Consider the following 72,089-nt stretch of genomic DNA (forward strand, 5'->3'; position numbering starts at 1 on the left):
TGTGGCCTCCTTCCCAGGTGTCAAACTTAGTGACTTTGGTAGGCTACGTTTACTTACATTTTACTCTTCATGTACCCTTTTACTTTTAGAGTAGCCTACATTTTGTTGTGTGGTGTCAGTTATCGATGTGATTGTGACTTACATTAATTCTCCAATGTGCATGCAGTCTGTTCTGTAGCCACTGTAATATTGACCCATAAATGTACATTGGTTTAACATTTAAATAGCTCTATTTGCAATGCTCTATGGAATATGTAACCTAAACATGTGCTTACTGGCTATATTGATTTGAGTAGACTGTAGACCTAGGCTCTCTGTAATGGCAATATCATTTTCACTCTGTCCAATGCCCGCCACTGCCTAGTGCGAAGTGCCCAATAAGCTAATACTGCCAACATTATACCGTCGGTTCTGTCCGTGACGTCAGTTACTTTAAAGCGTAGGCTATCTCCATACCATACATGGAGATTTGTGTCATATCTTTTTTGGCTGACACACACACGAAACATATGAGCGGTTTGCACTGCTAGAAAATGTACAGTGCTGCTGAAGACAGTGCAAGTATTGAATATGTTTCGTGTTCTACATAATAAGCTAATAATGAAACGAGCAGTTGGCCACGTGCAATTAATTTAAAAATGTAGTAGAAAAGTTTCAAAAGAATGGGTCTCGCTGTGGGGAAAACAAAAGCTTTGGAGGAGAAGCCATCTAAATACCTCATATAACCAATAGGAGGCAGTCATGAACATGCCTTTTTGTACAAATTAATGTACTAATAATCTTATCGAAATTATATTACATTCATGTATAAAATATAGAGAGGGAGCATAAAACCTAAGCATTGTTGAAATAAAGCATCAAAAGACTGGGTCTCGCTGTATTGCTCAGGCTGCACTACAGTGTCTATTCACAGGCGCGAACCCACTACTGAGCGGCACGGGGGCTTTGACCTGCTCCGTTTCCGACCTGGGCCGGTTCACCCCTCCTTAGGCGACCTGGTGGTCCCGAGCTCCCGCAGGAGCACCATATCGATACCGAACTTAGTGCGGACACCCGATCGACATAGTCCACTGCAGCTCAGAACTCCTGAGCTCAAACGATCCGCCAGCCTCAGCCTCCCAGTAACTTGGATTACAGGCGCACGCCACTGCACCCGGCGAGAGAAGGAAGGACTTATTGGGCTTTTATCTTTGAGAAAAATTACGTCATTGGTTTAAATGTTGCTATAGTGACATCTAGGGGTGGTGATTGGAATCTCACTTGACTGCTAGCCCCTTTTTATTTTACCCATGTCTCCTACTATGTATTATTTTTATGTTGTTTGTTTAAAGATTAGATAGATAGATAGATGGGGGATCTTTTGTTTGTTTTTTGTATACATTTTAACACAAATAAATGTCAATTTAGGGGTCCTTGACATACAATGCCAATGAATAAATGTCAAACTATAACTGCACTCTCTGTCAAGGTGCCAACTTGCATCTTATGCACAAGTAGGCCATACATGGCCTACATCGCCATGAGGTGCGCTCACCACTGGCGATGCCAGTGACATCAACACTGGATCACCAGGGATGTTGGTCCCTCATTGGCTGTTAATGATGACGTAATTGCCAGAAATGCTGGTCCCCGAATGGGCTACGGGATTAAAAAACACAGGCAGACACCGATTTACGTGCATACGCAGCCGAACGCAGTACTTGCGTGCTCTGCTGGCGCAAGTAACTACATTGAAAAATAAAATCACACCTAGTGTGAAGTGAGCGGTGCTATTTATGAGTTAATTTCATAGCCAATCACGTGTCCTGGGAAGTATGGCCAATGGGACCCTGGGCGCACCCTGTGCCAAGATGTAGGCGATATGGAGGACAGATGTAGGCCACCAAGCTTCAGTTTACTTAAGCCTGCATCTCGGACTTCATCATGTGGCCAGTCTAAAGACGTCAATCCTCTATGATTTAATTCCTTTTCATGTAGGACCCCCAAATTGATATGCAGCTATTTGGCCGCGGAACACCATCTCAAAAATAACATTTTGCTGGGGACCCCCGTACTTAAGTCCTCTTAACTCACACCTGTCTTAAGGAAATGTAATAAATAATATTTATCAGCATGGGACTATCATTTATACAGCTCAATGGTTAAACAAAATTGTAGACACACGTTAATAGACGTTAAACGTGTTTATTTTGATCGCATATTATTACAACAATTATACACAGTGTAGGAAAAAAACACGTGGCAGAGATAAGCAAAAAGGGAATGTTGCTTTTTTTCAGTGATACATTTCACCAATTTGGAATGTGTTCTTCCCTGCTGGACTTAAATAACAATTCCATATTCAGTCACAAGATGGCACTACAGTACATTCACAAACAGTTTGTGTGCGCTTTCATCTCAAAGGTAAAGCAATTGTTCATTAATCCTCCAGTCATTGTCCTCTTCTACTGCGAGAACTAGAGGATGAGGTGGCAGAGTGGAAAAAAGGGAGTATGGATTTAAAACACAGATGAAACAATGAAAAAATACAAATTCAATTTGTGCTAAATACAGTGTTGAACATGCTGACATATACTCTGAGAATGTACAAATGGTCTATTTAGTTAGTTTGTAAACTCTGAAGAGTTACATATCTGTAAGGGTCCATTTGGAACCCATTTTAACCCTCATCGTCCCTGGTCCCCACTTTCCAATTCCATGCAACTGCAATGGAACAATGTGACTCGCCCACACATGTTGATTACCATTCACAAAGCTATTTCCACTGCCCAAGAGGACATCTATACTGTATATTCTATTCTCTTGGAATGTGTCTTGCACAGTGATATTTCTTCTAATAATAGATGTCAGTGTATGGCTGTAATTGTAACCCTGCTTTGACCATGGCAGTATTTTTTGGTCTCGATGGTGGTCTTTACAGGCAATGTGTTTGATTGACCACAAATATAAGATGACTGCTGGTAAAAAAAATATTTTGGTTTGCCCATATAGCATTGTACTGTAGTTATCTGCTCAGTCTCACTGGTTTCAATGCATGGTGAAATATAAGGCGAATGCTTCCTCACAGCCACACCAGTGGTACAACTGAGCCACTTATTTTCCTTACAGCATGTGGATGCATGCAGCCATGCAGGCACCATGTGCATTGATGCACACAGACACACAAACGAGGCCGTTGTCTCAAGTTGCATTAAGTGCAACCTCTCAGTTCCACTCACTTATCACAGTCTTCATTAACAGCTGCTGATTGACACACGCACACACGCGCACACACACGCACACACACGCACACACACGTCTGTGTATGGGTCTTGCTACATTTTGGACAATCCCAGGCTAGCTAGCTTGTGAGGAGAAAAGTCTTGTTATGCGAGCCTAACCACATGAACCCTAGCGTCCATATTCTGGGGTGAACATTCAGCTCACAACACGTCACAAACAACGCGACACACTTGTAGATCTGCTATTTTTGGCAAATGTTTCTGGCAGAACAGGGATGCCAGGGTTCAAGTGGTTACAATGCACAGTGTGGCTAATACCTAAAAAACCTAATAACTCTGCCTAAAGCTGCTACAGGATATACGTTTTTTTTCTACGTACAATAAATGCATGTCACGAGCACCTGCATCAGCAGTGTGAAAACAAAAAAGATAACAAAAAGGTTTGTTATAGTTCACTGCTGCAAAGTGAACCCCTTTTCCACAATTTAGTCAGTGTGGCCCGGTGACAGTTTGAAGGAAAGTTGAGCGGGAAGGAAACACGGAATGTTTCACTTTCAACATGTACTTGACCACTTTAAACCTGGTGTCCCTATGTTGGGCATGTTCTAGAAACAATTCAAACAACTTCAAAAACAACAACATGTTGTGAGCTTAGATCTACACTTGTGCTATTTCTGAAATGGTGCTTAAGTGGTCAAATTCAAGGAATGATTGTACAGGGAAGATCTGATGTTTGGCAACACATTGGCATCCCAGCTGGATCATCTGAGGAGAGGAGAGGAGGTGATGCAGCCTCTGTCCTTGTCCCAGGGACAGCTGGTGACACACTGGCAGGTTGGCTATGACTCAGAATCCTGAGGAAAGGAAAAACATGAAGAATATTACTCATAGCCACACACTCATAGCCACACACACACACACACACACACACACACACACACACACACACACACACACACACACACACACACACACACACACACACACACACACACACACACACACACACACACACACACACACACACACACACGAAGATTGTGTAAATCAAATAATTCGGAAGCATTTCCAGTTCCACAGTGAGCAGAACAATACCTCAATAAGTCTGCATGTAATCAAATCTGCATTAAACAAATTACCCAGTCAGCCTCTGGGGCAGAGACAGACAAGGGATGTGAACGAGAGAAAATCTAATGACCATTCATTTACCGGTGATCCACGGAAACGAGATTCTGTGACATAATAACGTTGTGCTCGTTATAATTCAGGTTTCTTTGAAAAGCAGATATGCCTCAACAATGAAAAATAAACAGCTATGCATAGACCTACAGTATGTACTCCTCCCTGAACAACAATTCTTGGGTTGGAGCTGATTGTGAAGGGTAAACATAACGTTCCTTTATGTTAATAAAAAACAAATGTAGCTTAGAAACCTCTCCATGGGAACCATTTTTCCACCACCTGAACATCAGGGCTGTTGGTACACAACACCCTGTCCTAATGAGCACACATTCAGTCTGCTCTGTTTGCGGCACCATCCATCATTTTAGCCCAGAGCACTGACTGAGCAGCGACATTACCTTTGTCCATTGGCTTATCAAGAAAAAAGAAATGGACAAGATATTGGCTCAGAGGTTTTGTTGGAAACCTAATAAACAACTCTCGGCTAACTGTATATTCTGACTGCAGGTTTTCAAAGTGGGGCCAATTGGAAAAGGAGAAAACATAAATACAAATAAATAAATGTAATTGGCATCACTATTTGGGGATTTTGGAAAGCCATTATTGTCAAAACCGTCTCATTAATATCAAAAATCCATAGTAGGAGTAGCAGGAATGGCCACAGCAAGAAGCTATGCTATTTGAGGGGTCCTTAGCATGGGAACGTTTGGAAACCCCTGATATAGACTGAGGTGAGGAGATGAGGCACACCTGTGATGTAAACATGTGCTGTGATTGTGACAAATAAAACTGATTCACACAGTAAACATCAGTCTAACATATAAACCAATCCTTTTTCTACAATACAAGCTGATGTGTATGAAAACCCCACAACACCCCACGCACACGCACACACACACACACACACACACACACACACACACACACACACAGTTAAAGTGCAGGCACGAGTGATGCTGTGCTGATCCAGCACCCCAGAGAGATGGAGGAGGACAGTGGGTGGCTTAAGAGGGAGATACGACAGACAGCAAAATTGACTGGCTTCTTGATTTACACAAGTGAGCCAGCCAGTAGTATGCATGCTCTGTGTGTGTGTGTGTGTGTGTGTGTGTGTGTGTGTGTGTGTGTGTGTGTGTGTGTGTGTGTGTGTGTGTGTGTGTGTGTGTGTGTGTGTGTGTGTGTGTGTGTGTGTGTGTGAGTGAGTGAGTGAGTGAGTGAGTGAGTGAGAGAGAGAGAGAGAGAGAGTATACTTTTGCTTACTTTCACTGAGTGTTGGGGACTGAGTCTCAGGAATGCAAACACAGTGTTGTCCTCCTTTGATTGAAAGAAATCCTCATAGTCCTGATGGGAAAACACCACAGCATATACACAGGTTACATAACCGCTATACTGTAAAATGGGTTATAAACATCAACTAAATGTGCCCTGAGGTACAAGCCCTCCCATCGCTCCTCTGACATCCGCTCATTCTGGCGTCACCAGTGAGTAGCTACTGCTGGATTACTGCATTGGCTGGGAAGACTGAGAGCGAACCGGAGCAGATAATCTGTCCCATCCAGTGACTGGATTATGACAGGATTACACAGTAACATGCAAACTCAGCAGAGGACATAAAATGGTCTTACCTCTCACAAAGTGCTCACTGATCCACGTTAATATTAATTTGCACAATCTTGTGCTACCCCTATGAGGCTAATTGTTTATGGTCTTTATTTTGCCTGTCATTAGTATTAGCCATGAATAACCTAAAAACAAAAACCTAAATACATTTACACACAATGCATATATATCCCCAAACAACATTGAACACAGTTTCAATAAAGTGTGGGTAAAAAAAAACCTAGCTAAGGCCATACTGTCTTTATATTCAGGTGTACTAAGATGTATAAGGAGCTGTCATGTGAGAAACATTGGTTGTTATTCATCCATGGCCTTGTCCTAACAATCTGAATATTATAGAACCAAGACGCCACTGCATGCTGGCCTGGTATTTATTATTATGAGTAGAGCTTGGCTCTATGACACAATAATTAAGCCTTGCCGATACATGAGGCAAATAGGGCCGGAGCCCATCTCCTGATTCTGTAGCGTGAGGCAGCTTGATGTACAAGTACACCCCCTGGATATGACGCTAGTATGTCGCAGGGATTTACCCCCAATCCAACCCTTGATGCTGAGTGCCAAGCGGGGAGGCACTGGGTCCCGTTTTTCAGTCTTTAGTAGGACCCGACTGGAGTTCGAACCTCCGACCTCCCAGTCTCAGGGTGGATGCTCTGAGACTGGGACTGTAGAACTATGGTCTGATCCCTGCATTTAGCAGAGAACTGCTTGACCGCTGTGTGTTTAATTACATATGTGCCAGTTTCTCCCATGAACTCACTGTGCACGATTCCTCAACAAAAGCCACTGAACAATCAATCCCATGAGAAAATATGTTTTTCCAAATTACAATTTCACATGTCAAAACTGAAATTAAACACCAAACAACAAAACAACTAAATAAAAACTAAAACTAATTTCAAAAACGATAACTGCCATAATGGCATTGCTATAATGCAGGTTGGAAAAGGTTAACCACTTGTGAGCTTGTAGATCGGCTATAGAGATTTGTTGTAGACGGAAAAGGCGGTCCAAGTACCAACAGTAGTTTGTTTTACCAAGAATAATAGAGAGTTTAAGTGGTATAAGACTCAGTTCGTACCCCACAGTAGAGGTCCTCGTTGAAGATCTGTGGTGGCACTGGGTTGCCCTTCTCCGGCTGCTTGTCTTGGGGGATGTTCCGGTTCATCCACAGACGCTGCTCCTCCATCATGGTGATGTCTACTTCCTGGAAGCAAATACGATTGGACTCCAGGAAGCCCACAACATCCTGCTGATGCTTCTTCACCTAAAGGGTGTGGAGAGCGGAGAATGGAAGCATGGAGGATAAACGGAGGTTGAGGTGGGTGGAGGAGAGAAGGTGGTCAAAGGAAGGGAGGTAAAAGAGTTAATTCATTAATACATGATCAAAACATGTCTGAGAATATACACATCATGACAGCCGGGTTATCAAACCTTTTAATTTCAAGGACCCCAAAATGTATGTGTTTGGCCCCCATTTGTGATGTTAAAATGTCAATTTTGAGCTACTGTACAAGTGAGCTTGCAGACCAGCATTGGCTTTGCCATTTTTCAACCTATCTTCTTCATATAACAGATCCTCACTAATGCTCATAATAAAATAGCAAAAAAAGTATACTCGGTCCAAGTCTCTTAGTCTTAGGAGAGCTGGGGGTAGTTCAGAAATCCATAGTCTTGTGACATAATCGTTTGACAGATTTTTTTGAAAGAATATTTCGATTTTTATTATCTTGAGAACAATGGCTTCCACTTTAACATTGCAACTTTTCAGGAATAGAAAGCCTGCATTTTCTATTCGCTTGGATTCTCCATCGATGATGTCACAAGATGATGGGTTTCTGACCTGCCCAAAGCCCTCCTCTGAGATACAGACTGAGTAGAAAAGAATGATGCTATTTTATCATGAACATTAGTGAGGACCAATTATATGAAGATAGGTTGAAAAGTGGTGAAGTCGTCGTTTAAGTATATAGGATTAAACTGATTTTGATGCTATATTAACTAATTTGTGTGGGGGACCCTCTGAAAGCCCTCAAGGACATTTGAGAACCACTGCTTTATGATATCATTAACACACTCCTTTAGTTCATTCAGCCTGCCCTACAGTATTCCCTGTACAATCCTGAGTGACATGGCTAAATTAACATTTTCCTGTACATGCTTTCACATGCAGTGTGCTTATCTGTAGTGACATCCAACTGTATATTGGTCTTACTCTTTGCCATGGGGTCACAAGTTTAATACACTCCTGTAATGACAGATGATATAAACGGACACAGCTACATGGGTTCACAACGCACAAATTGCACATAATGTGCAATATTGATTGAATTGTCTCTGTCCAGACTGTAATGTGGGCATTAATTGATTATCGGTGGACCTTGGGTTTGAAGCCATCATTTTTTCCATTTCTTTAATCTAGTTTTAGATCAATGTACATGACTAGATTACAGGAGTGGCACATCCAAGCTGCTTTTCAATGCTGTCATAATATTTCTTGTCCCGCTAACATTTGAAAAATGCAAAAACATCCGTCTTTCAAAAGAATCCATCCAAAATATGATTTTGGCAGGGAATGAGTTGAAACTAGAAGCAGTGCTCTTCCGAGCACAGGTCTCCACCAGGTCAGGCATGTAATGTGTTTTACATAAGTCGGCCTCCTGATGGCGCTATAAAAGGCTGATGTAAAAAATGCAGGGAAAAGGTTTTACCTTGGCTCTAAGGAGTGCGCATACAAAGTTTGACACTAATCGGTGGAGTTATAGGTGAAAACATGAATCGGCCTGTTATAGCGCCACCATGAGGCTGATTTGATTTTTCTTAAGTGGCATTTATTCCTCTGCCTATTGGGAATGTGCATGCACAATTTCACCAAAATCGCACACTGCGTTCAGGATTTCAGGCATTTTATTCAAAACTGACCAATCCTGCAAACTTTGAAAGCCAGTTTTAGCCAATCAGGATGGAATATGGAAAATCTGACACATCCATGTCGATCACATGACTGTCGAGATACTGTCTACTGATTTACGTGATTTTTGGACAAAATCTGTAGGAGTACTGGCAAAAGTTAGTTTTGCAAAAGTCGGCCTCCTGGTGGCGCTAGAACAGGCCCATGTGAAATATTTGGGGCAGAGGTTCTGAATTGGTGTTGAGGGAGTGTGTGTGCACAGTTTGGCAGCGACCGGGCCAACAGCGCCGGAGATTAGCTGGTAACGGACAAACGGACGGACGGACGGACGGACGCACGCACAGACGCACGCACGGACGGACGGACGGAGGGGAAAACATACTCTCCCTCAGCCTTCGGCTGGTGGAGACAAAAAACTGCTGGCCTGGGACTTATACTAAACTAGAGCAAGAACTTCAAAGGGACTCCAGATTTAATTTGGGCTTCGTAAACCGTCCTTAAAGTTACACAGGCCCAACGGTGTGCTTCAAGATGCTATGACAACTGTACACATAAACCATGTGTGCGGGGAAACTGTTTGGATTTGTGTTTGTGACTTTGAGAAAATAGACATTCTCACATGGTGATGTCAGAAAGATGGAAAACTCCCACGCTTCTCATGGGTTATTAAAAGATCTCCTCACATACACACACAAGTGAAACTTCCTGTGCTCTGCTGAAGCCAGTGACCATGTTGAGAGAACAGAGTGGATCATCCCCTTTCTTCTCAGGAACAAAATCATCTCACATGTCAAGTCACAAGCATTGGGAGAAATATCCTATCCTATAATACATTGTGGATTCCACTTGGGTGCAATCAATAATTCTATTTATAGGGCACCTTTCACAGTGATTATGAATACGTTCAATTTATGGAGACACAAATTCTACCAATTCCTCTGCTTTAACGTTCACTAATTTTAACTAAATTGATGATGTCCCATCAAAAAGCCTCTTCTGCAGGAATTAAGTTGTCAGCAGAGAACATAACCCAGATGAGGATGTACTGTACTGTATATGGCTGTTGTCTGTGTGTGGATATGAGCATGTGTGTGTGTTTTGTTTTAAGGTTGGTGCTGCCGACAATGAGGCTATTGTTCTGCCTTAAACACAAAGGACTGTCCGAGGATTGCTCTGAATAATGCTTCGTTTAGCGTAGACACTCAAAGACCCAAACAATACAATAACAGCATGCCAGACATCTATTGTGTCGGTGTCTTTTGAAATAGCTTATCACTATCAATACTATCAGTATATATGGCCATAAAACAATAGTAATTGGACCCTTGACAGACACAAACTGTAAATAACAATTTGCAAGGAATAAGGAAATAGACCAGTTCTATATTTTTGTTCAGTTGAGAAGTTAAAGCAGTTCCTTGAGTGTCTATAAACACACACAGCAACCACTGTACCTCCAAGCTGAACAGAGAGCATGTGAGTAAATAATGAAAGCGGTGCACCTGTGGCGAGTGTGAGTGATTTTATGTCAAGAGAAGGATGTATTCAGATTAACGTGAATGCTGTACGTACATATCAGTAAATATACATACACACACACACACACACACTGTTTGACTACAGAGATACAGTATGCATCGTTTTGGTAATACGCGGATGCATGGATTAAGCAGGGTTAAGCAAATCCTTAACAAGTACAGCACTGGGCCGCAATACTGCCATATTGGGGTGTGTGTGTGTGTGTGTGTGTGTATAGACAGTGATAGTGAAAGAGTGTTGTGACTGTATGGTTATCTGAGTCACAAGTACATCTACGTAGTGTGCAGTTATAGTTCTTATCCATTTCCAGACTTTATTCCAGAGCAAACTATATCTATAACCCAAAGCATTAAATCACATGAAAACCAGCTAAACGTATCCAAGTTCGCCAATAGGTGGAGACGTTTGAAGACAGATATGGAGTAGAAAAAGCAGGTGAACACACACTTCTCTCTTGCCATTAAAAAACTATCCATTGGACTATAAAATATGGCGCCTTCATCAGGGTGTACAGTCACACTGTCAAGAGTGCATAGATAAAGGTCACAGTCACCTGTGTGCAATCAGCATTCTGCAGTTCTCCCAAAAGGAGACACTAATCAGTCTACAGCCAGATAACAGTCTAATCCAGAGTTTTTCAAACAAATTTCAAGGTCTCCCCTTAACTCTGACAGTGTACATATGGAACCAAATGAACCCGACAGGTTCATTTGTACACTGTCAGAGTTACAGACTTGTAGGCTATGCGTCCCCCCCTATAGGAACCCACAGAGTCCCTGGAATCCACATTGAGAACCACTGGTTAATCTGTCTACACCCAGATATGAAGTTATGAACAATAACAAACTCTGAGAAGCAGGAGCATGACATTTACCCCAAGAGGTCATGAATATACAGTATTTTAATATAGGATCTGAGAATTATAGCAATTTAAGTACTAAGCAGAGCATCACAGATCCATTTTGACACTCTCTGAGATAAACATTGAAACTGTGACACTGTGGATTTTATAGCGATTAGTGGAGGGGATGACAATGCACTTCATTCATCGTGGACCGATGGTTTCTGCCTCACTAACACTAATCTGCTCTCATTCATCTGGGAACTGAGGCGCCGCATTTCTTTTGATTAGTTGTTCTCTCTCTCTCACGTGCGTCTTTTTATCTCTCTGCCTCTTTCACTTTGCTGTTCTCTCTTCCTATGTTAGCCAGACCCAAGACACAAACACACACTAGTTTGAGTTTTAAATCAAATGAATAATGCCTGTCACCTCCCATATCTCCTCTTTAATGCAATTCCACCTCTAATTCAATTCAACAGAGCTGAAAATTGAATTTCACATGAGCTCACCATCACTAACACAGAGCTGACCCGTTTCCCGAACAGCCTCCCTATTCAAGTGTACATGAGTGTGTGTGTGAGGTGTGTGTATGTATGTGTGTGTCATAGGATTAAAAATAACTCCTTTGTAAACCATAAAGGATTGTGTTGCCCCACTCCAGACAGAGACAAGTGAAGTGAGCATGATAAACTAAATATTACTCATTGTGCCATTACCTAAGACTTTAAGAATTCCTTCTGAGTTTTCAGTTATCTGCTCGCACTCTATAACATCAACCTCCACACATGGGCTAAAGATAAGAGAATGGAGAATGTCCAACCAGGAATACTAAACACTTTTGATTGAAACTAGAGATAACACTTTAGTAATGGGATGTGTGCAAGGGAGATTGTGAGCATGTGTTGATGCTTAAGGAAACAACCAAACTGCTGATGTATAGATCTTTTAGTTGCGACCGTAGGGAGCTACTTACTGTAGAAACCTCCACCGGCTGTCCGTGGGTCAGTGAGTCAGTCACACTTTTGCCCTGCTCATATCTCCACAACCGTTGCCCCCATCCATGCCAAATTTTGCACACACACTCCTTGACTGCCAAACTACAACCTCCAAGGACCCCCGGAGCCCCAGGGACCCCCAGGTCCCTGGGGGACCCCCAGATGTAAAAAATTACCAAATGTGCTCACACGTCACACTTTTTCCCTGCTTATATCTCCGCACCCGTTGACCCGATCCATGCCAGATTTTACACACACACTCCTTGCCTGCCAAACTACAACCTCCAAGGACCCCCGGAGCTCCAGGGACCCCCAGGTTCCTGGGGGACCCCCAGATGTAAAAAATGACCAAATGTGCAAAAATGACCAAATGACCACCCCAACGGGGCTGCTCACGGGGAATTCCCGGGGACCACCGACTCCTGGTGCTCCAGAACGGATGCAAAAGTGGTGGCGCCCCCAGTGGAGGACCCCCTGCCACTGCAGCGCACATAAAATGCCGTAACTCGGGCTAGGAGCGTCCGGGAGAGCCGGGGCCGGTACCTATTCGTCCGCCAAGGCAACGCGGAGACCCCACCCCTCATTTCTCACATGGCCCTATTCTAGCACCACCTTCAGGCCGATTTTTAAAACACATTTTTGGACACTGCTCCTACAGTTTTCGCCCTAAAATCACAAATATCACTACACTACACAGCATGTCTACACTCATGTCATCAACATGGATCAGGAAGATTTTGGAAAAACACATTTTTGCCCTATTTGTGGAGATAATCCACCTACGGTCGCTTATCTCCCGATTAGGGAGTCTTACTGGTATAGTATAGTATAGTATAGTATAGTATTGATTGATTGAAGAATGTATTAGAAGATTGCAATAGAAACAAGTACAGTTTCATGACAGTACAAATCACTGGTAGGTCTACAAGGTCAACTAAAAGGAGATCCTAGAAAGCCAAAGCTTATTTCCACAGGAACCACACTTTAAGTATCTCATATAACATAACATAACATAGTAGTGTATAGACAGACACCTCTAGGCTACTGGTTAAGAGCACAACGTTGAATAATCACTTGTTTGCGCATAAAATATGCACTTTGCACTCCCTGTAAAAAAAGGGACAAACTTTTAACAAAGCAGTAAAAACCTGCAGAAGAGCAATGCCTGACATCTCGACCCCATATTAGCCCTACATACTGTAGGCCTACATATTATTTGTCATAATTGATAATTATTTGTCATAAATAATTGATAAATGCATGGAATAATGCAATGAAAACTCATCTGCAGGCATTAGAACTCTATGGTAAACCTCCCTGTGCACTTTCACTCACCAAGTCACCATCTCAAACGCCAAGTGGTTCCTTTGGCAGAATTGGCACAAACATTTCCCAACGAATATGATTCAAGTGACAGCAGTATACAGACAGTACCACAGTTTCAACAAACAGGTTTAAATATAATGTGTTATGTGTCTATTATACATTGACTGATGTCGAGTGTTATCGCGCAGTGATTCGTTTATCTCAGCGCGCATCTATGCGCGCACTTACATAAACACAGTCACTCCTGTTTGTTCCATGCTTGTTCCCTGTATAAACAAGATTTTACAGATGTCATTGTTTTACAGTCACAGGCCATGCATCACACAAATCAAATCGTCGATATGATCTGCTAGTTACTCACCGCCACAGAGCCAGTGGAAGAGGCGATGTAAACCTTGATGACCATTTTAATCCTAAATCAACGCCACACGCAACCAAGCAAACTCTTTTTTACCGATTCGTTCTAAGGAAACATTAAAGCTCCAAACACGATATGCGTTTGCCTTTCACTGTCATTCAGATGCAGGTGCGTTTTATCGCGTCTCTCTCTTAATATTTCTACTGTGCCATCATAACAAACACGGAGCTCAGCGCGTTTCTGCTGTGACTACAACTGAGCTTCACGCTCCACTGCTCCAGCTGGTCTCCTGTCGTCATGAGCAATGCCTGAGCTCTGCACTTGTACTACCAGTAGCCTAGTGGTGGATCCGAGGGATGACGGGAAATGTAGTTGTTTTTCCTACATTTGTATTTATATTTTACATATTTTTAATCTATTTGGGTGTGAAATATTTTTGGTTGAATTTCATATTGCTTTGTGCACGTTCAAATTATTTGTGAAGAACAAAACCAAATGGTATTTTGTATGTGTTGGTTTGTTTGTTTGTTTGTTTGATTGATTGATTGGTTGATTGATTGATTGATTGAAGAATATATTAGAAGGTTGCATAGGAAAAGTATAGTTTCATGACAGTAGCCTAAATCACTGGTACAAGGTCAACTAAAAGGAGATCCTAGTAAGCTTTTCGGCTTATTTGTACACCACTTTATGTATCTCATAACATATAACATTAACAACAACAACAAAACGATAATAATCAAAATAATAATAAATTAATGTTATTTTTCTCTAATTATTTTGAGCTATATGGAACAGTTTTAAGTGTGGTAACAGCGCCACTCTGGTGGTTCCAACCCAGAAGTGCAGCGGAGCGCAGCGCAGCAAGTGGGTTGCCATGGAGCAGCGTCGCTGACAGTACAGTACAGTGAAGAAGGACTATAGGCGTGGGCTCACTCACACTCTGCCTCTCTTTTATATGTCGGATAATTATAGGATCGTAAAATACCACATTATTCTCAAAACATTGTCACGATCCGATCTCTGAATGAAGTAAATGGAGGGCCAGTGTATGGATAACGTTAAAAGTAACTGCTAGTTTGCTAACGTAGCTGGCTATGCTGCTAGCCTTGTTGTTGTAGAAGCTATTTTAACGACGGCTAGTCCAGCCAACAAGCTTATTTACTAATCGAACCTGTTTATATGGAACAACGAGGACTGCAAGGTGGGAAGGTCGAAGAGTGAAGCTGAAAACGGAAAGGTTGGTTGTTGCCACTACAACACCCACCTGTTGATGACAGCAGCTATGTGTTAGTGTATCGTGCTAGGCAGCAGCTTACTGTACGTTATATTAGCTAGTAATAACACGTTAGTTGCTGTCAAACAGGGGTTATTTGAATGCAGTTTCAGTGTATTTCAATTCACTTTAACTTTGGAGAGGTTATCTGCTACTAATAATAACATAGAGTCTGATATGGGTTGACATGATTTATTGACTTCCAGCAAATGTGCCTGACTGTATTCCTGTTGCCAGAAGACACGGCCTGTTGTGTTTAATCCCATCTGTCACTGACACTGAAGTCACCAGCAACTTGGTGCAACAAGCTCTACTGCATGCTCATAACATTATTTTTTGTTGTTTTTGTTTTCACTATTTCGTTTCTTTTTTAATGATGATATAATAATCCAAGCTGGTTTAAGCTTTTGCGTGATGATAGAGTATAGGAGAATAACGATGACGTGATTATTTAGGAATTATAGACGAACGAAGAACCTAAACAAAGTGTAATAATTAATGGCCTGAAGTCTAGTCGGTCAAGTTCAACAACAGCAACAACAGTCAAGCAAATACAGTGCCAAGAAGACAATTAGGCAAAGTGCTAAGTAACTCAAGCCTGGCATCTGTCAAAATAACAGAAGCAGCGCCTTATATTCAAGTTGTGATTGTATTATTGTCAAAGATAAGGAGGGTTGTCCATTGCAGCAGAGATCGAGTACTTATCCTTGAATGTAATGTCAAGTCTAATCTGTGCATGGCCTGTGTGCTTAGCAACAAATGATCTGCCCTCTCAATAAGTCATTAGAGCACACAGTGTATGTGTGCAATCAGTGGCAGCCGCAGAGAGGAACAGTGCTATAATACATCATTCACCTTCACCCTCATGGAAAGTTCTGCTTCTCATGTTCAGTCGCTTGGTGACCTAAAGGCCTCTCCATACTTCGACCGAAATGTTCGGTGAGTTGTGTTTTCCGACGTGCAAATTTCCGAACTCTCGTTCGGTCCAATGCTTTTCAGAAGTCCCGAGGGATATAATTTTATGGTAGAAAAGGACCTTTTGACCGAAAACGGCGGTTTCGGTCGAAGTATGGAAGGGCCTTAAGACGCACACTATATAACAGGCAAGCAATCCAGTTGGCCCAGCTTCTTATTACAGTTTTTCCGAATTTTTAAATAACTACTCTTCTTTGTCCAGAACAGATTATGAAAAGTATACTGTACAACCACTTACGTTGCCACTAGGACATTAACTCATTGGCCGCCTCCCCCGATAGTCACGAGAAAATTCCAATGTCGCTCCCCGCCAGGCCCGATAGTCCCGAGAATTTGCTTTTATATAATGTAATGTTTAATTACATTATTCTGCAGCCCGTGAAAAAGTTTGAGCTTTCAGTCATATAACAAACCAAAGATATCACTCATCACAGTAAGTGTGTTTGAAAACAAGAGTGTAATAACGTATAAATCTCAATAGAAATGAATAAAACTCCCAATAAACCACAGTGAATGCATTTAGCGTGGCAGAGCGCAGCCCGCAGAGTGCAATCAGCGGCACACTGGCCACACGCATGTAAAGGGATGTGGGGCAGGGATGTGCAGAGAATATTTAGAGAGGCAGGGGCTGACATTTCTAAAGGGGCCTTTTGGTGGACAATTCTATTGAATGCAGCCCTCAGGGGCAGGGGCTCAAGCCCCCTTTGATGTCTATGTGTGTACATGCCTGGTGAAGGGGCTGGCAGAAGCGACAACGGAGCAGCTGGATCTGAGACCATTTTGCACAAATCAAACAAAATCCAGTAAAATGTTCACTTGGAAAGCCATGACCTGCCTCATTGGCCAACAACACACAGCTTCATCATAACCCCCAAAGTCTCGACAACAAAATATTATGTCCCAGGCAGCCAGACAACAACGAAGATCAGAAGATCAGATCAGCAGGAGCGTCACAAGGGAAAAGTGGGACGAGTCTGAGTTACTAGGGCCCAAGGTGGAAGGGGCTTCATTATTTTATACTTTTGCTATTGAAAAATAGCAGATCTACAAGCTTGCAGCGCGACACTCGGTGCCATGCTGTGAGCTTGTATATATCTATTTTTTAAATCCCCCTATGTAGAAAATTCATGGGGGGCCCGCAGTGAATCCTTGTACCCAGGGCCCAGCACCGACACCCAGTTGGAACAGATCCTCAGCCCACTACAAACACAACGTATAGAAAGCCTGGTGAGGCGAGGCCGAGGTTACAAACAACACAATCACCTACTGGACAAGATGCAGTCGGCCGGTCCAGTCACCACCAACCGATCTTCAAGCCCTGCTACGGGAGTGGAGAGGAGAAAATATCCCCCCCCCCCGGCGGAGTCCTCAATCAGGCGACCATTGTCTGAAGAAAAGCAACGTGTTGCGTCCATATAACTTCCATCGGTATGTAACAAAACTGGTGAAAATAGCAGATCTGCAAGCACACAACGCCTCGCATCCAAGCGCCCATGGAGCCTGATGGAGGAGTTGTTCTAGGTGTATTATATTCCAGTTATCAGGAAAGGGTCGCGTCCAAACTCCCAGCGGTGGAACAAAAAAAAGGAGTGAAAATAGCAGATCTACAACGCGTCGCGACAGTGGAATCCAACAGGGAAGAAACGAAAACACGGCGATCGTCATTGTCAGTAAGTTACTGTTGTTTCCATCCTCCTAACCTAAACTAACTGTAACAGTTAGTTTACCTAGGCTAGAAGACTCTTCCTGCTCACTTGGCTGATATGCTCCTGCGTGCGTCCCTATGGCGTGCACGCGCAATCGCGCATGTGCGCGTGTTTGAGGCGTGCCGTGCAACAAGTCCTTGCAGCCTGAAGCCGTGAAGGAAGGAAACGAGCTCGCGCCTGAGGCAATATCACCACTGGGCGTATGTGATCGCTGCAGTCTGTTCCGCTCTAAAGCCCGCCTACTGTATCCGGTTATGTAACACTCACATGCATGCAAGACACGTTTCCGCATCCGGTATAGACCCAGGCCGGATCACCAACAAGCAGAGTAACTTGATTGCTATCAGTTCTCTACCAAGCCACCGAGGCAAGCCAGTAGTTTGCGCACATCATGAGAGCGATTCAATTCAAAGGAACGTTATTGGCATGAGAAAACATAGGCTACGTTTACATCGCCAAAGCAAGTGCCACAAATAAATAAAAACAGTTGAATATGGGGAACATATTTACAGTTATACACATAGGCCTTGCCTTATATAAAGTTATACGTTATAAGTGTGTGTGTGTGTGTGTGTGTGTGTGTGTGTGTGTGTGTGTGTGTGTGTGTGTGAAAATGTGATCTGTGCAAAATAAAACACTTGAATGCTGAATAAAAGGTAAAAAGCTTATTTATATTTGTGTGAAGTCAGTATGACGCCCTAAGGGCAAGAGGTGACCTATTACAGCCCTATTACACTATTCCAGTTATTGCCCTATTACACAATTACACTTATTACACTAGTAAACTTATCTGATAAGTGCCTGACGCCATAAATACAAATATCAACTGAATTATCCACTTGAAAAGCGATCGATCACAAAAAGGTCAATATCTCCAGTTTTATCAATTAGAGCTGGATTTTGGTCAAAAATGGCTATTTTGAGATGGCTGCAACTATAGAAAAAAAAGCTTTTTATTTTATTTTTTTATTTTTTGGTGAGACTAGAGGTTGTCTTGTTTCTTTTCAGGTACTGTAAGACATTGTCGAAAAAACACAGAATTTAGGAAAAATGTCAATATAAAAAAAATATATAAATTTTTTTATTAAACAAAATGGCAGTAGAGCCATACAGTCAATGTTAAAATGGCGGCCAATGTGTTAATGTCCCCCTTTGTGGGTAAGGTGCTCTTGTTATTGTAATGCAAAATAGCATCTGTTGTTCAAGGTTCAAGGTTGTACTTTATTGTTACGTCTTTTGTACAGGTACATAAGAGTAAAGCATATTTTTGTTCGGCTTCCTTTCAGACAATGCAGTGGTATATATAAAATAACAGCAAAACAACACATCTAAAGATAAAATAATAAGTAACAATGACATAGGAAAGAAAGAGAGTGCAAAAGGCAAAAGAGAATGAAAAAAGCATCCTCAGCTGTACGTGCATAAAGCTTGATATATTTGTATACACCAATTATTATTATTTTAAAATGTTTATTTGCAACCATGTGTGTAATTTCCTCTTTTTCCATCCATAAAGTGTTTCCGGAACAAGCCAAAAAGTCATGGAATCGGAAAACACCGACCACACCTACGGAGACAACCGGGATGCTGAACAAAGTCGGCAATCCCTACGGACCACAGGGAAGAATTCCCAAGCATCATCTTTCCAAAGTCCAAAACGTGGCAGCAGCCACCGGGATAACCGGGATGCTGAACAAAGTCGGCAATCCCTACGGACCACAGGGAAAAATTCCCAAGCATCATCTTTCCAGAGTCCAAAACGTAGCAGCAGCCACCGGGACAAGAACCAGGACGCTGGTGAGAAGGAGAGCTCTGCTTTGGACAGGTCCAAAACCCGGATCTGGGATCCAGATCCAGACCGGGATAGGATCTCAGATGAAGAAAGACGGAGAAGCAGCCGGTCGTTTTATTCTGATAACTATGAGAATGAGTCTCATTCTGAGCGCTCACTGTCACCATACTCTCGGTCCAGGACGCCATCCCCATCTCCACCCAGACAGGCCAAGAAGATATTTAACAGCCCCGGCTACAAGAAAGGTGGGTAAAGCACCAGGGAATGCAGACATAGCCTGGCTTAGCCAGACTATATACTAATGCAGCTAACTAACTGCAGTATGCATCCCCTCCTTGTTTTAACATGGGTGGATGGTCTAGCTGGGCTAGGCTAACGCAGACACACACAATCAATCAATAGCAATCAATTAATTAATTATTATACACTATTGTGGCCATCATCAAAACATTTGTTTTTGAAATTGAGTTGACTTGCCAGTAGATGGCAGCATAGCACTCATTTCCAATATTGTGGCATCTGGGAAGATTGGAAGACAACCCACTCTTACAGTACTGACAAAGACAATGGAAAAGGAAGACTTGCTAACTTCGATTGATTTCCTGTATCTTTGTAACATGGGCCCCCACCTTAGGTGGAAGTAGGTAGTGGGTCTCTTAATTCCAAAGGAGAAGTAAATGGAGTGGGGAGACGAGGGGACCATGGTGGGAATGGTGGGAAGAGACAACCATGCCCACTTAGGAGACCATTTGTGTACCAGTTTTCGTAGGCTATACTAGTGTTGAGGTGTGCAACAGGCTATCTGGGCATATCAAGGATCTTTGGTACTGATGAATATGAAGTGCACATGACAAGCAATTTAATGCTTTCTGTTCTTCATGAAACACAGGTTTTCATCATTCTTATTAGGATGGTTTAGAAAAAAGGTATACAAATATATTGCTAATCTTCGTAATGAATACAGGCTATGAAAGTTGTTAAAGTTTGATCAATCTCACCTTAGTTTTTTGGGGATCAGGTGTTTTGCTTAATCTTGTCTATCCCCAGGGAGGCGATCCGTGCCATTCAGATGCACTTGTATGTCGACGATGCCATCAGTAAACGTTGTCTAATTAACCCGCCCACCAGTCCCAAAAGAAAAAATATATCTTTATGCACTCTGTTCTCCTGTCTCCCAGTGGCTGTGGTACGTCGGGGTGCGCCTCGCCTGCAGCGTCCTGGCGGTGGGACCCACTCCCAGCAGCATCGACAGGGGGTGCGCTCTCAGAGCAAAGACTCCACCGCGCCCCTGAAAGACCTGGACTTGGTCACCAAGCGCTTGCTCTCAGCTCGCCTGCTGAAAATCAACGAGCTGCGAAACGCCCTCGCTGAGCTGCAGCTGCGCACCGACGATCTGCAGAAGGAAAACCGCATCCTGAAGCAGGTATCTCAACTAGGGTCCATTCTTTGCACTTTCAGTTCAATCAAGCTTCAGCATTTTGCTGTGTAGCTACGAGCTTTGGTTGAATCGCTGTTAAAGACCTCTCCTGCATGATATGCAGGAGAGGTCATATGCAGCATGTATCCTTGGTTCGATTCTGATATAGATACCTTTATTATCCCAAGGGGGAAAATCAGTTGCCCAGCGCCTAGGCAGCAAAGCAGTTTAAGGTTACAAGGTTACAGAGAAGTATGAAAAGAAAAAGGAAGTGCTACTGTTGTGTACAGTGAAAAAAAGCAAGGCACAAAAAATAATAAATATATAGAGGTCTTCTGGCTCATGTCATGCCCCTCTCTGCCCTCAGTTTCCTGCTTTATGCTGTCAGGAATAGTATTTTATCATTAATGGGGAGAGGAGGTTATCAGTTCAGTTAGTAAATGCTTTACAAATTATAAACTACTGATAAACAATGCAGCCTCATGTCATGTCAGCCACATCATAAAGAGATAAAGACTTTATCCTAATAAATGCTGTAAAAAAAAAATGTTAAGACCCTTTTAGACTATTTTAGTTAATTATTCTGTATTTCTCCCTGTGTTTAAGTTTAATAATGATAATTTTAAAACACCCTTCTCTCTTCCAACACTCCGTCCAGCTCCAGGTGCGTCAGGAGAAGGCCCTGCACCGCTACGACGACACCGAGAGCGAGATCACCCAGCTGCTGTCGCGCCACAACAACGAGACGCACGCGCTGCGCGAGCGGCTGCGGCGGGCACAGGAGCATGAGAGGGTGGTGGAGCGACAGCTGAAGAACAGCGACGAGCGGCTGCAGAGGAGCCAGGCGGCCTGCGCCCGGCTGAAGAAGCTGGCCGAGCAGCGGGAGCTCGGACCCAGGGAGGAGCTGAGGCGAGAGCTGGAAGAACAGAAGACACAAACCCTGGAGGGAGAACGCAAGATAAAGGTGATGGCCTTCTACAGCGTGGCCTATAATAGGGTTTGTCTGTATGTAATGTATGCACTTAAGAGGAGCGTGAAAGTTGAGTCATAGTTGAAAATCTAAGCATGTAACATCTCTCACGTACAACAACATTGATGCAACTTGCACACAAGTAGCCAGCCTATTAAACCGCATTGTGATTTGTTCACAATCTGCACACAGAGTAGCTTACTAGTGATAGCTTGGGCAGAGAAGCTATGCTGTTATTAGACTATATATTTTTTTATTTTATGCCATGGCTCTGTAGGAGGCGAGATGTGCCATCTAGAAATGGGTCTGTGGGTCTGTCTGTCTCTGTATGACCGTTGCTAATCTCGCAAACCGCTGGACCGATTTCCACTTAACACATACAGTATGTTGGGATTTTAAGTAAAATTTGATAGTTGGTATCAATGGCGGTTGGATCGGACTTAAACCTTGACCAAATAAATATGGAGGTGACTGACGTTGTGTGTGTGTGTGTGTGTGTGTGTGTGTGTGTGTGTGTGTGCGTGTGCGTGTGCGTGTTTGTAGGAGCTGGAGCGCAGCATGGAGCTCAGCAGCAGTAGCTACCAGAGGCAGCTTTCTGCAGAGAAAAGGAAATATGTCAACGCTCAGGATGCAATCATGGCTCTGCAGGAAGATCTTACACGACTGGGCAACAAACTCAAGGTATAAACACACACATACATAGAAATGGGTGTACAAAAATACTCACTTGCATGCGGCTTTGTGCGTACACAGATTCAGGTGTGTACTGGCTATTTATTCATTCTAATGTAAGTTCCGTCTCTATTAGGAGAAGGAGCGAGAGCTGGATGCCAGAAACATCTATGCCAACCGCATGGTAAAACCCACATCTAGAAAAGACAATGACAGCGACATAAAGAGTACAGGTTTGTTGTGGTGCATAGTTTTTGTTTATGATTTGTTTGAGCAAAAGCTGTTTATATTGTCACAGAAGCTGCATCATTTCCTGGGATAGTTTTGAAGGGAAATGAACACCGATGTGAACTGCTTGTTTGTCCCACATAATATAGTCTCCAGTAGGAACAGCACCAAGGCAGTGCAGACCGAAGGCAGGACGTCCAGTCTGGACTTCCCCACCCCTCCACCCATGACTCCCGATGGCAACAACGAACAGGCGCCCAATGGCTACCTTTCGCTCAAGGTAAAGTTTCTTTACATCCAGGCTGCCCACATTTCACCCTGCTGTTAAAAAAACATATACTTAATTCACTGTGGTCCCCCATGGGTCTGTACATGGCCCCATCTATCCATTATTAAAAGACTCATTATTTTACTACATTGATTAGTCCGATTAATCTTACTCTATCACTGAGTCAAATGTTGTTTTTTTGCCCCCTCTTGGTTACTTGCCCCTGCAGGAGCTTGACGAGGCAGACAGAAAACAGAGTGAAACGGAGGAAAGGAAGGCATGGGAATGGGAAACTGGCAAGGAGAGAAAGCGGGAGAAAGACAAGAAACAGCCGCTAGGAAGGGAACTGAACGCCTTGGAGGTGAAAGCCAGGACACTAAGAGACGGTAAGCTTGTACACAGGCACCATATTTATGCTCTGGTCCGTCATGCATTGACTTGGACAAAATCTCAGTACAGCAAATGGTCAACTTTAATGATCTTGATTCCTTGAAAATGTATCATCAGTGAGGTTCAGGTGTGGCTCTGCTTATGCCCAAAGTTTAATTGGTTGATATAGAGGTTTCTTTGGTCGATAAATATATTTGTTTGACTGATTGATATGTTGTAGAGATTTCTTATTAAACAGAACAGTATTTCCACAGGCCGGCAGAAAGAGAAGGAGGAGGGCGGAAACACTTTGAACCTGAAGGACGAAGAGAACAGGAGGCCTGGCCGTGAGCCTCTGTCCAGTCAGCATGTGACAGAGGAGGAACAGCGTAAGAAAGAGCAGCTCCTGGCCAGGATGCATGAGATAGACCGTCAGAACCAGACCCTGCCGGACCCCGTGTTCACTGAAACCGAGTCCACGCTTTCCCAGTCCGTTGCTGGTGGCACCACAGTCCGGTCCCCACCTCGCTCGACCGAATCACGGAACCATCAGAACTCTGCCATCTTTAGCTTCACAGAGCCAGAGGAGTCGAGTTTGCGCGCAGGCGCCGGGAGCCGGGAAGGGGCTAGGAGAAGCGTGGCCATAGATGGCGGCGTGGGAGCATTGGGGGTCGGGAGGAGAGGCATGCGGGCTCAAACCTCAGACGAGGACATGGCATTCGGAAGCTACGCCCCGTCCTTCGGGCGCCCGGCCCCTCGAAGCTCCTCCGGCTTCCCTCCACCTCCGCCTCCGGCCAGAGAGAACACGGACTCCACCTTAGAGGCGATAGGGGTCAGAGGGATGGAGAAGGACAGGGACAGAGGGGAGGGGAAGGACCGGAAGTCTAACCTGATGCAGCAGCTGTTTGGAGCCCTGGCCACGCCTGTCACCGACAACCCCACCTCCAATAAGATGGAGGTTCTCAGCAGCCCTCCCGCCACCAATGGCATGCGCTCGAGAAGGGAGGGACTATTGAGCTTCAAGTCCATGTCGCCTGTCACCCCCGCCACCCCCCCAACTCCCATGCTGAGCACCCTGCACGTGGCCGAGAGCAAGCCCACGGTCCGCGCTATGGCCTCCTTCGATGACGACATCGAGGAGCTCACTTTGTGATCTGCTCAGGTTGGACGTTTAAAGCACAACTCTGTGCTGTCTGGAGGTGATCCGCTGTGATTGTAGGTGGAGGTTGTCATTGCTTCTGGTGAAGCTAAACTTAACACAGCACCACTGGATGTGTGACTTTCATTTATATTCACTCTAATGACAAATCATTTCAACATTACTACAAGTTGAACAAGTCGAGGATCTCAAATCCATATGAAAATGATATAATGAAGGAAATTCAGAATAATAAAATATATATATCGATGCCATATCTACGTACTCAGGTAAAAGAGTTGTATACGTTCATGTTTACATGTGCATTGACTAAGTGATGACTTTATAATAAGAGTGATGTATTGGGGCTGTTAAGTATGACATCATTTTGTAGGCAGAGGAGAATTTCTGCCCCCAGTTTCCGTGAATCTTTTTACTATTTTTACTATTTACACATTTTTCTTCTCTTTGTTGTTGAAAGGAAAGTGTTAGAATTATACTTTAGTCGTTATTTTTGTCTCGGATCTGTTGAAATAGCGAGGGACAGAAAATGCTCTGGGGGCAGAGTTCTCCTCTGCCTACAAAATGATGTCACGGCTTAAAAGCCCCCATCAGTTTATGGGTATGAAATACATTGAGTTGTTGTCAACTCTGGGAGCAGTGTTGGCCAAGTTACTCAGGAAGTGTAATAACTAACTAATTACTATTTTTCAAAGTAATTCTACTTTCATTGTTATATAAAAGGTAATGAGTTATGTTTCTCATTATATTAATATATTACTTTTGCTACCCACCCACTCCTTCTGATAGATTTATGTACGATACAACCTGTTTAGCACTTTATTGGAACAGTAGTTCAATACCACAATAGTTCCACCTCCTCACGGGAGGAGTCACCAATGAGCCAAATTGCACACACACACACACACACACACACACACACACTCTCTCTCACTGAAATATATTTATTTTCCCCAAATCGTGTTCTGGTATGTACTTTGTTGAATAACTGTAATATAATTACGGTTTTGACAATTATAGTCCCCTAAACTACGTATTACTGGGGAAGGTATTACAGTATACATTACATAGTAATATGTTACTGACCAATATTTTCTGGGAGTGCATTACCTTTTAAACCTGTGATTTGGTTTAATGTTTCTTGCACCTACAGTAGCTATCAATATACTGAAATTTGCATTATTACAATTGTGTGAAATTAGGAGTTGGAGAGGCATGTAGTTATCTTCATGGTGGAGATTTGGAGTAGGCCTACAATAAGAATGTATAGTGAGTGTTATTTATTTAGTTTTTGCATTTATAGGACAATATATATTGAGAACACGTTCTGTTATAGACCAAAGGACTGAAAGGGATTGTTGTGTTTCTGTTCGACACCTAAAAATTTAATTCTAGATTCTTAACAGTTGAAAGAAAATGTTTGCCATGATATGGAAATAAGGTGATGCTCTGCCAAATGTGGAAATATTATAGAACAGAACAGTAGTTCAGTCTTGTACAATCATATGGTACCTACAGGAAATTGGAAGATGATTGTTTTTTTTTTGTTTTTTTTATGACTTTATTTTTCAATTTTCAAATTTTTCAACAGATGATTGTTTTAGTGTTGATACAGTTTGCTCCTGATTTCAGACAATCAAACAAATGAAAATTGTTGAAATGGATGAGTCAGTTGGGACAAAATGTGTGTCCTTTTTATTTATGTTATATTGTTTCTGGAATAATTAAACATAGCCTATACTAGGGCTACCTGCATAGAATGTGGGACCAATGGAAACTTTTGGTTTATCATCTGATCAAGTTGTGAATATTTTCGTCTTGCTTTTTCGTTTTGTATTGTGTGTTTGTTTGTTTTTTACTTTTTGTACAACTAGCATCGTTGTTTGTATGTTGTGTTTTGTTGAATTAAAACACAATAATTAATAAAGTGAAACCGTTTCGCCTGATTATCAGACCGTGGCGCAATTGCTGCAGTATCATTAGCACAGGGAGTCTGTCTGGTGTAGCCAGGGATTCCTGCGACGTCTCCAAGCAACCACGACCTGACGCAACCCGCTGCCCCTCCTCCGGTCCCCGCGTTCAAAAACAAGTGGACCGACAGCCGGACTGAAGCGGGAATGTGCAGGATAGGATCATCATAGTCATGCATCATGGCTCACATCTCTGCCTGATGAGGCTGATGTGTGGATCAGGAAAGAGTCGCAGCAGAGAAGTTCCGACTGCGCAACGCGAAGAATTCTGACTGCTCTGGTACAGTAACGAAACGCTGTTTGCATGATCGCAATTAACCAATTTACAGATTGGCAAAACCTTGAAATAATATCTTGAAATCCGGAATATGTTTTATTTAATGTCTATTAGCATACAACAGATGTGGCATGCGCCACAGTTAACTGTCAGCCTTCTACTACAGGCTATTTCGTTAAGTTAAACTTAGGCTAGCCATGATGTTAGGCTACAGTAGTTTTTTTTATGATCTTTTGGACAGTAGAGTCCAAAATATCCACATGGTGTGTATAAACTGGCTGACTAGACTACTGCGAGACCAATTCAGTTTCTTTGCATATGCAAATTAGCTTTGAGTGAATGATAGGCGCGCTCTATTATCTATTCAAAAATAATCATCAGTTAAGACTGAGTATAAATTAAGGCAATACAGCTGGATGGTCTGGGTTTACTGGGAAGAAAACTAACTTTTTGTCCGACTGTATCATAGCCAGTGGCCACTGTTTATTATGCTCACTCAGGTTTTGGATGTTAGGCTACTGTAATCTTTCCATACAGTTTTCTATTTGAATTCGTTTTTTTTTATGGCTGTACAGTGGTAGCCTAATAATAAAGTAGGCCTATGTCTGCTCAAGATGGAATACATTGATGTGTCTTTGACTTTTGAAAGGATAGGCTATTTGACTATAGGCAGTAAAGGCTACAAATCTGTTTCTTATCTTTGCATCTGCACAAAGCTGTGTTTTCTCATCCTTTGAACAACCTTGACTCTTCCAAAGAACACCTGTTGACACTGAGAACCATGGGCTTTTGTTTCTTCCTGCTGTGAATGGTTTAGGTTACAGGTTGAAAGGGAGGGGGGGGGGGATTACTTAACTAAATAGAACACTGACTGAAGCCTGTTTTTATAAGTTGTGTGGTGCATGGTGCACACAACTTTAGCCTGCAACACATTGTGAGTTTGTACATCTGCAATTTTCTGCGTGAGGCTGCGAGCATAACCAACAAGTAACTCCTCAGGCTTTAAGTCTCTCAGTATAGTGTTGTAATGTCAATATGCCGTGTGATATGCTGATATGAAGAAAGTGTGTATTTTCCATGTGGGAATTTAATTGCTAATTGAATGTGACATCGAGTGCATGTCAATGCATAATCACTGCAGTATGAAAAGCACCTCTCAATCGGCCCAGAGAAAAGTAAAAGTTATGTTGTAGAGGATATGGAAAGATACACATAGGGAGCCTACAGCCATTACAATGTGGTCATGTTTGTTATGCTGACTACTACATGTCCCAGTTAGAAATAGACCCAGACGTTGTAAGTCAGACCAGCTTTTGGCATGTCCGTAGTCCAAAACCCACCAATATATATTTTATTGGTGTGGCAACCAAGGAAACTGCATGTTGCCGAGCAATGCAATTCTGCAGTCAGTAGCCATGAAATCATTGGAATGTTATGGGTGGAAGATGGTGATTTGATTCATACACATAATGGGAAGAATCGGTCTTTCATGCCCTTGACCCATTAGTGTCATTATTGGCCCAACATTGCTATTTGATATTCAGGATGCAAATCTGGCTTAATCCAAAAATGATGATTTCCTGCTGGTCTATTTGAAAGTTCTTGGCAAAGTGCTTTGCCAATGGCACAAGAAGTGGATTGTAACCACCACAGTAATTGCGACCATAGGTCGCAGTTTACTACAGTATCAGAAACGTCACAGCTTGTCCGTATTATGTCCGTCCGGACGGGTACCGCCTGACACTGAACCACAGTGTCAGGCGTGGTCTATGGGTTTGCCGCTCTGACATCAAACTTTGACATCACTGTGATGTCATGGGAACCACTCTAACAGAATCTCTTTTATGCCCATATATGGAGACCCTTGATGTGGCTGGTTCAGACAGGGATCTCGTTGTATGGGCATAAAAGGGAGTGTATGTATGATGTTAGATGTGATAGACGTCATAGGTTTTTCATAGGATTTTCACATATAACGAATAACTGAGTAAGCATGTTTGTGGTCTCACAGCATATCTCCATATACAGTACATGGATCTCCATATATGGGTAACTGGTCCGATATACATCACTGGCCAGACGGCCAAGACATGTCGCCCTGAGGCGTCTTACTAGTTTACAGTAAGTAATGTTATGTGACGGAATGTACTGAACTTTAGGCAATAACTCTCCATTTGACAGCACAAGATTCAAGATTATACGTCCTGACATAATATATTCTACACACATACTCTACACATTCCCCTCTCCTCATATCTATACTCTGCAGTTCCTGTTTACCAACAAAATCACTTCCTTCCTGTACGTGCATGTCCTTTTAGTTCATACAACGTCTTTAAAAATGCATGTGCCATGGATTTTCCTCTAATGCTTTCCTATAACATGGGACAGCCTCCTGAGGAGCATCGATTCCTGAAGAGAAAAGGGCGAGGAGCCATTTCCTAATCATTTATAAGTCAGCTACGCGGCACAGTCAGAGAGAGGTCTACTTTACCTTACAAAACAACCAAGCCTATCATTAGATACAAGGGCGATGACTTCACTGCTTGTCTGCTGTGCCCATTATGGAAGAACTGAGCCGTCTAACCACATAGTGAGTGGTTGAAAAAAGTTGGTAAGAGGAACAGAATTCAATGTTTGCGCTGCTGCAGTCATGGTTGCCACAGAACGGCTTAGTTTTCAGTTTTCTTTTTCATCCCCCTATTTCATCTAAAAGGATATTTTAGTCTAGTCAAGTCAAATTTATTTATAGAGCACATTTAAAGACAACCCTCTTTGACCAAAGTGCTGTAGCCTAAAGATCAGGCCGTAGAACATAAACAACAAGACATACAGCTCAAAGGCATGAATAAACAATCATCGATAAAACAGTACAAAATAAATACATTAAAAAAATACAGCTAGGAGCCCCGAGTCAGACCTGAGGAGCTTGGGAGTTACAGAGGAGGGGTTCGAAGGTCAGCGATATACTGTAGGTGGGGGCCAACAGATTTAGTGCTTAATAAACAATCAGGAGAATCTTAAAATCGTAAACCATTCTAGCAGCCAGTGGGGAGAGGCCAGGATATGTTCCCTCTTCCTGGTACCCGCCAGGAGCCGGGCCACAGCGTTTTGGACCATTTGCAGGCTGGTCAGGGTCGACTGACTGGTCACAGTGTACAGGGAATTGCAGTAATCCAAGAGGGCGTGGACGACTCCCCAAGGTCTTGAACAGAGAGCAATGACTTGATTTTGCCAACAGTACAGATGTGGAAGGAAACAGGCTTTAATACTCTGTTTACCTGCGTGTCAAACCTAAAGGCGGAATGAAAGAGCACACAAAGGATTTCGACATGGGGTTTTAACAAGCGTGGGCAGGATGCCAAGACCATTTATCATCTTTTTGATGGAATGTCAAAGCTGCTTTCATTTAACCAGGAAGTTTTGTGCCATCCAGTTTTGTGCCACAGTATGTCTCAAGGCAGTTCATGAGGGCGACTAGTTTAGACTAGTTATTTGGTTTCTGTGGGAGATAAAGCTGAGTATCTCCGGTTTGACTAGATCTCCCTTTAAAGTATAACATAACTCCACAACAAGAAAATCCATTATTCAGTTTGTCAGTCTAGGACTATGGAGAAGAATTATTCCTCATACCATATTGTTATTATGGTTGCTTATATCCAACCTTTATATTTTACCATATATTGAAACACTTATTGTACTTAATACATAATGATGTTTGGCAGCTTGTAAGAGCCTAACTGTCTCCACTAGGCCTGACAGCTACAGTATTGTTTTGGTACAGTCTATCTTGTTATGGTTCAGTTTGTCCTTGAAGTAGCTACATGTAGTATAACTATGATCTCTGCCCTGTGCTCTTGGCAGAACTACCGACCTGAGTGGTATCGTACTTCTCCCCATGATATCGTGTACATAAAGCATTCCCATCACCACCTAGGCTATAATATTTGCCTCATCAATATTGCCGATTGACAGTAATTGATTTCACCCAGATTACACCCATCATAATGCCCAGAAAATACTTGCGTTTGCGTTGCCCTTATTATTATTTATCTAAAAAATGCTATGTAGTGTCACAAGGCATTAATTAATATAACTGTGAATGTACCACCCACCATCAGTCCACTGTATTCTGAATCTGCAGTTGTCATTGGAGGCTGTTGAAGTCTTAAGCCCCTAGGAATGGGAGGCAGAAAAAAATGCTGACTCATTTTCAGTGTGTGTGTGTGTGTGTGTGTGTGTGTGTGTGTGTGTGTGTGTGTGTGTGTGTGTGTGTGTGTGTGTGTGTGTGTGTGTGTTGTTGCTATGGAAACGACTTGTTCCTGTCAAGTGAGAATCAGTAGGGATACCAGAGGTGTGTTCCCCAGTGTGGTCCTTGTACATAATGACAGGTGTTAACAATGAATGAATAGAGAGCCGTCTCAGACGATGCAGTGTAGCTATGCACTAGTAGTATCTTGTAAGCCAAGCAGGCATTGTAAGTAATACTGTAAATTCAGTATGGTGACCTACTGATACAGACTAACTATGTGGATGAGACAGATTAGATGCATCACGTCGTAGACCACTGCATTTCGTACTGATATATTATATCCGATACAATGTGAACAAGCCTTAGGTTCAGCATTTTTGTCAGATGCCTCATTGTGTTATGCAACATGCTTTATACGCAAGCTCAGCTAATATGAAAACATTCCATGTTTTCTTTTTTCTCTGTTACAGGTCCAAATGTAACCTGTAGACTCCAAAGGGACACATTGCAAAAAGTTTGGAGAGGGATTCCTCAATAACCTTTGGGCTACGTCAGTATCCATCAAAATTAACTGTACTTATAGGTAATCAGAACACCACTGAAGCCTAGCTTGTGATCAGAATTGACAAGGAATTGTGGGATCCATGAAGAACATACCACTTGATCCTTGATCCCTCAGATCTTTCGGGGTGTTTCTTTTGCTGATTAATGATGGAGGCAACCTCAGTTCCTCACATCACAATGGACAGTGGCGTTGCTCTGGAAGAAGAAGATACAGATTTGGCTGCAGATGACCATCTGATGACCTTGAAGGCCCTGACAGAAAAACTACGGCTGGAGACCAGGAGACCCTCTTATGTGGAGTGGAAAGCCAGCTTAGATAGCCATATATTCAGAGATTCTGCAGTTGAACAAGGCCAGCCTCAGACAGAGCAGGGGGAACCTAAAGAGCAGTCTGGCAAACCCAAAGGGGCTCTACTGAGCTCTGAAGTCATTCAGTGCAAGATGCCATCAGGAGTCCTGAAGGCATTCGGGAATATTGATGAAGCTCTCAGCTGGCTCAGGAAGGAACTGGTAAGGCTTTGGTTATACTGTCATTTAGGGCTGCAACTATCGATTATTTTCTTAGCGATTATTCTATATTCAATCAATTAATTGAATAATCGAGAAGCCTCTTTTTTTATATGAACAACTTGTAGACAAGTAAAGGAAAAAGTAAAAGTAACTGTCATGCAAAAATGCTGAAAATAGACGATCTACAAGCTCACACAATACCTTGCATAGTGACGCATTGTGAGTTGAAAAATCTTGTCACCTATAATGACAAGGGGAAAATATTTATTTTCCAGCAAAATCGCTACATTTTATTAGAATGAAAATGAATTATTTTTCATAATAGGTTAAATCAATTAGTCCCCTATTGCCATTTCTCGATACTCAACCAGCTTGTAATGCTGAAAGCTCTAGTGTAGATTATAATGCAGCTAATGGAGGCTTATCAAACTAAGTTTAAGTTTCAGAATTAAGTGGGTCAGAAGTGATCTGGTTAAAAAGATTTATACATCATTCACACTGTAGGCCAAGTTAATGCTGGAAAGCACAAAAACCCAGAAATCACAGATATGGCTAAATAATGGCACGATCAGATGTGATACCTGAACTTGATGATCATGAAACAAATTGTAATATGTTCATATACTTAAAATAAAACCCTTTCAAAATTGTGCTAAATAGGCAACAGAACATACATTTGATTTGTTGATCATAATTCCATTATTGTTGCCTCTATACTTTATGCATAATACATTTTATTTATTTACTCCAATTTGTAGTAAGCTTGCACAAAATAATTTCACCCTCTCCTTTCTACCTGGTGTAAACATAATGTGGCAATAAAGTTGAAGTTGAGGGTAATTGAAATGCAGGAGAGAAAATTACTCACTGCTCATTAGCCAATTAGTGGAACAATGGAGACAACATCCAGCATGCTATGGCTGTGAAAAGAATGCTATTCAAGTTCAAGTGAGTGTGAGTGACTGTTACGGGAATTAGGGCTCCTATTCATCTTCATAAACAACTCCTGCAAGTGTAATCACTTCACATTCATCCAGGGTTTGCATGCTTGGATTAAAGATGTGGACCCTGAACATGCAAGGAGTATAGTGAGTATATTCTCAGTATAATAGAAAGCAGACCCATATTGACCACAAATATTTGCACAAACGCAGTGGACAGGAAAACAATGAGTGTTTGTGCAAAGTGGCTTTTATTGGGGATGCCCCATTGAGACATTTCTTTTCACATTCACATACATATTATAGCATGAACTTTCTCTCAACCCAGATTCAATTAAGCTTATGTGTGACATAAATAATGATTGATCATTTGTGAAATAGAGCTAAAATCTGAAAAAGTAAACCGATCCTTTCTGAACAATCACACCCAGTGTGAAGTGAGCGATGCCATTCATGAGTTAATTTCATTAAGCGTCCCGCGAAGCTTGGCCAATGTGACTCTGTCCATACAGTACATACAGACAGACACAGGTCAAACAGACAAAGCCAGATGTAGGAAGCGGGTTAGCACTGCTCAAAAATAGCCTCTGATACTGAAAATTAGGGTACATTAGAGGAAATGTACTGTATTAATTTATACTGTAAACAATAGCAGCCTGGGTGGTCACCAAGTCACCAATAACCCTATACATCAGCATGTCCATCAAAGCACAGGGGACCAGAGTGCTAGTTCACTTAGTCTGTGTCTTTATTAAACTCCATGCAGATACTGTAAATGATAATGCAATGATGATTGAACTAAAGGGAAAAGTAACAATAAATAAACACAAACAAACTAAGGCATAAATAAACATTGCCAAAAATATGCAAGAAAGGAAACTTATTTGAAACTTCAAATAAACAGACATAAACTGTGTATCACAAAATTCCTCTGCAACGTCATTTAACCACTATTTCTCTCTGTCGTTGCTTTCTCCATTTCTCTCACTCTCTTTGCAGACAGAGATGCGCTTGCAGGACCAACAGTTGGCCAGGCAGCTCATGCGCCTCCGCAGTGACATTAACAAGCTGAAGATCGAGCAAACGTGCCAACTGCACCGCCGGATGCTCAACGATGCCACTTTTGGCCTGGAGGAGCGGGACGAGCTGTCGGATCTGCTGTGCGAGTGTCCCGCCACTCCAGGCCTCTCCGCCCCACTGCGTCTCATCGGTGTCACCAAGATGAACATCAACTCCAGACGCTTCTCACTCTGCTAGCAACACCGGTCATTCTCTAGACCAGTGGTACTCAACCCCTGGGCCGGGGCCCAAACAATTGGCAAAACACTAATATGTGATGATAATATAACTGACATTTATATTTTGGATGAATTTGAGGGTAAACCTAAACATGAAATATAATTGTAAAATCTCTAGAACAGTGGTTCTCAAAGTGGATTCCAGCCTTCCAGGGACTCTGTGGGTTCCTTTAGGGGGGCGTCTAAATTGACCCTTGCAAGTCTGTAACTCTGACAGTGTACAAATGGAACCAAATGAACCCGTCAGTGTTCATTTGGTCCATTTGTACACTGTCAGAGTTAAAGGGATACCGAAGGTTTGACAAACACTGATCTAGAACTATGATCTATCTAAAACTAGAACTGTATGTAATGTTGCTTTAGGTGTATTGATTAAGCACAATTAAAATTCTGTAGCTTTGATGTTTAACCACTTTCAACGTGACCTCCCTGTTTTGGGCTATAGGCATATGTTAAAAATGTTTTTGAATAGGGCTTAAGTGGTCAATTAAGATAAAAGGCAGCTATTGTACACTTCTCTGTTTTTAAAAGTTGTAGCAGCTCTAAAGATATCTTTAGGCTACCATGATGTGATCTTATTTCTTACTACGCTCACTTATTTCCCTCCGGTATAATAGCTTCACACACATTTTCATGCTTGGCTTGATTTCTTAAACCTTTCCCAATATGTCCCATCATGTAACAGGCACAACGTATTTTAATGGATTTGTGCCGCACAAAACTCTCTGCATGGAAGGTTAGGTTAAGCTTAATTCTGGTGTTTATTTACATGAAAGTAACATCTTCTTCATGTTGTCGTTGTTATTTTGTTGTTTTTACATGTAAGAGATGCCTTAATATTTAATCTCTAAAGCAAAGCCATTGTGCATTTTAGCTGACAAGTAGCAAGTGTAGTGGGGAATATATAAACATGTTGATGGCTCCACTGAATCAGTCTATTCAAATTCCACAATGAATCTGCAGTAAGTACGGTAGCAATTCAGGTAAATCATTCCTGCCTTTTGTAAACATATTTTTGTGATGATGCAAATGTTTTACTTCAATGTCTGTCAATAATGATTAAATCACAGTAATTGTTCGGTTCGGTTTCTCCAGTAATACTGGCCACTGAAATGTGGACATTTGTTAGCAATTAAACTGCTGAGAAGAAATTGCCTTATAGTTTGGTTTAATTGGAAGATATTCCATTTATCTCATCTGCAACTCGCTGTCTACCAAAAACTAGATGGACAAGATTGCGTTGAGCTAGTGCACAGGACATCTTTCTTATGCTAGCATTTAAATATAATTGCATGTACGCTTTCCTTGAAAAAGTAGGCCAGTTTAAATGTATTACGGGGTGCGGTGGAGGTGCGGGGTTAATGCATTCGTGATAGTGGTGGAGATCTGGGTCAAATGGAGTCTGTAACTCTGTATAGGTCTAATGGAAAAAGACAGTATACTGTTGGACATTCAACACAAGAGAAGAACAGAGCTGTTCCAGGGAGTATTTAAGGTTATCACTCCTATTCTCTAACACCTTCCTAATTAAACACACACCACTCATAGATAAAACGATGAGTGGTGTGTGTGTGTGCGTGCGTGTGCGCGTGTGTGTGCGTGCGTGCGTGCGTGTTGGTGCCCAGACTGGTCAGAGTGCCAGCAACTGGAAGATTGGGTTTCTCTAACAGACACAATGATAGGCTTTTGTTTTGTCCCTTGAGGACCGTGGCCCAATGTGTCTAGGAGGTACAGCACCCACCCAGCCAGTAAACCAACTTCTGTAAGTCAGACAACATTCAGAATCCGATTCACACCTTGTTCTTGAATTACTAAGCTTGTAATGGAAGTAAATATGTGTCTAGAGTCTGGTTTATACAACTATAGAACCTAAAATGGTTATTAAGATCAACGGTGAGGTTGGAAATCACAGTGACATGGAGTGGGCTAAGTGTCTAAGCATAGAGTAAGCATAGTGTAAGTGTAGGTGGAATGTTAGTCTAGTGACTAGTTTGATGTACTGCAGGTGAGTGTACTGTGTCATGTGAGACAATGAAAAACACCTGTGAGGGAACAGTCTATTTCTTTATTCGAATGTGTATATGCATGTAAGGGTTGGGAAGTTAAACCCAATTTCAGTTTAAAAGATCTTACCTTATAATATTGAACATATCTTTTTGGAAAACAAATGAGGCAATGCCCATTGAATGGAGATTCTGTTGAACTGCAACCATGCACTGTGCATCCATTTTTCACAATGTACAGATAATATGACAGCATTACCATTTCATAGTTTCAGTAGAAGTATAATCCTATTGATAACCCAAATATTTCCTTGTTATTCTTGTGAATTTCCACATATTACCTTTAATTCCCATGGAAAGTTCCCACCGTTGAATAGAATCCTAAATGTAACAAACCAAAATGTGATTACATTTCTTAATGATTGAGTGATACTGTCCATGCAAGGCCGGGAAAAAAAAAAACCTACACACCACTCTATTCTATTTGGAGTGCTGGTCAGGTCTTTAAAATCATGAAAAATGTCCTGGACACAAGTCATCTCTGCGCTTCATCAGTGACAATACAGTCTCACAAACTTTATAAAGACAAGAACACCATAGGAAACAGCCAGGACCCCATGGCCAATTGTTTTGATAATGTCGTTCAGCAAAGATCCACTGGTGAATTACACTATCATTGTCACCTCCTTTCTGTAAATCGTGATTTTAGTCTTGCAAATCTATTTTACAGCTTAGTCTCCGCAGTTTTGGGGACGGGTGGTAAATAAGTATGGTGCTATGAAAAAAGAGTTATGATGTGAGACTACTTGTGCACTGCACCCTGATACCCGTGTCACTGTGGCATGTCATGAATGACTTTGTTGAAGCTAAGATTTTCATGCATGAGCTCCAGCTTTGTGTGCGCTCATCCTTGTTGAAACCAGACCCCTCTGAATGAGCATCATGTATTGGTATTCCTACCAATCACTGGTGAGATTGTGGCTGGTGTGAACTTCAGTGAAAATGGTGTAAACAGATTTACTGATAGCGTGTGGGCCTAGCCTCAGGGGCCCTTGCGTGGCCCTGTGTGTGTCCTTAGGCTCCCTGTACGCGTCCTAAGTGGACATAGCCTTGGGAACCAACCAACCCAAGCCATGTGGCCTACAAAGCATGAGCCTATCTCTTGTTTCTGTAGCGTGAGGCGGTTGGATGTACAGCGTTCTATGCACCCTGCATTTACAATGTCAGTGCCTAAATACTTTGGACAGGATGACAGGCAACGCAGGGCACTGGGCAGTGTATAGTAGGCTTGTATCTAAATGGGCACAGCGACCTGCAGGATCACCACCAATATCAACAAAACTATTTGACAAGAACAATGTTGGTGCAACTAGCTTAAACTAGCTGAAAACATACATGTTGCACTTGCAGAGATTAACAACAATGCAATTTTTGCAGGTTGTCATTTCCTGGTTTTACACACAAATGCCAGTTCAGCAGTCATAAGATGTGCTCCGTTTGCCAGTGATATGAGCACTGACCCCCTCTAAAGAGACATCTGTATACAGTAATTTTAACCAATAAAGACAAAACTACTTGTTGGTGTGACTAAGGGATTTGCTGAAAAGGGGGGAAAAATACATGCAGAGATTATAACTACACTATATACAAGTTGCCATTTCAGTTGTGGAACCTTGGACATGTCAATTGCTTTAAGGGAGTTTGGCAAGTAATTGTGATACTCACTCACTTTGTATATTTTCCTTATTAGGCTATTAAGTGGCAATGGTGAGAAAACCAAGCCATGTTCTCCAATGTAACCATTTTATTATAAAACCAGCCGAATGCCCTTTATGAAAAATTTTACTTCCTTTAAAAAATGTAAGTCATTTATAATGAATGCTTTCTGATCAGAATGGTATCAAGAACTAACCCACTGGTACAAACCTCATTACTAAAGAATGTAAAAATGCTAGTGTCATACTACTGTACATATACAATCCAAAAGGAAATCTGACACTGATAAATTAGATAACTTTAATTGCCCAGTCTAAAAACAAAACAAAACCTGTTGCTCCAGTCCGTTCTCTCAGTCTGGTATGCTATCCACAAAGATAACCAGCATTCTATTACATTTGTTTTAGGTATAGGGTGTCTCAGAATTAAAATTCCAGTGTCTATTGTTTTCTAGCCTAGGTTATCTAGTAGCCTATCTTAAATGACAAAAACAAATATTATATGTTGCCTAAAGGATGGTACTTCATAGGAGAAACATTATCAGATTCCAACACATAGTCTAGAGACTTATTGCCTACTCTGTTGTCGTTTTCCATATAAAGATAACATTTCAAGCATTATGCCACGTTTTAAAAAGCTTGAAAATGTTATTTTCAGTTAAGTATAGCCTAAAATTAGCCCTCGCCGTCCCTCAAAATTAGGCTTTAGTCTTCACTAGGACATAACATGTACTATGCACAGAGAAAGGCAGTGTCAATAGTATCTGTAGTTTCCTTGACCTGTGGGGACACTAATCTGGCAACTGGCATAGCTGTCATTCTGGTCCAGGAATATAAAAAGACGAAGCTATGAAAAAGCCAGTCTCACCATGATGTGCCTAGCCGTGTGAACCCGAGCATGAAAGGCCTGTAGAACACCTTCACTGAGGTGTGCCACGTGGAAAGGTTGGCCATCTGGCGAGATTCCCAGAGTGTACAGTATCACATGCTTTGCTCACCATATCTCCTCTCATCAAGGATTAACTGTAGGAAGAAGACATTTAAAGAACATCACGGCATGATCCAGACAAAAACTAAATACACATCAAAGAGTAGTACTTCAGTAGTAAACTAGTTGTATTATCATATGCGGTAGCATTAATAGTATAACACCATTATAAGAAAGGTAAATGGTTTAAATTATGATACTACTACATATGCTCACTTTAACTGAGGCTAACAAAGGCAATCAAACAGAAATGCTCTTCTGTGGCCACACCTGGAGCCTGGGGAGTAAAGCGTCTTTTATCGTCTTTGGGGAGACAATGACCAGGTGTCCCCCCTTCCCCTGTATGTCTCCGACTCCACCCTCAAAACCAGCACCGCACAACAGACAATGATTAGGCACAGAACCCTGGCTATTGCCCCAGGGGGCTCTCACAATAGATATTAAATCATTAAAATAACCATTTCAATCAATTCCCCATAATTGAATGATGCATTAAAATGGGTTAATGTTTCTTTATACAAAATAAGGTTAATCTGTCACTAAAACTAACAAGACAAGTATAAATTACTGTAAAAATACTTATTCAGGGTTATAATCAAGCAGGATTCATTTAGAAATGAACCGAGTGCATGAGGACTCACCTCTTCCTTATCTCGATGACATTGATGAAACAACTGTCTTCAAAGACGTTATGAGTACAGCGTGTAGCATCTTGAATTCTTCACATGGGCACCTGCCAAGTCCTGATGCTTTACTTGTCCTCCCTATTAATGATAGACTCACTGGAAACTTTTTTCTTACTGATGACACAGTTCATTTTTTATGGCGTGGAACCACGCTGCTGACCAACTATTTCATATTTGAGAGGTAATGTGCATCACAGACCATTATGGTTTCAAGTTTAACCACAAGATTAAGCCCCTGTAGTATCAAAACACTGACTACTATGACCATTTGATTTGGATTCTTGGAAAATAAAAAAATGAAAAAACAACAACTAAGAAAAACATAGGCCTGGTTCCTAGACATGAATTAGATTTGTCCAGTACTAAAAATATCTTTCAATGGTTTACTCCTTGGGCATGATATTGTTTTGATCCGTCGCTGGCTTGAAGATTATTTTCCATTTGAAACGAGGCTTTCGGTGTTTGGAGAAACTGTTCCATTGCCTGCATTTTTAAAGCTGGGATTCTGAAGAAAAAGCCATTTTTAAGATACACTCGATTTCAGATTTGCGTTTCGGGTTCAGAAGTCTCTTTCCATACATTATTTTCATAGCCAGTATTTGCCACCATCATCTCTGGGTAATGCATTGTTGATCCTAAAATAACTTTCAATATTAAATATAATCAAAGTTACTAAAATGAGGGAGCATACTAGCTCACCAGGAGTTGAGGTTTCCGGCTCAACACCACGACCAGTAATTGACTCCTACATTTAAACCATTTACCTTTCTGGCCATTTTTTCAAAATTGTGTCTTTGAAAGAATACCAGAAGAGTCGCTGGAAAGAAACTCGCCTGGGCTGATGGTTTATGCCTTTTGATTGATTGATTGATTGAGGTATTTATTAGAAGTTTTGGATAGGAAAAGGTACAGTTTCATGACAGTACAGTTCACTGACAGTTCACTGTAAGGCAAGGCTTATTTGTTATTTTCCATTGAGATCCTTAAAATCCTTATACACCTCTGTAAACTATGCCTAAACGGTGCCAAAACCTAACCCTATTCCTAATCGTAACCTCAAAAAGATATGCGTAATCCTAAAGTTATTTCTAACCTTATTCTCAGTAAAACAAATACAAGAATACAAATTTCGTAGAGTTTCTTTTCCGGCGACTCTACCAGTTACCCTTTGAAACAGTTCTTAACCAAACAACCATCAACACCCATCTGATTCTCAATAATGAGAAAGATTACAATTCATACAGGTTGGTGGATGCAGCTCCACTCATGCACACTATGACAATTCACTTTGTAAAACACAGTATGGGATATTTTAACAACTTAATTAAGCCACGTAGCATTACAGCAAGTAATTAGTGTAATTACTTGTTCCCACCAAGATTGGATTAATGTGAAATTACAGGAGACCAATTAGAGTACTACACGTAGCGTGAGAAAGCAGGCATCGGTCCATTACTCTGGGGCAACATGTCATGAACCCTCAATCCCATACTCTTTGCCTCTACCAAAACAATGACGCAACCTTGTCACAAAGAGTGTAGCGTTGGATGTGCGATGACAAAGTATCCGTCCTTTTAGTGACATCATAGGCCCTTGATTCTCTCTCATCCCTTTGTTCCTAATAATCAGTACCTCATGCTAAAGTGGATATTTAAGCTTAGGTGTAGCCTCCCATTCCATTAATGCAATTAATGTAATCCTACAGCCTTGTTCCCTTCCCAGGTCAGATCTGAGACAACTCAACTTGCCAGAGTCCAGATACAGAGACCTGTCAACACATGCACAGAGACACCCTTAGAGTGGATCTGTACAGGAAGGGTATGTAGAAGGAACAATTTAGTCACTGTCGGGCAGAAACCTTGCATCTCCATATTTCATGTCTTTTTGTAAATTGATGTCATGCATCGTCCTACAAATGTTGTGCAACAGTAGCAGAAACAGCCCGTCTACAAGCTCACAATGCGTCTATCACAACACATTGTGTTCGTTTGTGTAGATCTGCTGTCTGAAAATGTTTCAAGTGAACATACAGTACATGGTTTCCACAGGACAGTGACGATTTGACAGGATTGGAATGTGCCCTGCTGGTGTTGTCTTGCCAGAGTGGGACAACTAATCCCAGACTTTGAGGATATTCAGTAACATCATCCAACAGCACTGCTTTGATGAATCCAAGCTTAGGCTTAGGTGCATCCAACCAAGTGACCACTCAAAATGGATAACCATCACAAGTCCGAGACCTTATTCATCAGCCTTTGTTCAGCTTGCAACTGGACTTTAACTATAAATGCGTGCCTGTCTGCAGTCCAGGTATCTCGAGAAACATGTTCCATCAAACTGACTTAACTCGGCAGAGGACCCACGGCCCGGCATCAATCAAGTCGTTTGAATAGGCAGTTGTCCAGAACCGCAGATTCCGACCGATATGCCCATTTATAGTCATGTGGATATCTGGTAGTCTGTTGGCCAACAAACACAGGCATTGTTGTAAGATCTTAAAACCATTAACTGTAACAAACAATAATGTGTCATTCGACACAGAGACAACACTCACTCAATAAGTAACTGTTATTTAATAACCATTATTCATTCATCAACTGTACAGATACAGTTTATAATTCAGCGTGTCCATACAGACACTTGGCAGCAATACTGCAGTGTAAGGCTTAATTTATGCTCCGTCGTACAACAGTGTCGCAAGCCGAAAATAGCAGATCTACAAGCTCACAATGCGTCTGATCTGCAGCGCGCTGTGGGCTTGTAGATCTGTTATTTTTGGTGTGCGACACCATTGTACGGCAAAGTATAAATCGGGCTTAAAGGCACAAGCATCCATTCATGGGACTGTACAGCAGGGGTCTTCAAGAGGGGGTCTGGGAGTTACTACAGGGGGTCCTCCAAAAGTCTTTATTCTACCGTCCAAATTCAGAGAACTTTAGCCCAAAATAGCAGATCTAAATGCTCAGAACGCCTCGCGCTGCGAAGCGTTGTGAGCTTGTAGATCGGCTATTTTCGGCAAAAAGCTTTGATGTAGGGGGGAAAAAAGAGAGTGAAAGGTCAAGTTTATAAAGTATTGACGGTTCAAGTGGTTAAATATCTTAAAACACAAATTGACATGAATCGAAAATACACTGATGATCGTGCTGTCAAACTACTGTATATGGAATCTATGAAAAGGTCGTGGGGGTCCCTGCTTCATCTCTCTCTCTCAACTTAGGGGTCCTTGGCCAGAAAACGTTGAAGACCCCTGCTGTACAGTGACGTCATAGGAAATAACACGATGACCTGCATGAGAAGCAATATTCTCCATCAGCCAACTGGCTTTGTCAGAATGGGCCTCCTCATTCAACTGCCCGAATGGGAGGACAATGTTCAGTTTTACAGCATTTTCCCTGGTTGAGTTTAACAACGCAACATTATATCAATGAATACAAACGTGTAACAAGTGATAGTGTAAAACAAATGGGTAGACAAATATGAAAGAAAAATATATATATATTGCCAAGTTACACACTCACTGCAACACACAAATGTGAATAAAGAACAACTTGATGGATGAATCTGATTGACCTAGAGTAACACAAATGTACAGTACACAACAGTAAAGCCTCTTCATTAATAGTCCACATATCATGGACATACTGCAGTCCTTTGGTGTATGACAGATGGACTCATGAAAGTGAATTTGCTACATCGCTCACAGCAGTGGCAGATACTGCCAATAAATGAGTACAAAATCAAAGTAACCATAAACTTAAGTTCCAAATGTTTGCTGGTGAGATGAGGCGCATCGTAGCAATCTACAGGCGTTGGTGTAGACTGAGCGCGGTCGGTGGCTTCATCATTGTGCAGTGTAGGCCTAATCAGAACGTAAATCCCCATAGGGTCGAAGAGCTCTTCAAGTGCTCACTGGAAAGAGATCATCCTCTCGATAATTAGAGGAAGAAAGAAAACAAAAAGGAAATAATAATCTAAGATCAGCGCCCAGGATCAACTTCACCTGATCCTACTGGCTGTGACAGCATCCTGAATATTTTAACCGCTAAATTCTCTACTCTGCTCTTCAGAAACAGTAGCTCCCTTTATCCTCTCCTCCTCGTCGTCATGGACTTACTCCCTCCTGGTCCATACTGCAGCCCAGTGCTTCTATGTCGTTGCTGATGTCAGTTATCATTCGGTCCCATTCGTCGCCCTCGGAGGCCTCCTGGCCCCCGTCGGAGCCTCCACTGTCGCCGCTCCCTCCCGCCCCACCGTTGCCGTTGGTGGTGGAGTCCGAGGCGGAGCTGGCCGCGCGGCGGTAGCGGCCAAAGCTGTCCGTGATGATGCCGCGGCCGTCCTTCACGCCGATGGTCTCCAGGAAATTCTCAAAGTGCTGGCTGTCCTTCTCTGGGATGAACGGACGCAGGCCTGCAAGGGGAGAGGAGGGTCTTAACTCAGTCGGTGCCATATTTAAAGTGGGACCTCTTATATTGCCGTTTCGCCAACAAAGGGTTAAAAAAATAGTGTGCACGCTGGTGCACACATTCGTGCACAGATCATGCACTATGCATGTGCATGCTTTTCACAGCTTTCAAACAAAAAAATCCGTTCAGGCATTCAGGAGAAGGCAGCCCTTATGTTTTCTTCAAATGTAAACAAACATGGCTGCCATGTTTGAAAGATGGGGTTGGTATGGGGGTTAAACATGCAATTTCGCGATTGGAGTTTTTTTTTTTTTTTTTTTTTAAAGACGTCCAGAAGACGTCTAGCAGGGAAGGCCATAGTTAAAAAGACGTTTTTTAACAATTAAGAATTTATTTTAAACCAAATGGTATTTCAGGTGGATTGCGGCTGTGAATATTGAACATTCCCAGATAAATGTTGTCTTTACGGACCAATAACTGATCTCCAAGCTCAAAGTTTCGCATCACGTTGTGAGCTTGTAGATAGGCATTTTTGGAAAAACATTTAACACAACTTTTTTAATCAGCTAAATCAGGGGCCTTCAACGTTTTCAGTCCAAGGACCCCTTAGTTGAGAGAGAGAGATGGAGCAGGGACGCCCATAACCTTTTCAAAGATTCTATATAGTTTCATCGTTTGACAGCACAATCATCAGTTTATTTTGGATTCATGTCAATTTGTGTTTTCAGATATTTAACTGTCAATACTTAAAGTTGACCTTTCACTATGTACTTAGTCTGCTCTTTTCCCCCTCTACACCAAAACCCTTTGCCAAAAATAGCGCTTGTAGATCTGCTATTTGTGACTAAAGTTCTCAGCATAAGGACACTAAAAAAACTTTCTATCACACAAAGATTTGGAGGACCCCCTGTAGTAACTCTGAGGACCCCTTGGTCCCCTGTTGTAGACCCTTGACCTAAATGTTTGAGAACCACTGATGCAGAAGGGAAGAGGGATCATACCCAATAGAAGGAACTTCCTGCTGTCTCCATACAGCTGTCTCAGGTTAATGCAGAACTCGTGGATGGAGGCACCGTTACGATACTCATGCAGCAGAGTGGCAAACTGCTGGATCTCCTGAGAGGACAGCTTGGTCCGCAACTGCAAGAAACACAAAGGTTAAAACAGGGAGGAAGGTGATTAAAAAAAGGTAAAACGTTTAATTAATTGCCAAAGATAACCATGGTGGCACAGATAAAAGCTTACACTCCATAAACATCGAGAAATACTGTGTACATTCATGTACATCTGAATATCGTCACTGTTGGGCATAAATGCTCTACTACTTAATCATACAGTGTCACGCAAAAGCAGCAAAAATGTAGCCTGGGTGCCAAACTGCTCGCTAGGTTTCACGATTTGTTTAGTCTCTCCGCATCACAGTCTGGAAATAAATCAGGTGACTCGCAACGTCGTTGCGACAAAACAAATCGTGGAACGGAGCGAGCAGTCTGGCACCCAGGCTAGCAAAAATAGACAATCTACTAGATCTATTATTTTTGCTATTTCTGAAGAATGTTGAAAGTCAAAGTGGTTAAGTGTGTCCACTTTGACCTGTGAAAAATATTAACAAGAGCTTGTGATTACAACATTGGATCCATTTGGAACAGATCATTTTTTCCATTTCCCGAAAGCGACGATATAAACATTTCATACAGAATACGCTTTTATAATGCATTACAGTGTTTCCATCATTCTCCGGGTTTAAAGTGCGAGCCAAGTGAACTTATTCACACAGCGGCCATTTTGTTCTAACGTCATACAACTACTTCTGTTGGAAACCCTACCTCAACGGTACTGTCTGCAAGACACTATCATAACACCCTGAAACAACTGTCAACTACAATCAGGCCACAATCTGTATCTTCCGTACAATATTGTTTGCCATATCCGTGATATGTGCAGGCAGTGAAGTTATTGATCTTTGTCGTCATGGATAGAGATTGAAATAATCGATGAAGTTATGCTGCTGTGCCTCATGCATCAGTGCACATTGCACAGAGTGGGTTAATGAGCCTAATTTGTGGACGAGAAAAAAAAGCAGACGGTGGACTTCACAGAATGGGAAGACGAGACACCGAAATTAACATTTTCATAATTAATGACTTAACGCGGTGTTATTTCACCCACCCACTACCCATCTGCTAGTAACCACTTAAACCATATACTTCGTTGACCAGGGTCCCACAGAGAACCATCTTTAGCTCCCTTATTCTTTACCCTCTATAAGAAACCTCTTTGCCACAAACAGCTGGTCACAGCATGTTGCGGTGCATTGGGGTACGCAAGTAAGTCTTGCCGAGCCCATAGGGCAGGAGCCTATCTCCTGATTCTGTAGCGTCAACGCAGGGAATGTTCCCTTTGTAATCAATGAATGGTGCTCCATTGCCGATGTTGCGCTGCGTTCGGTGACGGCGTTCAACCTCAGAATTCACCCCGGCTCATTTTTTTGACGCTCGAGTTGCAGTTGAGCCCTGGCGTAAGATGTAATCCTGGGCGCTACTCTCCCTCTGCCAACCTGGGGACATCCATACCTGAGCTCAATGCTCAATTCCAACCACTTCTATTTTTGCCAACTGTTTGCCTATTATACTGTATGACATGACCAGAAGAGGGACACTACGGATTCAAGTGGTTAGTCAGAATGTACGTTTTTGTGGCCCAACCTGCCCGATCTACCAATTAACTGCAGTGTCCACAGGTCTCACGCTCACACACACACCCACCGTGGTCATATAGTCCTGTAGCAGCTCTGCAGCCGTGGTACTGAGCTCCCCCTCACTGGCAGTCTTGGTCTGAGGTGAGGCTGGGGTAGAGGCTGATGGAGAGTTACCTCCTGCCTCCAGAGAACCCTGGAATGAACTGAGAGAAGAACATAAAAAGTCATGTGGAGGATCATTGCTTAATGAGGCATGAATTGTAAACATAAGTGGTCAGTTAATGGTTCCCCCAAATCATCAGGTGGCCCGAATGGAATCTGCACTCTGCAGACTTTTATTTTCTGCAGCATTTTTGGCTGTCAACGAATAGAAAATCGGTGTTCTGTGAGGATATTGTGCATTCCGGCTTTTGAAAGCATAAAAATAAAATGTGGAAATGAAAGCAAACCGTTAAGGATTAAGTGTGTCCCTTTAGTTTTGGCCATGAGGCAGAAGGTATAAAAAATGACATGCTAATTCTGAGGTGTCAAGTGTTTAGCCAGTGGAGACAGATAGCAAAGAAAATAACTTCATGAGATATGTGGCAATCTTCCCTGGCCACAGCCCAAACAATGGAAGCATAATAACCAACTAATGGACTGAGTACTTACAAGGTGCTATCCTCCGCTTCAAAAGTGTCCTTGTTGACTTTACTTGAGGAGTCATCTGCAGAATTACAGAAGTACATGTTGAAAGGTTTGTAATATTACATGGCGCAATATGTAAAGTTGTGAAACTTCACAAAACTCAAGATCGTGATTTGAATCTTGTAAGACCCTGCTTAGGAGCCCCCTTGAAAACAAAGTGGTATACCACCACCCACTGTATGAAACCACTGTCTGCACTGTTCCTGCAGAGAAGTGTGCTGTAGTGCCTGTTATGTTCCTTTGATTAACAGGAAATTCACTTTTTAAAATGGCTTCCAACCCTCTAGCTAAACATTCATGAGATTATTATAATAATCTAGCACAGTCGTTCTCAAAGTGGATTCTAGGGACTTTGTGGGTTCCTTTAGGGGGGACTAAATTTACACATACAAGTCTGTAACTCTGACAGTGTACAAATGGAACCAAATGAACCCGTTAGGGTCATCTGTCAGAGTTGATGGGGAGACCTTGAAATGTGAAAGTGCGAGAAACACTGATCGAAATAGTTTAACATTTTGCGATAGGCATATTTCATTAGGACACTTACTAAGGGAAAATATATTCACCCAAGCGACTAATTGGTCCTTCATGCAGTGAGTGACGGTGTATCTCTTACCACTGTATAGTGAAAGGTGTCTGGTAGGTGTGGTGGCCCCATCGAAAATGGCTCTGTCCAGGAAGTCGATGGTGGACTCAGTGTAAACAATCTGAAAGACCTGGCTGAGCAGGAGACAAAGCTCCTCGGCTGCTGCCTTCAGACCCAGACATTACATTAATTTAACAATACACACAACACATACCAAGCATGTGCTAAATCGTAACAATCTCCTAAAGACTGACAGAGAATGGCAAAGATTTGATGGAAAACATTGTTCTCCTCATGATGTTGGCATTATCTTCAGGACCTGACAATAGGGACAGAAAATAAGTAGAGCTTCATGCTTTCTCAACTAAGAAGAACCTACGTGCCGCTGTGTTAGACTTGACTTTGTACACTTTGATAGATCAAAGTTCAACAGATTAATTGAAAAAAAGAAAGAAGAAACGGAAACACACACACACTCACACACGGTACAAGCCAGGTTTAATACACCTCTTAGGGTGCGGTCACACCGAAGTGACCGAACTTTAATTCTGCCAATGCGGGCGGATTCTGCCATTGATTTAAATGGAAACAGAGCCTTCTTTTGCGGAAATACGCGAATGGCAACACACCGCTCAGTTCCCATTGAAAATAATTGGCAGAAACCGCTGCATAGGTGAAATTACAGTTCAGTGTGACCACAGCAGGTGTGGTAATCATACACCTGCTGTTTGTTTCAAATCTTATGACAAACGACAAATCTATCATCAATCCCTTAGTTCAAACGAGGAGACATTTTAGTGGTGACAAAAAAAGAAAGGAAAGGAAAGGAAAGAAAAATTACAATACATAGGCAATACAACATAGACTGCACCCTACCTTGTTCTCAACAGCCAGCACGAGTAGACAGCAGACCTCAACTAAGACTGCCCCACTCTCCGATAGAGAGCTGAGTGTCTGAGATTTGTTGAGATCTGGACATGAGCTTGGACAGGGGGAGCCCCCGGACTCCTGGGCTAAAATACAAACAATAAACACGATACACCGTCAAATCAGATAATAACAGTTTCTATTCAACTCTGTTCTTTGAGTGCCATTACTATATCCTTTTGAGTAAGGTCAAATTCAAAAGCATGAATACTAGTTTGTAAGCATTGCATGTCAGTCAAACATACTACAGCATGACAAGTCACAGACATAAACTCTGATGCTTCTGTCAAGCTGGAGGCATTGGTTCAGCACCCGTTTCTAAGCAGAAAATTGTAAGGGTTGGGTTTAGGAAAACCGACAGCTCTGTTCAGTAGTACCTGTTTTGAGCACCACTAAGTGCAACGAGTCGTCCCTGATGTAGGAGACGGCAGCGATGTCGTGAATAGGCACTCGGAGGATGATGTCCTCCCCGTCACGCCAGACCAGCTTGATGTTGTACGCCGATAGGCTGACAACTGCATCCTGCTCCGACGTCAGCTGGCCTGCCAGCTGATGAGATTTCTGAGGGACAGCGAGGCGTTCAGCGATCCGTGTCATTACAGAAACATAGAAACACCATAGCATCTGGTGACTGTGATGTTCCAACTGCCACCAGATTGTGTAAAGTCAGCACTTACACCAAATTCACACCAGCAGCTGTATACGCTGTGTGAATTCAGCGTTAGCCATTTTGTTTCTGTTTGCATATTACCAACTAAATCCTATTCAGTGAGATGTGTGGGAGTTGAATCTTGGTCATCGGATCAGGGTTCCCACACATCTTTACCAATTAATTTCCAAAACTTTTCCAAAACCTTTCCAGAATATTTAACCCGATTTCCAGGACTATATAACAATAATTCAGCTCAATAACGAGTCGCTTACTCCGATGCGCAATGCCCACAGACAGGTAGTGTATGCCAGTGGTTCTCAACCTTTTCAGGCCGTGACCCCCGAAATAATCATATTTGAACTGGGGACCCTGGCACCCTGACAAGCACTAAGAGTTGAGGAATTTTGTATAACACCGTTTTATTGAAAATAGCCGATCTACATGCTCACAACACGAGGCATTGTGAGCATGTAGATGAGCTATTTTCACAATTTCTGCCTCTAATATTTGACAATTTGGCCAATGTTTAATATGTCATTTCAGAGGTATTAACAAAATCAATAACCAAAGACAATGCATAGCTATTTTTTCCAGGACCTTCCAGGACCCTTGATCAATTTCAAAACTTTTCAAGTACTGGAAAAATATTTTTCTAATTTAAAAGAAATTCCAGGAATTTCATGACCATGGGAACTAGAGATGCACGGATGGCGGTTTTAGCCGTGGTGCACCGCGTTGATCCGCAGTGAGGGCGGATTTGGATCAATCAACTATAATTATTAATTAATTTCAGATAACCGCGGATGAAATAATGCAGGAAATAAATTATGACAATATATCTATCAGTAAAAAAGCTAAATCTCTGAATGCTTGTGTCTGTGTGTGTTAATTTGTGTAATTTGTAAATTTTTCATAACGAGGCTCCAGCGCTCCAACGATACAGCTGCGACCACTTAAAGGCATCAGCATCACGGCATGCCTCGTTGTGCTAAACTTACCTCTATCATGGTCGCGCTGCGATAAAAAGTTGAATCTCTTTCATAGATCCTTCACTGACTCACGCAAATTGCAAAGTATAGGCGACTGTAGGTAAGTTAAACTTGTGTGTTGTTGTGTGTGTTTGTTTGTTCCTCTCTCTCTCTGTCGTTCTTGTCTCGCTCGCTCTCTTTCTGTGTAAGTGTGTGCCTGTCTGCAGGGACGTGCAGAGAATGTTGGAGAGGCAGGGGCTGATATTTCTAAAAGGGCTTTTTGGTGGACAATTCTCTTGAATGCAGCCTTCGGTTATGGTATGGAAAGGGCCCGGGGACATTTGCATTTTTTACCATAGTAAAAAAATGCATTCATGGGCACTTTTTACAGACCGATCTGGCAGGGGCTCAAGCCCCCTTTGATGTCTATGTGTGTACGTGCCTGCCTGCCTGTCTGTAATAATAATTTGACAAGTTGCGGATGAGGCTGGATGCGGATATATAAATTGGATAATATAATTAATGCGGTTGGATAATGGGCGGATAATTAATTTGCGCGGATGGATTCGGATTCGGATGGCCTCAAAAGCCTATCCGCGCATCTCTAGTGGGAACCCTGTCCTATTCAGTGAGATGTGTGGAAGTTGAATCTTGGTCATCAGATGCTTACCCTTGCATTGTCAATGAGCTGCAGGACTTCTGTCCTACTTGAGGGGTTCAAGTATCCAGGTACTGATGTCAGCTGCCCCAAGTACTGCACAAAACAAAACAAAACTAAACATGAGACTCTGACCCTAGGTTTTAACAGCGGGCAACTCTGGGCGATCCAAAAAATAACTATTTTCATGTATTTGGGCAACATTTTCCACCACAACATTTTCCTGCAATGGCCAGTAGTTGCCGGGTCCCGTTGACAAATAAAGCACTTCCGGAAAACCGTTAAAACACACTGTCATCATCACCCCTCAAAACAAATGTAGTATGCAATTAACCAATCACAACCAGCATACTGAAGGTGATATAGGGAAACAAGAGTCTAGTAAGTTAACATTCCCTCCCTGACTAATCTTTAGTTGTTGATACTAAGTTATTATATACGCACAGTTTGAAGTCACACAAATCACAATGCAATGTTCAATGGCAAAACCGCACTGACTGTATAAGCTGGCCTTTCAAGTGCATGTCCTAGTGTGGTGATGGTCTACATCTCCTTTGGCAAGCAATACTTATAAACATTTCAAAAATAACAAAAAGTGCTTTCACAAGAACAATGTTGGTGTCAAATAAAATTTATATTTCAGCTATCCAGTTTTCACACTTTTCGTGACATTCTCATTCTCACTTCTCCAGGCATTTCTTAGACCAGGGCTTTTCAAAGTGTGAGGTGCGCCAGAGCATTGCAGTTAGGCCTGCAGATTCATGCGTTTACAAACTTGCAATTTCTGTTATTATTGTATATTAGTTCAGCTAGTCCAGCCTAGAATTAGGGAATTGATTCTTTACTTTCTTTTTGTTTTATTAAAAGTTATCTTACTGCATGCTTTGGTTCTCATTCATTCATCTGTAACAGCGTGAGCATGTGCGTAACTGTCAAGATAAACTTGGCAACAGTACAACTCTTCAGTCGTCACGACGACATAGCAAACTGGCAAAGTCTGTTCACGAGGAAGACAAAATGAGTGGCATTAATAATCGTGTTATCTGCATTTCATTTCAGTAATTGCGCCAGCAGAGTGCGTAAGTACCGCGTTCGGTGGCATATCTGTCGCGTATCTGTTTGTGTTTATGCCCTTAGCCAATCAGGGACCAGCATTCTTGGTGACGTCACCATCAACAGCCAATGAGGGACCAGCATGCTTGGTGACGTCAACCATCAACAAGTGCGACCTGTTATAAACAACAAGGCGCCATACATGGCCACGAGTGCACTAGGCTCAAGTTGGCACTCAACAGAGTGCGTCTAGTTTTAAACTGAGGTTGATTTAATGCGAAACTGTAACTTCCTGCATGTGAGTAGTTACTTTTAAACTACTTTTCCCTATAGCTTCTTTTTCTTTTAATTTAAATGCACAAACAGTTGTCTGAGCCTTGTCTCAAGGGAGGCCAGCAGATGCCAGATGCATGGTGACATCACACTCACTTTGACCTCCTTCTCGATGTAGTCGTTAAGCAAGATGTCGGGGTCGATGCGATGGTCAGGCAGGGAGAGGGAGAAGGTGTGGAGGGCCCTGCGCTCAGTGGCCTTCTCCTGGGCCTTCTTGTCCCTGCCCTTCTCTCCTTTCAGGAAGACACGCTTGAATGGAGACACGATACCAGGCTAGAACAGAGGGAGACAGAGAAAAGGGACACATGTTGAGAAGCACTTGATTTTGTTACACAGCAAAAGCCCCTGTGTTCATTGCGACTGTCAAGTCGCAAGTTACTATGAAAACCTCCACCGGCTTTCCGTCAGTCAGTCAGTCAGTCTGTCAGTCTGTCAGTCTGTCCCTCTGTCACGTCACGTCACACTTTTGGCCCTACTGTTATCTCCGGCACCGTTGCCCCTATACTATCCATGCCAAACTTTGTTTGCACACACACTCCTTGGCTGGCAAAGCACAACCTCCAGCCCTGATTTCTCACATGGCCCTCTTCTAGCGCCACCATGAGGCCTATTTTTGAAAAACAAATTTTTGGACACTGCTCCTACAGATTTTGCCCTAAGATCACACAAAGCGGTACACAGCATCTCTGTCCCATTTCCCATATTCCCTCCTGATTGGCTACGATTGCCTTCTAAAGTTTGTGTATGCGACCTGGCGGTCGTTTATCTCACAGTCTTACTGGTTTATCCATTTGTAACTCTGAGGAGTGAAATTAACCCGGGTGATTTTACTGGGTTGTGGGTGCGGTTGTGGATATCCCCTCAGTCAGTTGTTTGCCAGGGGGGGGGGGGGGTCCTCTCTAGACTAGTGAATAAAAACATTTTGAGAGCCTGCCACATTTGGTAGCTTGTGTGGCTTTTCTAAAACATAAATCACAGGCAGCCGGCCCCCCTGATCCTCTGCAACAGCATATCATTAGTTCATCATTACATGATGTGCATTCATGTACATAAAAACGCAGATGACGCAGATCGTAACGAGAAGGAAGGCAGAAAACCAAATCTATTGCGGCAGCAAGGTTAACCAAAAGAACAAGAAAACCTCTTTACTCCGCCAATTTGCTGTGGATGACAGACCTCATCCAGCTTTGCAATTCTGCTTACTCTGCTTTCCCCGCCTCTGCTATTTGCTACAATGTGAGACATGGCTCACATCACAGTGCAGTCTGAATTACACTTAGTCGCGTGCCGGTGTTGCACACTGAAAATGGTAGCCCAAATCAACAAGATTTTAGATCTGCTATTTTCAGTGCACTTATAAATTAGGCAAGAGCATGACAATACGTAGCCATCTTTGTTACCGAATGCCTGTTCTCCAAATAAACAAAAAATACAAAAAATGCTTTAGGTTTGGGTATGGTTTAGCTATGGTTTAGTGAATGTGACCACCGATGACCTAAAGAAAAAAAGAGAGACAGAAAGCATTTTCCTTCATCCTCTCAAAATTCAAACAGAAAACAAAAACATTATCTATTTAGGGTAAATAAGAATGTCCAGAAGTGGGTTCCATCAAAACTTCAATTACATTTTGCCAAGAATATAGTTAAAAGCCTTTTTTAATTTTTATACTTGGTTGCGCATTATGTCTTGCTCAACTAGCAGATCCACAAGCTCAGCTCACAATGCATTATGCTGCAATGTGTTGTGAGCTTGTAGATCTGATCAGCTATTTTTGGTGCGAGATACGATGCACAACTAAGTACCTAATGAAATAAAATACACCCTTTACAAACAACAGCGAATCCACAATTCCAAAGCATCGTACAAGTCGTGTCCTACCTCATAATCCATGAACTCGCACTTAACTAGTCGTAGTCGCCAATGCAACGGCAACAGACAGTGGGTGCAACTCAGCTGCAGTCGTTTCTTGCCTTACACTAAGCGCGCTTCCCTTGGACAGAGTACACTTGTCACCTGTTGTCTCCTGTCCAACAAGAGGCTGCAGTGACAGTTGCCAACTGGGGAGTGACATGCAGGGCCATACAGTCTACTTGTGTAGAGACGCATGTGTGTGTGTGTGTGTGTGTGTGTGTGTGTGGGGTGTGTCACCCACAAAGGAAAAGGAGCGTCTCGCTCTCTATGCAGACACACGAGAACAGGAAGAGGACCAACCACGACTTCCTGGTTGACACGTATTCATACTTTGAAAAAGTGCAACTGTACACTGCTCTTAACTGCTCTTTTGTTTTTGCACATTTCCACATTGTAATAATGAGATTCATCTGATTGCTTATGTTTCCAATTGGTTCCCTGAATCAGTGCCTGTGCCTCTGTAGTGTAAATAACAAGGGCCTTACAGTATATACTTACAGTAGTTGAGCTCCCAGAGATCTAGACTAGGCTCCCTCTTTTTACCCCACAGCAAATCTCTCCGCCGAATATAGCAGATCTACAAGCTTGCCATGTGTTGAGTTGCAATGCGTTGTGAGCTTGTAGATCTGCCATTTTCTCCAAATGTTCACCCCCCAGGATTTGTGTGGTTAAAGCATACCTATCTTGTCTGTAATGTGGTTGTTCTGGACATCCAGTCTTGACACACAATCCCTCAGATCAGACTGTGTGGAACAGCACAGTCTATGGGCAGTGCATTATTTATCAGTGCGAAGCAGCAGCAACAGGCCACTGGTACAAGACACAGGAGCATTAACATTTCATGACACGTCATCTATCCTGTGAAATGTGAGACAAAGGCTCCCACAGGTGACCCCTGGCCATCTTGGTAGTGGTACTACATACATGCGGAGAGCATCTCTCCATTCCGACATCATGTCTTCTTTCCGACATGTCTAACCCTATCTCTTACCCTAACCTCTATGGAAGTGTTGCCACTCTGACAATAAGAAGTCACTGTCGGAGTGGCGACATGTCGGAATGGAGAGCGCCCCCGTACATGCGTTCAACATGAACGAGAGTGCGGCAAGAGCTTTATGCTTATTTTGGAGCAACAAAAGCACAAGCTGGTTTTGTCCAGACTGAGTGGATGAAAAAGCTGCCAGTAACTTAGGAAGCGCATCGGAACTTTTGCACTGATCAAGGAAACAGCTGCAAAAATCATTCCTTGCTGATGAACACCAAGACGGGAATTTGATAGTACATGGACGTGTGCTTAGGCAAAGGAGAGCCAAGGCAAGTACTGCACAAACTAAGATTATTTCATTAATCATCTGATTACATGTAAAACAATCCTGGTGTGCGGGTGGATGGTATTCTAAATGTACTAAACACAATTATGGCTGGGAGATTCTCAAGTGAAGCAAGTAGTCCTTATTCCTATAACTGCATGCAGCAGCCCTAGGCTAAGGCTATGGTGTCCTGTAAATATGTACCATCGGTTAATTAAAATGGTGTACCAGCCAGCACATTGAGTCTACATGTAACATGCATGCATCACAACTAAAGTCTTCCAGGAAGTGAATACCATAGAAAATTCATGTTCATGTTATTCAATAACACCACCAAGTGGAACAAAACAGAACTGTGTGTGCACAGCCATCATGCATAAAGTAATGCATAAAGACAAGAAATTGATAGTTTTATTTTTTTATTGGTGTTGTTCACTACAAAGCAACTATGGGGCAGTGCATCAATTTGAGATGTAATTTGCAGGATAATTTAATCATACTACTTGCCATTTCTCATTTGTCAATGTATCTACCCTATACATAATCTTATGGAAAAGTGAAAGTATTTTACAAAATGCACTTTTTCTGCCTGAACTTTCAAATGGATATGATAGTAGATCTAGATGCTAAATAGATGCTGGCCCCAAGTCACAGCAATTCATTGGGTGACTGACTACACACAGAGTTGCAGACAGAGACAGAGGGAAATTCCGTCACCATGGCAATAACAGCCAGTCATTAAAAACAGAAAACAATACATGCAAATACATCAGCCATTCTAGATCTAGGAATCCCCCATCATGAGTGACAGTAACACTGCTGACCACTACCCGTGACAGCTGGGTGGGAACTGCACAGTGCACACGCAAACCTCCAGACACCCACGCCTTTCCATAACATAACAATGACAGTACTACAAACTACAAAGACTCCATGTAACCTGGAGACATATTATGATGCCATATCAATTATGTGATTACAACCACACGGGGGCTGTTCATAAATACACTGCCCTCTTTATTAGAAGCAGCTAAACGTTGATGACGTGACAATCCGAGAAATGACATAAATTCAACTAAAACAGTCGAGTTTGGTTGGCTGAATATGGACTGTGATTGATTGGAGTTCAAGTTAGTCAGACTCGGAACAATATCACCCGACACCATCATGACATGCATCCCACTGTTTCTCAAAGTGGGGTCCGGATACCCCCAGGGGTCCTTGAGGAGTTCCAGAGGGTGCCCAGCTAAATGATATTTAGGAACCAAATGGACCCTTATGGGTCCTGTAACTCAGTACTGTGTACAAATGCAACCAAAAGGACCCGTACACTCTCAGATTGACATTGATTTTACAATATATATTGGGGTCTCAGAGATAGAAATGCCATTAAATGGGGGTCCGTAGCCTAATGCATGTAAAACTGGGGGTCCCTGAAATTAAAATGGTTGAAAATCACTGCCAGAGCTGTAAAAAAGAAGAAGAAAAAAAAATCTTCTCTAATGGGGTTCCCTGGCATATCTTTTCAAATGGGGGTCCGCGGGCAAACAACAAGTGTCAATTTGGGGGTCCTTGACATGAAAAAGTTTGAGAACCCCGGGTCTACTGGTCTAATAAGCAGCTGAATTAAAATGAACCACCGTTAGCCAAACTTAGCAGCACAAACATCAGCCTGAAACTCTCAAACTCAACAGAGCTCTGTTAGCAACAGGGCAGGCAGTGTCAGCTACGTTAACAAACCAGCCAACCAGAAGTTACCCATTTGCCAAAACTTACCTTTTTCACTTTTTTCACATCATCATCCATTTCTAAGTAAAGGTCTTCCTCTTCATATTCATTTCAGCGCGTGGCATTTTGGGGACACAAAAACACAGCTGGCGACATCATGGCTAATAACGTTAGCTCTGCCTGTGGGGTTAGCTTAGCTTGTAGCTAGCATCCTGGAGAGGGATGCTGATAAGAAAATATCATCCCGACTTTAATCATAACAAGCATTATTACTCATAATATTCTTCAGCGACATCAACAAGAGAGAGAGATGGAGAATCCCCCCCGTGTTTTCTTTACAGCTATGCGTGAGTGTCATTAAATCAGCATACAGATATATTATGAATAGAAAAACAAACTCGGAAAAAACAGCACAAACTTTTCAATCCTGCCGCCATTTTGGGCGTTAAACTGTAGTCCATCATGCCTTGCACACAGCAGCACAGCAGTTGTGGATGTTATGTTATGTTATGTAAAAGTAAAAATTTCATCTGTAATAAAATGATTTATTTAATATATTCTAAACAAGATTCATTGTGTATTTAGTGAAATATTCAAAATCTTTTTTTGTTTTAATATAGATTGTCAAAAATCCACATCTCAAAATATTAGAATATTACTTCAAAAGAAGGATATAATAGCCTACAGAAATGTTAAACTTCTGAACTCAGTACTTGGTCTGGAATACTTTTGAACAAAATGTCTTCATCAATGGGGCAATTGTGGAAACCAGCATTTCATTGTATTGCTAGTGTTGATCCACTGTGTTTTACCAAGTTCAGAGAGTCAACATACCTGGGGATTTTTGTGCACCATATACAAGCTTTATGGAGATGATGATTTCCTTTAGCCAGAAGAAGCACTTAGCACCCACCCACAGAGCCAAAACTACTTGTAGGCCTAACTGGTGTACTGAGTACTGACTCTGGTATTACTGGGCGTAACCAACTGACCATCAAACTGGCCTGACCTGAACCCCACACCCCTCTGTGGTGAGTTGTCATGATGAACTTTCATCATATTGCAAACCTGCATTATTAAAAATAAATGAAAAAAATGGGGTAAGGTTGACTTGACTGTTCTCTTATGGTTGAATTATTGTCAATGGGTGCTGTTGATAATGTTGATATTGAATATTGAGAGTGTTGTAGTGTACCATTCGGGGGAAGGGGTAGGGGGTGCATGGGTCTTTATTATTGTTCATCTCTATTTTGTGTCTTTTGTCTTTTAATTATTTTAATGTCTTGTTAAAAAAGAGAGAGAATGATATGTTAATTGTGTATTATATACTGTGATTTGGTAATAAATAAATCTTAAAAAAGTGAGTGGCAAATCGAGTGGCAAAGTCAGTGGCCAAGTGAGATTAATGTAATTTAACGTCATTTAATGTAACTAGAAGCTGGGCCGCCCGATGTAAATAGGGAATGAATGCCCCGCCCTTTAATGCAAACCCCATTATACCTGTTGTCATAGGACCCGTTTTGACCATCTGTTTGCCTGTGTCCATTTATGCCCATATATGGAGATATCTGTTATCTGTCTGTCTGTCTGTCAGTGTCCATGGAGATCACAAAAGATATAGTTCTGGGTCCATTTTATGCCCATATATGCCCATATATGGAGATATCTGTCTATTTGCGTCCATTTCATGCCCATATATGGAGATCTCTGTATCTGTCTGTCTGTGTCCCTTTATGCCCGTATATGGAGATCTTTGTGATTCTGCGTAAATTTTATGCCCATATATGCCATTTGCGTCCATTTTATGCCCATTTATGGAGATCTCTGTATCCGTCTGTCTGTGTCCCTTTATGCCCGTATATGGAGATCTTTGTGATTCTGCGTCCATTTTATGCCCATATATGCTATATATGGAGATATTCAGAGATTTTTTGTTGACTCATGTGGCGTACGTGATGTCAGAGCCTTTTATGAAGTGATGTCACAATGAGTCAGAGCTTTCGCCGATTTCCTCCGGAACAGCCTGATGTCAACAATCAACCCCGCATAAGGAGATTCCGAACGTTTCGCGCCGGTTCGGGAAAACCGCGCATCGGGTCGGGTCGAGACCCGGCACTGCACTCCGTGCCGCGGCGGGGAACGCGCGTGCCGAATCTGAAGCCGGTGGGACGAACGGTTCTCGAGATACGCGGATTACAGACAGACAGACAGACACACAGACAGACAGACAGACACGCAGAGACTTCTCGCATTTATAGATAGATTAGATAGGACTTTTCTGTTTGGTTGTATGTCAACGCCACAAAGTAGGTGTTTCTGCGTAACTTCCTGGTATGATGATGATGTCACACGCATAACCCTATGGCATAACCTCTATATAGGTCTATTTTACAGGACAATTTAACATTAAGGTGCCCACAAGGTTTAGGTGTCTAATGGAACTGTGTCCATTATAACTAGCCTATTAAAAATCTAAAACAACTTAATGTAGTGACTATAACAGCTTTTGAGCATATTGACATCAATAACTACATGTTAATGTATCCTGTATTGCAGTGTTTCTCAACCTTTTTTCTGTATGGGGGCACACTTTTCAGACTTTTTGGTTATTAATAAAGAAAATATGGCTGAGCATTTTAACGTGTGGTAAATGGTGCATTTATATAGAGCTTTTATCCAAAGCGCTTTACAGAGATTGTGCATTACATTCACCCATTCACGCACACATTCATACACCAGTGGCGGAGGAAACCATGCAAGGCACCAACCTACTCACCGGGAGCAATGTGGGGTTCAGAGTCTTGCCCAAGGACCCTTCGACATTAACTCAGGGGGAGCCGGGATTTGAACTGGGAACACTTCGGGAACCCTTCGTGCTCTAATAACGGTTTCTCTACCCCTGAGCTATGCCGCCCCACATGTGTGCGGACATTGCCTCTTTTACACACTTTTCATGTCCCAAGAATCCATGGGCTCACCAACATAATGCGGGGGAGTAAATATCGTCACTGTCGGGAAGAAACCTTGAATCTCCAATTTTCAAGTTTGTATGTTTCTTCGCAAAGTAAAGCCCTGCTTCATCATACAAGGCTGTCGCACAACAGTAGTGAAAACAGCAGATCTCGCGGTGCGAGGCGTTGTGTGCTTGTAGATCGGCTGTTTTCACTGATAAACACAATACTGGCTTTCAAGCAGTTTCAAGGGGCACATTTGACCCTTCTCAGGGGCACACCAAAGGTCCCCAGGCAGGCACAGTGGTTGAGAAACACTGCTGCATAGGATAGGATAATCATCAAACCCCTGATATCACCTATTAAACAAGTTATATTATTTAAATGAGATCAGCTGTATTATTTGTTTTGATAAACCATAATATTTGTTTAGTCAAAAGTGTATTAGGCCTAACTACTGTATACAGACTTTTGATCTGTCAAAGTGTAAAACGTGCATGTGAATACATTTACTGGTATAGGTTTCACTTTCAAAGACTATATTTATTTTTTTCTCTTCTGGGAGGAACAGTCTGATATATTAATCTACAGTAAGGCTTGACATTACATTTTTCAGCATAATATTTCTCTTTTCATCTAAAAACCAAAACATACAAAAAGAACTTTAGCACCATATGTTATTAATAATATTCATATTGTTCCCAAAAATAGGGGTTTAGTACAATACTGGACATCAGTTTAGTTTTTTTTAAAGAACGGGGATTCCATGAAACAATTTACTTACATTTTATATTTAACAACAACAAATAAATCATTCTTTATATTATATGCTCTCAGTCACAACATAGGTTGTATGAGTACACTTTCATAGAGATGCTACAGACCGTAGCAATTCGTTTGCTTACTGACATTGTGGCAACAATTTAAATACCCCAGATAAATCATAGCTTAGAGAGTATCCTGATAAATTTGTGAAATACATCAACAAGCTAACACAATCTAGAAATTGATTGAATATTTAACAAAGCAATATTCCCCAACACCATCAAAAATCAGCAGCAATTAATATGACAACCATAGTCGCTTCATTGGAATATCAAATCCATTTTTTAAACAAAATATTACAGCCAATTCTACAGTAACAACAAAAGTAGATACACACAGGTTAAGGACATAGAGATGACAGGAATTTACAACACAGCAATCACATTCTATACCTTTTTACCCAAATTCAGTTTTTCAGAAGTATGCTTGTACTTCTGATCATGTGCCAAAATGATGCATTTTTGTCATTTGCTTGTTTCATTCTCTCAGGAAAAAAAGTCCTAGTGCAGATCGAATCATAGTAAAAAAAATGAAATTAATGCTGAAACTATCATGATAAACATTACATGAAAAGAGATTAACTGTAGGTTTTTGTGCCGATTGAAAAATCATAAGTGGCACCATTGATAGTTGAGTCCTGCTGTAAACTGTGTACAATTGAGGTGCTAGTTCCCGAGCATCGTGAGTCTGCAAGTTTTTGGAGGCAGGGTCTTTCTGTCAACCGGAAGGCCATGCTCTTAGAAAGCCACAACGCAGACCCAGCAGTCCACGGATTGTGGTAGCACCTTTTTAGATGGGTTTTATTCAGCACCAGGTTAATAAACAAAGAAAAACTATGCACCGTTTTATCATCTGAGCTGCGCCAAATGGTCAAACTAACAGATGGTCATGATGACGTGAACGGAGAGACTTCAACCAAGTCAATCACTACAATGGCCTGCTTGCTACACATGAATGCAGAAAACAGAGGGGTCATTGTGCAATAGAATAGAGAGCACGTACATGCTAAATGTTAAGGGTCACCTCACAATGAGTTCTAAAGGCATGCTGGGAGGTGTTCGGGAAAATCAGGAAATGAGTTGATCCAAGAGTGAATCAGCGATTTGCCCCGTTTCAAATTAGGCTTGAGGAACTTCTTATTGTGTATATTAATTAATCCATCTTAAGATGTATATTAATCAATAAGAAGATGCAAAACAACTGAGCTCTTTGAGCATTTTGTCATCTCTGACCTCGTCCTATATGTCCCCATCCCCCCCACTGCAGGCATTATTCATTTGGCTAGAAGATGTATTGTTCACACAAGACAAACGACACAGAAATTGTACGTCTTGGCACTACAAATCATTCATCTTTGCAAGACAGAAGATGCAAAGCATTATGCTTAACCACTTAAACCCTATTATACTGGATTCCAGGGCTCAATACAATTGAAGGCCTGCTCCTGTTTTCGCTATACACTAAATAGCTTTGCTGAAAATAGACGATCTACAAGCTAACAACGTGTCATGTAGATATGCTATTTTCTTTGAATGTTCCCAGAATAGCGACACTAGGGTTCATGTGGTTAATTTATACTCCATCATACGACAAAGTATAAATTAGACGGTAGACAGAAGATAACCATAACAATCATAGACAAAATGATTCCGTATCATCGTGTCTGCTGTCTAACAAGACTATCAACTAAACCAAAACCAAATTGTTTTGTTATTCTGAACTTCTAATTTCAACTTCAAGTGAATCAACTGGGGGGAGCTAGGTTCTGATTAATGTTGTTCAAACAAAAGCAACATGGAACACGTTTTTTTTTTCCTTTCACACCTGTTAAAGAACCACTGTCTGGATTGTACTGCTCTGTCATATTCTGTAATTTGCTTGAATATTGTAACTTAGACCACTGCAATCCTTTAGATAGTTTGTGAAAGATTAAGCCTAAGTAGCATCTATTTGATTGAGGTCTAAGCGAGATGTAATAGAGTCCAGAACTTGGCTTGGTCTGTGTTGGGGAGACAGACTCTTGACATTGTTTGGTGTTGTCATATTGGTTAGTGTGCTGGCACATGAAAAGAAAAAGAAAAACACTGACATTGTTGTTTGCGGACCTGGCTGCCATGGCTGGATTGAAGCACCCAAAGAAACAAGGCACAACAAGGAGAAATAAGCAAATGCTTGCTGTTTAAACGCTCTTGCTGTGTGTCATGGCTGTTGAGGGATGTGGAATTTGGGCACGTACTGTAACATGACAGAAAACATTTCCTTTGGCGGGTATATTTGTGACCTTGACAAACTGAATACTGTGTATGGGCAGTACAATAACGGCTGCCACTTGTTCTTGAAACCTATGTAGAACAATTTGGACAAAATCATTTTAATAAATACGAAAGCAGACGATGAGTGGATAAAAATAATGCACTCAGGATCTAGCTTTCAGCTTACAGTTGTTAAATATAATGTATGTGTCAAAATGATGATGATTGTATTATGTAAAGGTATAATGTATTAGGTTTGTGAGCTTGTTTTTGGACTGAGTTGGGTTTAAATCGATTTCAGGAGAGCACGAGTGCTCTGAATATCATGTAAAGTTATTGGATTACACACAATGTAGTAATACAAGAGCTGGACGTAATATGTCATATACAAAAATCATAAAAAAGAATGAATCACAGTGTATCTGCACCTGATTTTGACATGAATCCATGTCTGAAAAAGTCAATGGTCTGAGAAAGGATGCAGAATGCCAGGCAGCCAACTACCACAAAAAACCTGCACCCCAAGAATAATACAGAATATCTATATATATATATATGTACACATACTATATATATAGAGAGAGATAGATAGATACATAGTATATAACAATGAATTATCTCTCACAAACAAAACCGATGATACTATCCCCACAGACAAGAGTGGTCCAGGATGCAATAATGTTAAAGACAAAATGGAGACCCTTGAGGACATGCCTGGGGATAAGAACTGCATTGAGAAACCCCTGAGTCAGCTGGTTCAGTGGTATTATTTATTGGTCCTGAGGAACCCCTGTATTGGCTGTTTTTGTTAGTAATAAAGTTATTGACTGACTTACTATGCGGGTGGCTGTTATGACAGAGCCAGGAACTACAGTGTATATGACTACCATGGTGAAAGTGAAGACATTTGTCATTGCATATGGACAGGAAGGTATATTTATACAGATGGCTGTGCGTGTGTGCGTGTGATGCTTGTTCCACTCAAGCTGACCCAACAGTTCTCAATTACTCAGGGCTGAACATCGCTATCAAGCTAGCTAAGAGGGCGGCGGACCCTTGATGTTGAAGCTCTTGGTTGTGGCAGTGTACCTCATTGCATGTTCTCATAGTCAGGATCTCCAGTTGTTCAGCCTCGTCGTCTTTCATTTCTCTAACCAGAACATGAGTGGTCGCAACAGGGATATACCAAAGCCCAGCGTGGTTGGAGGCGGGTGAGAGGACGGAGCAGCAACCAGGGATGGAGCCGAAAACATCAGCGAGAGAACAGAGCCATGTGAGAAGGCCCAGAGGACCCCACGGACAAGTAAACCCCAAAAAGGTCAAATGAAAGACATTCACGCGCACAGACCCGCATGCCGGCGGAGACACGCTTGCATACCATGACCAATTCATCGCTATACATAGCAAAATCCTCAGTGTAAAAATGTAACCGAATGGACCTTTGAGGGTCCTTTTGGTTACATGTTTGTGTACACTACGTGTGTGTGTGTTACAAATGGATGAAGTAAAACAGAGAATTGTATGTTCTCATACAGCCTCACAGGAACACATTCGCATCTCTGCTTAAATAGCCTTTCACAGGGTCTGTGCTCGTGTTCTTTTCCAACCCTGGCAAATAAAACCCTCACCCATTTAACCTGGATCCACGTGGTCTCTGCAATTTACAGTACGGAGCTAGCAGGTCTGTTGGGACACAGCTAAAGCAGAGGCCAGTGATCCAGGAAAAAAAAGAACCTCCATTTTGTGTGGGCTCTTGGGTATCCCTTGTCGAGTGCATTTGTACTAATGCCTCATACTAAAGTCATGCCATACACTACAATGTAAAAAACGCACATTATATATTCAAATGAATCATCGAGTAAGTACATAGATAAAACTGGAGTATGAAATGCATTCACTTTTTTCCCCATTAATTGTGCAGTAGCCCTCTGTGTAAATCGTAGTCAAGCTACAAGAAGAAGCTTGACTACAAGAAGCTTGACATAGAAGACTTTTGTTTTCATGGGTGAATACAGTGGCCAACTCCATACACGGTACAAGCCTGGATGTTCATTTCATTCTGAGGGTGTATTGTATTCTCTCAGTGAGTTAAATGAACACTCCAGGATTTTACTGTGACTGATTCTGGAGTGAAATATACAGTACGGGACTGTACAATTGCTGTACCGCATGGCCAACATGTGGCATGCCTCTTTGCATTGCCTCATTCGAGTGGCCGAAGGGGGCAAAACAATTAGGAAAGACAGTACTGAGACGCCCAATTTATGTTCCATCGTATGACAAAGTATAAATCGGGCTTAAGACGTGATTTTGGCTTTGCTTTAACTGCACTAGCAAGTTGCCAGAACAGCTGTTCTGTATACCCATGTAAAGAGTATAGGCTCTTAGGGTACACTAAATTGGAGGAGTATACCTTTTAACATTGCAATATGTTTTCTTTCTTTTTTATGTAAAAAAGTATGCTCTTGCAAAAAAATATGCATGTCAATGAATACAAATGAGGGACACAAAGGATTAACATTGAAGTATAATACAATAGCATACCGTACAAATATCTTCTAAGTTTGTGATTTTGTTTTCTCAAGATCTCATGACAACTCTTTGCACCGGATAAGCATGTGGTACTAAACCTAAAACTTCTGTCCAAAAGAATAGGGCAGGTGGAAAAGGCGGACAGGAGTGGTGCTTTTCACTTTGTGGAATTCAGAAGGGAATGGTGGAGGATTTCATAAAGGCCGTCTTTGCACTGTTTTAGTTTTCCTCTGTGCAAGTCACTTGTTAGATCCCACCCACCCCATTGCTAAATCCATACAATCTTTAAAAAACATTTCTTTGGAATGTGTGTTTGTTTTATTTTATTGTGTAAAGTTTTATTTATTGATTTTTGCATAAAAATGCAAATTCAAAAAGAGTTGTGCTCCTGACTACCATAATTCATTCGATACACCCAATTGTAAATACTTATTGCCTTTAAAGCTGCAACCCTAACCCTTATTTCAATGAATAAAAATGATATTGTAATCAATCTGTATGGTAGATTAATAAAATATAACTAGTGCATCTGCAGCGTTTGAAGGTGGTCTCCCTACTCTTCCATTGCGTCATTTAGACTCTGGTGCCAGGTAGGCCAATAGACTGGTTGACATATAGCCATCCTGAAGCCCATAAGCCCAATACCTCCCCTGTCCCAATTGGGAGACCAGAGTTCGAATCCCGGGTTTCACAGCTGCAATCACCTCTCTCCGTCAGAAAAATATCTAACTTACGGACTGTACGTAGCTTTAACATTATGTATGCCAGTATCATCTTATTCTATGCCACAGAAAAGTGGGGGATTTCCCAAACTATTACAGCTTGTTGCCAGGAGAGGGCAGCCAGTCTTTGTAGTGAATGTTGGATATTATGAAAGGAACTGATTGAAGGTCTGTGTGCTTATCTTCCCTCTAGAATTATGATTTAGGATTTGGAACAGAAAAAGTAGGCTGCAGCTAGAACACAGCATATAAGCAAGTGCCAAGACATAGACATGCCATTTGAAACTGCCTCTCTCGCAGATATCAGTGACTATGTTGCTTGTTCAATTTACAGTATCTTCATGTGCTTCTCTAAGACATATATAATGTTTGTCACTTGGTCTGATTGGTTAAGGACATAGTAAACAGTTTAATAATACATTTCAACAATTTACATAAGTAATGGCAGTTAATGTTGGGATGTGCAAAGACCCGCCACATCTGGGACTCTCCTCCATCATTCCCATCAGGCTTTGCAACAGTGCCATATCATGCCTGATTAATGCTCCGTCATACGACAGTGTCGTGCACTGAAAATAGTAGACCTACAAGCATGCGACACGTTGTGGCTTGTAGCTTGGCTATTTTTGGCATGCGACATCATCGTACGACGAACAATCAATCAGGCTTCACAGGGACATAAAATATGTCCTTCACAAGTATTCACAGGTTGAATCACCAATACAGTATAATGTGTTAAACACATTTCATAATGACACATTCACACATTATCTACACACTCACACAGAACCCTCTTCTGTGAATTTAGAAGAGTTTATATTAGACTTTTGTAATTATGTCACATAAGATACGATTCATTATTTTACTCTGTACTGCATGTTTTGCCAAAAATAAATCATGACTGTATGTTCATACTGAGTTTGACTCTTGGTAGACGGCACACACACACCGCTCCTGCAGGAAAACTGGATGATTGGGGAACGAGAGTGAGTTGAGCGAGGTACCAAATGGGAAGAGATCATAATCCAGAGAGAAAGATGAGCAGGTTGAGAGGAAGAGAAGATAAGGTGTGTGCTTTTTTTCTTTTTTATTGAGTGGGGGGAAGTGACAGGGCCATGGGAGAGAATTCCTTCAGAGGGAGGACTCATACTGCAGTAGTTCATAAAGGAGCGGACCGTCTCTATACCTGATGCCCACTGCGTTAGGGCTTATGTACTGCAGCACGTTTATGGTCCTGCGCAGGCGCCGGTCCACAAAGTGCGCATCCCAGGCTGGGTAACGCTTCCTAGGCATGTCTATCTTGATCAGAGGCCCCTCGGGCTTGATAGGCCTGCCGGCCGCATCCACAGGCTCCGTGGACCTCACCTGGAAAACGGGAAGGCAGGTGTCCGTGGCGGTTTCGTCGGATTCCACATATTCCCCCGCCAAGGCCCGCGTGGGCGTGGCCTGAGAGGCACGAGGTCCCGGAGTCGGGGCCATGGGCTCAGCCTCGGGGGGCAAAGGGAGCCCCCACAGAAGCTCAGCGCAGCAAGAGCTGGCCAGGACCCTCAACCGGGGGCCCATGGGGTGCAGCACCCCATAGTAGAGGACCATGCAGGCCACACCTGAGGCGAAGCACAGGAAGACGCCACAGAGGGCGGAGGAGGCGTAGGCGTCGGTGGTGGCCGGGTCGCGGTACGCGTACCACAGAGAGCTGAGGATGGCGTTCTCCAGCAACACCACCGTGTAATAGGCCACCATCCTGTAACGGGTCCTCCCCTCGCGCACGTTGAACCAGCAGAAGACGTAGACCACGCCCACCACCATGTTGAAGAGCACCTCCTCCCACTTGGACATGCAGAAGTCAGTGCCACCATGGATGATCCAGAAGGCCATGGCGCACCAGTGGAGCACCACGAAAATTCCAAAGTAGATGTGGAAAACGGAGGCGAAGAGGGCAAAGGAAAGCACCCGTGAGGAGATGGTAAAGAGGCGCCAGAACAGATGCACCAGGGCGCCCCTGTAACTCATGCTCTTCTTGTCGTCGCGCGAGTCGCGTAGGAGCTTGTGGTAGGAGGCTAGCACCCATGCCAGGGACAGGAGGGAGGCCATGGCAGACACACCTAGAGACAAGACAGAGAGAGAGAGAGAATGGCAGAGAGGAAAACAAATGCTAAATTTATACTCCGTCGCATGACAGTGTCTCTTGCCAACAAGAACTGATGTGACACATTGTTTCCTTGAAGATCTGTTCTTTTTGGCAAGTGACAGCATGCAACCACATGCAATGGAGAATAAATGTAGCTTTATAAGTACAGCACAAGAGAAAAGAGTGTAAAAAAGAAGAATATTGTAATAAATGATAGTTAAGTGACTGGAGATCTTTCTAATACCCAAAAGATACTAAAAAATAAAAAGACTATTACTGCATCAAAAGTAATCAGCAAACTATACTATAAAAACTGGTCAAACATTGGCCAAATAGTTAAATAATATAAGAACGAGGCAAAACATATATAAAATACTGATCTACAAGCTCACAACGCCTCACGTTGCGAGGCATTGTGAGCTTGTAGAACTACTATTTTCACAATATTTATCTGTGGAACCGAGTCAAACAAAATGTAATCTCTCAAGAGCTTCAAATTCAAATTAGATGGGACAACAGCAACATAAGATGACACATTTAGGGGGGGCTTGTGGAGTCGATGTATGATTTACTCAATAGACAAATATAAGTAGGCTACTACAGTAGAAATATGGTTTGTTGTTGAAACTTAAGTGGCCCTGGTATAGTGCCTTAGGGAACCTCTTACACTGCAGTCGATCAGCCCTGTTGCTCTGGATCATGATGCAGAGTTGCAGCACCAGCTGAGGTGCACTCTCCAGGAAGGTCTCCAGCAACCGCAGCATGTTCACATCAGCATATTCATACATCATGGCCCAGTAGAAGCGACGCTGGTTCTCCTTCTGCCGATGACTCTGTATGCCAAGGTACATGGTTCGGATGTATCTGAAAAGAGCAGACGGGTGGGTCGTTAGACCAGTGGTTTTCACCCCTTTTTCACATCAAGGACCATTATTTATTGGGCATCTGAGCCACAGACCGCCATTTGATGAGATGTAGCCTCTCAGACCAAAGAAATCTAATATTGTGTTGTCGTTGGATACGATTTTGTCCACAGTTTCATGCTGTATTGATGTTGGTACCATTAGGAGAGATATAACAGGCAAATCAAAATACCAATTATTCTACATTCTCTAGTTGTGTAGACTTGTTGTAAATTAAGTAAGGCTGGGACTTTAACTGATTAATTGCGATTAATTAATTACAGAAAATTAACGCGATTAAAAAAATTAACGCATTTTAATCGCACTTAGTTTTTGCACCACCAACCTTCAATTTCGGGCATACCGATCATAGCGATGCACCAACCAAGAAGAGACAACAAACGCAAATGGAGAAATAGCCGATCAGAGCGCTTTGCTTGGCCCAGTGGATGCGAAATTTAGATTAAAAAACTCACTCGTTGATTCACTCGTACAACAAAATGTGTTTTACTTGAAAAATGCTTCTCAGGGCAAATATCGATGTGCGATTAAAATGCGATTAATTGCGATTAATTAATCACAGAGCCTGTAATTAATTAGATTAAAATTTTTAATCGCATCCCAGCCCTAAAATTAAGTAATGCAGATGTTTAGCAATAATTTTACTCTTGAGTTCAAGATCTATAAGGGTCCATTTGGTTACCAACTCTCCATCATTTAGCTGGGGACCACCTGAAACCCCCTGAAGGACCACTGGTGGTCCCCAGACAACTGGTTGAAAACCACTGGGTTAGACAGTTCCAGCAACGTTGAGACCACTCTCTGTTCTCATATTCTGGTGCACTGGTTTTCAGGGAGTGATGGTGCATTCTTGTGAGCAGGAGGGGAACAGGGTGGTCTGTAGCGTGACATCAACATTCAAACTGAAAGGTTGCAGCTTTCCAGTTCGTGGACACAAGAATAAATTGTTCAGCACACTACCTGAGTGTAATTACAGTTTCAAAACAGTAGAGGGCATTCTTAGCTACAGTACAGTACAAGTGTTGCATACTCTAGTCACTGTGTACAGAATAATGTTGCAGCACACAGTAACATGCATCCATCTCATTATGAATGCAATGATGTAACACTGCTGTACGGTGTATTCACTGAATAATATGACGTTTTCACGTAATGAAAATACTTGAACATCAATTAAGAGCATTGCGAATGCCGAACGTCTATATATACAGATGTATACAGACATGAGGCCCTACTCACCACTTTATCACATTCCTCTAGCCGACACTCACACAATGTCAAATACAATCACTACTACTCATACACACATAAACACGTGAGGTATCAACTTTCCTGCCACAGCTCCCAAAGCATAACGATTTAATGATGAGAAAAGCATCAATTCTTAGTGTGCGTGCGTGTGTGCATGCACAGTATGCAGGCTCCCATTAAAAATATTTTCTATTGAAGTTGGAAAAGAGTGCATGTAGCAAGGTAATGTGCTTTCTCTTAAGTGCACCATATTAATATCTTGTCAGCTGCCATGGCTATTTTCATGATTTGGGCTGGAATCATGTCATAGGATAGCTTAACCATGTGAACCCAAGTTGCATCCCTGTTTCGGGCATGTCAAAAGGCAAACATTGTGTGAAAATAGTATTTTCAGGGAACAGATTTCATGTACAAAAAAAGGAGGAGACAAAGATCCCTGAGGAATCCCGGTTAACAAAGTAAATCAGGTTTTAAGTGGTTAAAAGAGGTGACTAGTCAAGTCACAATCAAAGCTATAATACTGTTATTTGGGGAGGATAAGATATTCAGGCTCATTCTGTGT

General features: G+C 42.1%; 5 protein-coding genes across 6 annotated transcripts in view; 2 read left to right on the top strand and 3 right to left on the bottom strand.

The window, feature by feature from the left end:
* Nucleotides 1-2,198: 2,198 nt before the first annotated feature.
* Nucleotides 2,199-14,280, bottom strand: sh3bgrl2 (SH3 domain binding glutamate-rich protein like 2). Its single transcript, XM_080743971.1, has 4 exons — nucleotides 13,997-14,280; nucleotides 7,105-7,290; nucleotides 5,664-5,744; nucleotides 2,199-4,075 (listed from the first exon to the last, which is right to left on the bottom strand). Exons 1-4 carry the CDS (start codon nucleotides 14,039-14,041, stop codon nucleotides 4,061-4,063), a joined length of 327 nt encoding a protein of 108 aa, XP_080600097.1. The 5' UTR covers nucleotides 14,042-14,280; the 3' UTR covers nucleotides 2,199-4,060.
* Nucleotides 14,281-15,055: 775 nt separating this feature from the next.
* On the top strand, nucleotides 15,056-25,141 carry lca5 (lebercilin LCA5). The gene is made up of 9 exons (XM_080744478.1): nucleotides 15,056-15,233; nucleotides 19,467-19,987; nucleotides 20,921-21,165; nucleotides 21,818-22,123; nucleotides 22,673-22,810; nucleotides 22,938-23,034; nucleotides 23,179-23,309; nucleotides 23,527-23,683; nucleotides 23,942-25,141. Exons 2-9 carry the CDS (start codon nucleotides 19,492-19,494, stop codon nucleotides 24,817-24,819), a joined length of 2,448 nt encoding a protein of 815 aa, XP_080600604.1. The 5' UTR covers nucleotides 15,056-15,233; nucleotides 19,467-19,491; the 3' UTR covers nucleotides 24,820-25,141.
* Nucleotides 25,142-32,065: 6,924 nt separating this feature from the next.
* Nucleotides 32,066-34,596, top strand: fam167ab (family with sequence similarity 167 member Ab; the record flags this gene model as incomplete). The annotated part of the gene is made up of 2 exons (XM_080745020.1): nucleotides 32,066-32,398; nucleotides 34,339-34,596. The coding sequence occupies 2 exons, from the start codon at nucleotides 32,066-32,068 to the stop codon at nucleotides 34,594-34,596; spliced, it is 591 nt and encodes a 196-aa protein (XP_080601146.1).
* An 8,060-nt stretch (nucleotides 34,597-42,656) lies between these two features.
* On the bottom strand, nucleotides 42,657-58,360 carry ccm2 (CCM2 scaffold protein). 2 transcript variants are annotated; one of them, XM_080744003.1, is made up of 10 exons: nucleotides 57,992-58,360; nucleotides 53,091-53,267; nucleotides 51,621-51,704; nucleotides 49,708-49,891; nucleotides 49,280-49,416; nucleotides 48,434-48,569; nucleotides 47,782-47,836; nucleotides 47,198-47,333; nucleotides 45,434-45,572; nucleotides 42,657-44,436 (listed from the first exon to the last, which is right to left on the bottom strand). In XM_080744003.1, the coding sequence occupies exons 1-10, from the start codon at nucleotides 58,019-58,021 to the stop codon at nucleotides 44,132-44,134; spliced, it is 1,383 nt and encodes a 460-aa protein (XP_080600129.1). In that variant the 5' UTR covers nucleotides 58,022-58,360; the 3' UTR covers nucleotides 42,657-44,131. The 2 variants fall into 2 exon arrangements, with proteins under 2 accessions (XP_080600129.1, XP_080600130.1); XM_080744004.1 differs by lacking the exon at nucleotides 57,992-58,360 and adding an exon at nucleotides 54,873-54,995.
* Nucleotides 58,361-68,356: 9,996 nt separating this feature from the next.
* The window catches only part of xkr6b (XK, Kell blood group complex subunit-related family, member 6b), a gene marked incomplete at both ends in the record, with an annotated part of 101,807 nt that continues 98,074 nt past the window's right edge, over nucleotides 68,357-72,089 (bottom strand). Inside the window, 2 exons of the mRNA XM_080744471.1 lie at nucleotides 68,357-69,327; nucleotides 70,021-70,217. Coding sequence (XP_080600597.1) covers nucleotides 68,357-69,327; nucleotides 70,021-70,217 — 1,168 coding nt within the window. The remainder of the gene's footprint in view (nucleotides 69,328-70,020; nucleotides 70,218-72,089) is intronic.

Source organism: Nannobrachium achirus (assembly GCF_963921795.1).
Source record: "Nannobrachium achirus genome assembly, chromosome: 16".
Lineage (NCBI taxonomy): Eukaryota > Metazoa > Chordata > Actinopteri > Myctophiformes > Myctophidae > Nannobrachium > Nannobrachium achirus.

Excerpts from the sequence above, each read along its gene's own strand:
- sh3bgrl2 (XM_080743971.1), bottom strand. The coding sequence starts at position 14,041 with ATGGTCATCAAGGTTTACATCGCCTCTTCCACTGGCTCTGTGGCG. Across the intron at positions 7,291-13,996 it reads CTTCCACTGGCTCTGTGGCG|GTGAAGAAGCATCAGCAGGA; the intron begins GTGAGTAACTAG and ends CACACCCTTTAG. Across the intron at positions 5,745-7,104 it reads ACGAGGACCTCTACTGTGGG|GACTATGAGGATTTCTTTCA; the intron begins GTACGAACTGAG and ends TTTTCCCATCAG.
- lca5 (XM_080744478.1), top strand. The coding sequence starts at position 19,492 with ATGGAATCGGAAAACACCGACCACACCTACGGAGACAACCGGGATGCT. Across the intron at positions 22,811-22,937 it reads GACTGGGCAACAAACTCAAG|GAGAAGGAGCGAGAGCTGGA; the intron begins GTATAAACACAC and ends CGTCTCTATTAG. Across the intron at positions 23,035-23,178 it reads CAGCGACATAAAGAGTACAG|TCTCCAGTAGGAACAGCACC; the intron begins GTTTGTTGTGGT and ends CACATAATATAG.
- ccm2 (XM_080744003.1), bottom strand. The coding sequence starts at position 58,021 with ATGGATGATGATGTGAAAAAAGTGAAAAAG. Across the intron at positions 53,268-57,991 it reads ATGTGAAAAAAGTGAAAAAG|CCTGGTATCGTGTCTCCATT; the intron begins GTAAGTTTTGGC and ends CCTCTGTTCTAG. Across the intron at positions 47,837-48,433 it reads ACACCTTTCACTATACAGTG|ATGACTCCTCAAGTAAAGTC; the intron begins GTAAGAGATACA and ends GTAATTCTGCAG.